The sequence below is a fragment of the Podarcis bocagei genome (assembly GCF_964188305.1).
Source record: "Podarcis bocagei genome assembly, chromosome: 6".
NCBI lineage: Eukaryota > Metazoa > Chordata > Lepidosauria > Squamata > Lacertidae > Podarcis > Podarcis bocagei.
Genome location: NC_138130.1, coordinates 66,584,645 through 66,649,492, shown reverse-complemented (window position 1 = coordinate 66,649,492; position 64,848 = coordinate 66,584,645). Strand labels below are relative to the sequence as shown.

Here is a 64,848-nt window from a genome sequence, read left to right as displayed (position 1 = left end):
TGCATTTGTTGTTTCTGTTCCAGCAGCTTCTCAATCCTGCCAAAACCTAATGTTACAAAAATAGCTGGGCTATTTGTGCAGGCTCCTGAAGAGTCTGCTCACAACACAGTTGTATACTGCCACTTCTATTTCTGACTGAGCTCTTGTCCTCTTTTTGTGCCACAGATTGATTTAGTTTTGTCATAAACTGATAGAATATGTGGGGTATGGCAGATCCTGCCGTGTTGCAGGCGATCATATTTCATGTTAATTGCAACACTATGCTTACAGCGTTCACAAGAAAGACGTTTCATGGCGGGGGGGGGGGGAGAGTATTTATCCAATACTGCAACAAATGCCTTAGGTATGTTGGCTATATTCTATCCAGTGACCACGAGAAGCTTTTTGCTTCCTGTGTAGCCTTGACTATCACACACAGTTGGAATACATTCTTGAGATAACAACACCATCTTGTGGACATGAGGCATCTTAACATTGCTTCTAGCGTGACGGACAGAGTATTCAGGTTGTAATCCTAAGCCTACTTACTTAAGAGTAAATTGCATTGAAATCAATACGGCATTCCTATAAGTAAATATATAGTTTGGATCACGCCAGCATTTTTCATTGCTTTTTAGAGAGGCAACTGTAAAATAAGTTACCCTTTCCCCTTTCCTGACATTTGTTGCTTAGAAACGCTAACCATGGCTCTGAAGATTGGTGTAAGTGCTGGGGAAATTGCTGCATGCGTGTAGAGTGGCTTAAAAGCCAGTACCGGACAATGCAGTGCAGAAGCATTTTGTCCTAGGGTTGAGCTAAATTACTACTATGGTAGTATTAGATAGAATTCCCAGGTGAAAAATAAGGGGCATTGATATCCAGTGTTTGTGATGTGGATAGGGGTCTTGCCCACCTTCCGCCCTCCTTCCCTGTTTCTCTTGGTGCTTGAAAGCCTTTATCACAGAACCTTTAGAAATCGATTGAGAGACCTAAATTAAGAACACACATTGAATGAAGTCTGCAGCCTTTCTCACTGGTCCTGAACTCACAGTAAGGTGCAGATCAGTGGGTGCGATGCCAGTCCATCTCTACACATTGCAGGAGAAGACATGAGTGAAAAGGCCTTCTGTCTTGAAAGCCATAATTCTCTTGTCAGATGGAAACCCGGTTATGGTTTCCCCAGGGGCTTGCCGCTTTGCGTAGAAGGCATTTTGGCAAGCTACCACTGAGGGCTGCGGTGAGAAGTGCCCCTTTAGCCGTTCCATTATTGTTTGTAAGAAACTGTAGCGACGTCTTCAGGTGCAAGGAGAGCCCGGGCAATTTCAAACGCCTCCTCTTCGCAGACGCTGAGGAATGTCGCCCTCTTCGTGGCATCGTTGGTGACCTCTTTAGCTTCTAGGAGGAAGTTGAAATGGATGGCGTACCCTTCCCAGTCTCCTGATGCTGGGTTGAACGGCAAGAAGCTGCTGTCGGTTGCCATTCTGAGTTCCTTGGGTCCCAGAGCTGAAGCCTGGCTGCATGGTGCGATGCAGCAGTGTGGCGTGCTGCGGTGCTGTGCGTGGCAGTCAGCTCAGTGGAATCCCACCTTCGTCGCCAGTGAAATATACTCGGAGTCAAGTGTGAATTTCATGCTGATTATTCAGCTCATAGTAGCAATGAATGAATCTTTCCCCAAAACATCTAGCTACATTATTTGCACAATGGGCCCCGCGTGATTGGCTAATTCCAGGCTGCTCCTGTAGGCCAATCAGGTTGCGGATTTACCTCCTTCAGAAGCCTGATTGGCTGCTCCTGCAGGCCAATCAGGTTGCTGATTCGCTTCCATCTGGAGCTGGATTGGGTGGCTCCTGCGGACCAATCAGACTGCTGCATTCTGGATCCTATTGTTCTAGGATTCAGCTCAGTACATAACAGCTTTACTTCAAAGAGTTTTGCTAAGTAGTTATAAAGCAATTTCTCTCTCCCCCCCTCTGTACTTAATATTTACAATATTAAGAGCAACCCTGGTGATGTGCTTCACCTTCATTTTTCTATTCCACGCCACAGCTTTAGAACTTAGCACATTAGCATGAAGAAACAAACCCAGCTTTTTGTTACAGCCGATCAGTATGGTGAGTCTGCCTGACCTGCTGTTCCTTCCCAGTGTTAGTCCACCTGTTTTCTTCTGCAAGAAAGGTTTCAGATCACAGATGTGCTATGTTCAGTCATATCTCAGCATATTGCAGAACTGGAGTGCTACATGCAGTTTTAACAACAGAGATTGATCTGGCTGCCGCATTCTGAACTAATTGCACAGCTTTCAAAGGCAGTTACATATAGAGGACATCGCATTACTCCAGTTGGTAAATGAGCAGGACATGCCCTGAACAGTATGCAGGACCCTCTGCCCCAGAAAAGGGTACAGATGGTAAATCAGTCAAAGCTGATATAACTGCCTTGACTTGTCTATCCAAGAGGCCTAGATCCAGGAATGTTCATAAGCTACAAACTCAATCTGTTGGTGGAGGAGTCATTCAGCACAGGCATTTCCATCCCTTTTCTAGGTACAGTATTTAGGCTACCCAGCATGATCAACTCTACCTTGTCTGGATTATGTTTCAGTTCTAGTTTTTGTATACTGCCTGAGCACCCCTTGCCCACCACCAAAGGGCATTTGTCATTCAGATTTAATTATGTCAAGCATAGTGTTTCTGATGTCGCAGAAGCTTGGGCTGGAACCAGAAACATTTCCTGCATCATCACACATATACGAATGTTCTCCTGTATGAATTCTCTGGCATTTAATGAGGCTGGAATACCCACTGAGGTATAGCTGGTTGCAGCTATAGGGTTTCTCACCAGTGTGAGTTCTTCTACGGTTAATGAGATCTGAGCCCTGCTCAAAGCTTTCCCCATGCTCCACACACATTTAGGGCTTTCCCCCCACTGTGGATCCATTGGTGATGAGTGACATGAGATGGTTGGCTAAAGCTCTTCCCACATTCTGGACACTTTTATGGCTTCTCTCCTGTGTGCATCCTTTGCTACAGGCGGAGCTGGCACTGATTATTTTTCCACATGTTGCACATGCATGTATTCTCCAATGTTTGGTAAGATTGGATCTCTGATTGAAGCTATGCCCACACTCATGACACATATATGGTTTCTGTCCAGTGTGAATTCTCAGGGGCCGAGTGAGATGTGAGCTCTCAGTACACTTAGCGGCAGCTAGACTGGTGACTGGGAGCGGCCGCCGAGACCATATAACACCGGTCTTGAAAGACCTGCATTGGCTCCCAGTACGTTTCCGAGCACAATTCAAAGTGTTGGTGCTGACCTTTAAAGCCCTAAACGGCCTCGGTCCAGTATACCTGAAGGAGCGTCTCCACCCCCATCATTCTGCCCGGACGCTGAGGTCCAGCGCCGAGGGCCTTCTGGCGGTTCCCTCATTGCGAGAAGCAAAGCTACAGGGAACCAGGCAGAGGGCCTTCTCGGTAGTGGCGCCCGCCCAGTGGAACGCCCTTCCAGCAGATGTCAAAGCGATAAACAACTACCTGACATTCAGGAGACATCTTAAGGCAGCCCTGTTCAGGGAAGTTTTTAACGTGTGATATTTTATTGTATTTTTGGTTTTTATGGAAGCCGCCCAGAGTGGCTGGGGAGGCCCAGCCAGATGGGCGGGGTATAAATAATAAATTATTATTATTATTATTATTATTATTATTATTATTATTATTATTATTTTCTCCAGAGTGCAGGACCAAGTCTGATGCTCCAACTTAAAGCTCTTGTCACATTCAGAACATACAGACATTCGACTCTGGATGTCTCCTGGGACACTGCTCCTGCTTGAGTTTTCTCAAGACCTTTTCCCAAGCAAGTGGACAGGCTAGATCCTGTCTCCAAAGAGATGTCACACAGGTACAACACAGTTTGTGTAGGTACCTACACAGTTGGTTTGTGTAGGTACTGTCCAGATTTGGAGCCGGTGAAATATTTTCAATCATTGCAAGTAGCACAATCCTTTCTGCATTCAGAGGCTCCCTACTGAAGAGTTATTTTATTTGCACCAACACCTCCTGGCCAATAAAGAATCAAGACATATTTAATCCTGGGTATTGTGAACCATACAGCCACAAAAAGACAGGGAGCTGTTGCTGCCTAGAAAAAAAGCCCAGCCCCCCATTGCTCCCCTCCCAGAGCAAAGAGCAACTGCCCCCCTAATACACATAGCTACGTGTGTGCACAGCGTGAATTCACTATTTTTTAACAGCTAGTGCTGTACAACAGATTAAATTGAGGATTCCCCATCCCGGTGTTGAGGCACAAGAGCTCAGTACCTGGTGTTTAGTGGCTCAGCTTTAGTCCAGCGTATTCAAGATGTTCAATGTTTACTTTGCTATTGAGACTGATCTACCCCTGAATCTACCTCACGGTGCCCTTCATGCTGAGAAAAATATGGCAGCCATGCCCTGTGTTTCTTTGCGAAGTCAGGAAAAATGTTCCATTTGTAACGGACACACACAGTTACTGCTGGTTCCCCAGGGGATGCTCAGAATTAAGCTTTAGCTAAATTAGATTCCGTTCCAAGCACCGCCAGTAAGATGCAAGCGCTGCATTCATAATAATATGAACACAGGGCAGGAATCAATTGTGTCAGCAAATGCTACAGCAATAGTTTGGGCAGAAATGGGGCAATTTCAAAAGGAAGCCAGGAAGCGCTAAAGGCTTCTCTGGAGGCAGCCACAGCAGTATGCCAAAGTGGACAGCAGGGCAGAACAGTGAATGCAAGCTACAGTGATAAGATGAACTAGAGCGGCTTTTATTTCTTGGTTTATTTTATACAGTTTTTACTCTGGCATCCATCTTGGAACCGCTCCCAAGAACACAGGCCTTGAGCATGCTCAGTGCCAACTTTTTCCTCAAAAACCCCCACACTTTTGCCTTCTGGCCTCTAGATGGCAACCATGTAAACATATCTTACCATCATTCACAGATCCCTCCGTTAATTAAAGCTATTCTCTTCTCATAGGTTCTCTTGTTTGCCCTGGTGCTTGCACAGTATTAGATTTACAGTGCAACCCACTGCATGTCTACTCAGAATTAAGTTCCATTAAGTTCAGTGGGGCTTATTCTCGTGGGTACAGGATTGCAATTGGTTAGTTTATTGCTGGAAGTATGGAAGTCTGTATTTTAAAGATTTGAATATCAAGGAATTTGTTCATAATTAGGGTTGTCTAACCTGTTCTTCTTGTTGAATGGTCCTCTTACTGTAATTGTTTACTACTACAGTGGTACTTCGGGTTAAGTACTTAATTCGTTCCGGAGGTCTGTACTTAACCTGAAACTGTTCTTAACCTGAAGCACTACTTTAGCTAATGGGGCCTCCTGCTGCTGCCACACCGCCGGAGCACGATTTCTGTTCTCATCCTGAAGCAAAGTTCTTAACCCGAGGTACTATTTCTGGGTTAGCAGAGTCTGTAACCTGAAGCATCTGCAACCTGAAGCGTATATAACCCAAGGTACCACAGTACTACGACTACTACTGCTGCTTATTTATTTAATATTTATTTATTTAGTTAGTTGCACATACCCCGCCTTTCCCCCCTGACAGGACTCAAGGCAGCTTATACATAAAAACAAGAAATTGCTAAAAACATAGAAACATTGGGGGGAACAGTCAGTAAAAAAACAATTAAACATTAACATAATCAAATCTTGTTTAAAATACCGGTATACAAACAATTGCAATAGAAACAGCACAGCACCAGCCCCTTTATTAAAGCAGTCAATTCCCCAAAGCCTGATGGCGGAAGGACAACAAGGAGGAAGCCAGTCTGTATTCTCCAGGGAGGAAGAATCTCCAGAGTCTGGGAGCAGCTACTGAGAAGGCCCTTTTGTCCATTCCCACCTAGTGTGCCTATGAGGGTGATGGGGCCAAGAACAGGACCTGCCCCGAAGATCTCAAAACCCAGGCAGCTTCATATGAGGGAATGTGGTATTTCAGATAGCTTGGACCTAAGCCATATAGGGCTTTATAATAGAATATGTTTTAATAGCTGTACATTGCCTGGAATTTGGTTATGTGGAAGGAAGAGTTCAAAGTATATTAAATAAATGGTCAGCTCGGAGTCAGTGACTTTATTATAAAACTAATATTTGAGTCTACTCTTGGGTACATTGCATTATTTTATAGCTATCTCAATATGGTTGCTGATTCACACATCACCATTCCAGTTTGGTCAACAAGTTTGGGGTACAATGCACTGGCTTATTTGAGTTTGAATCTATATAATCAATGCTATGTCTACTTACCTAGAAATAACCCCCATTGAACTCAGTGGGACTTACTTCTATATAGGCATGTATAGGATTTGCTGTAAAAATGCTCTGCTGTGGCTGGATGTAACTTTAATTAATAAAGTCTCATTAAATATTACACTCCAACTCAACACTTGCCTCAGGTTCCCCACTCTGAATCATGGACTGGTTGTCCACATCTCTCTGCTCTTTGTAGCTCTTACCTTTGATCTCTATTTTTTGCTCTCGCATGTATTTGCCTTACAAGGTACTATTTCTGTACATTCAGACATGTGAGTAACACATTTACCAACAATTTGCAAGAGTATTTCTTACAGTGGTTGAAACCACCTTGCTTCTCTTTTGAAGAACCAACTCTCCCATGCTTCTCTGTTTTGACAAATTACACTGAACCTAGGAGGTAGAGTTTAAAATCAAGATAGAACAGCCCTTTATCTTTTCTAGGCAATGCTATGGAAGCTCTGTTACTGTAGGGATGTTTCTGAGGATATTGTGTTCTGATGTACGTGCTACAGCATTCTACCAAAATGAACTCTCAAGCATTTTCTATTTTTCCTGTCCTGTCAATGGTTTATATACTTGTTCTTCAAGGTAAGTTTCTTTTTGGCTTGGATGTGAAATGAACTGGTTGTTGTTGTTTAGTCGTTTAGTCATGTCCGACTCTTCATGACCCCATGGACCAGAGCACACCAGGCACTCCGTTCTTCCACTGCCAGTGTGAATGAACTACAACCAAGTAAATATTTCATGGAAGTCAGTGACTTGGTATGTCATGCTTATGTGTAGGATTAGACAGCGATTGTCGTATATCAGAGTACTAAGATTTAGTCTGCTATAATTGCATCAAATCCAACAAGCAGAACTGTAAGTGGTATATGAATGGGATACATTTTTAACGGGTGAATCATAATTAAATTTCCAAAAAGTTTAATGCACAGTAGTACTATTGATGTTAGAAATTGCTTATTTAGTCCTTCGGTAAAAGAGGAGTCAAATGTATTTGGCTAGATTGGTCAACCCCCTCCCCCAAATCTCTTTAATATAATAAGATAATGGACAAAACAATAAGGTAAAGTAATTTTGATAATGGTGCTTTGATCACAGAAAGAAACTGAAGCCAATGAGATTGCAGATATGTTTAAAAAACAACATGCCTTTAAAAAAATCACAGATATAGAAAGAAAGGATACATATTTTTGTCAAAATTTATGATTAAAGTCCACACATCTGTCATTGTAATGGGATGGAAGAAAATCTGGAGCTGGTTGTAAGGTCTCTAATAGTAACATAAAACTATGAGAAAAGCCTTGCTGGATCAGACCAAACTCTCATCCAATCCAGCATTCTTGCTTTCATAGTGGTCCATGAGATGCCCATGTCCAAAGCCTTGTGTCAACTCCAAAATGAGGAGGCAACTAGGAAACAGGAACTTTGCCCTCCAGGTTCATGTTCTAATGTAGCACCCTGCTTGTGGTTAACGCTTAGCTGGAATGAAATATTCAACGCAGCAATAGAGAAATTAAAATAATTATTTATTTGTCAGACAAATAAATGAGAGGCACAGTGGTATATGGTTACCAAGCTCTGGCCTGGCCTCCTGCCATTATGGCCAGCCCTTATATTCCCTTAATCCAGCCCCCTTTGCTCCTCCTGTGGCTGCCTCTGTCCAATCAGCCTGGTTGGATTTCCTATTGGCTGATTGCTATATCCAATCCTAAAAGATACACCCATATCCTCCTGTCCTTATATGGAACACAAAGAGCTATATATTGTTACATCTATAAATGACAAATAAGTAGTAATATATCTTACATGTGTCTCAACAAGGAATCTTAATTACCAGCTCACCTCTTGCCCTCCTTGCCCTATTGCCTTCTAAAACAAATGGTTAATCTTAAATTTTTATCTTAAACATATGTCAAGGATCTTGAGTTTCACATCAACATTGAAAGATCTCCTTCATTTGAAGGTTTCCAAACAAATGTCTGACAGCCAATATATCAGGACTGCTTGGATGGCGTCTCTTTGTCTGGCAGGGGGGCTAGACTGGTGGCTGACTTAATTTCAAAATACAACTCTTACAACTATATGAAATCTAGCATTTCTTAAATCCTTTGCATAATTACATCTATGCCAATACACTTAATACACAACACAGGTAGCCTCTTAAAAAGGATAAGGTCTTTGTAAAAAGGAACTCAGTTTAAAACAGTTTCAGAAGAAACCTCTTTAGTTTACATCCCCCCCTTCAGCCAGCTGCTTCAGCCAGCTGCTTTTCCCATTATCTTTTCCCAACATTTATTGCCCTCAAACTCTCTCAGTTTAAGAAAGAAACAGCTTTAAAAGACTTCCCAAAATTTCTGCCAGCTAGATGCTTCTCCATTTGGTCTTGGCCTTTTTAACCTTGGAAAGAAGATCTGGCTCATTTTACTGGGAGGCACATTGGCATTATTTTACTATTTACTCATTCCTAATCATGTTTATCTCTGCCTTTTTTATCTTCTATAACATGTAGGGTCAGTGTCCTCGTTCTTAGCCTGTATTTCAGCTTTTACGACTTTGAGAATTGTTTTCTGCTATCAATCAAAGGGGCCCCTTGTCTAGGAAGAAAACACTGTCAGTGTTTTCTTAAGCAGCTAGCCTTCTTGCCTGGCATGAAACTTTTGAAAATCTAAGCTCTCTCTTTAATATACAAGTCCTGATCAAACATTAATAAAATGCAGGCTTATGCCTGATGCCTCATTCCCCCCTTTCAAGCTCAAGGACCTTCGTCCCAAGTGTCCTTGATAGCTTGACCTTCATCATATTCCTGAGGTAAAGCTCTGTATAGGGCCATGATATGAGGTAGAGTTTCATTTGAAACCATCTTGCTAATTGTACTTCTAAAACATGAAATGATACATGGCATCATACATAAAACCATTACCACTACCGTCAAGAAAAACAAGCAAGACAATAGTATCCCTTTGAGTCCTGTGACATTAGGTAACCAATTGGTGAGCCATCCCATATCCCATCCTTCCCATGTTTGTACTGGGACATGTGCTATATTCTCCATCTTTGTGGCCAACACACGGATTGCCTCACCATTATCTGAAATGTTAAAGCAACAGGCATTCCCTGTCAAGTTCAAGACTCCACATAGGCCTCCCTGCTTGGCAAGTACATAATCCATTCCCATTTTCAGCTGCAAAATGGCGGCTCTACTTTCATCCAACTGTTGTGCAATAAGTCTCAAACTCTGGGCCGTTGCATTGGTTACAAGTTCCACTACTGCTTGCAATCGAATTATTCTGTTTAGATTATAAATAGGATCCCGTGCCCCTTGTATGAGCTCACCAGGATTCCAGGAGGCAGGATCATAATAGGCTATAATGCGCTCTGGTGGCCAATCATCAGTACCGCTCCAACTTTGGGTACTTCCTCCTGCTATATGAGAAATATCAGCGTTTCTTCGTGTACGCTTGGCCAAATTAGTGGGCATAATCCACATTGGTGGTAATACCCATCCCAGGAAACAAGTCCCACTCCATTTGGAGGGGAGTTTCTTGTATGCCCATTCTCCACATATCCACCACAACCATCGGGTCTGAGGTTTTTGGTACGTGGAGTACAGAAGGCGAAATATCAAAAGAGGTAGAGAGTTCACAGTGCAGTATGTTAGATTGCCTTTTTCTGTCACAGTTATGTTCCATACCACTTTCCATGCATGAATAAAAGGAGGTGCACAGGGCAAGGCATTCCGAGTTCGATAGGTAGTATCGTGTGCCCAGGTATTCTTAATATTATCCCAAGTATAGTGACAATGAGAAGAGCCTATCATGGTAGAATCAGCTGCATCTGATGATTTATGTACACAGAATTCCCCTTGTACAGGTATAACTCGTAATGGTTTAGTTGAGTTCCATCCGGGGAAATTCTGTACTTCTGTTTGGTGTGGTATTTCGCTTACCATACCAATGGCATCTAATGGTATCGGTAATAAGGGCATACCTCCCTCTGAATCATCTGGCCCAAGAGAGCAAACAAGGCAATTGGTCCTATTTGCAACATTGGCTACCATTTCAGCTAAACCTACCCACATATTGTGGTCATGGCGGAATCCATATTTAGTCAATTTGGTCAGATTCAAGGACCCTTCCCCTTCCCAAGGGATCAGGATTAATAATAAAATCATGTTGATGTCTAGCATATGCATTCCTTCCACAAAAGATTACCTTATTGTGATAGCAAATAAATATTAGTCCCAATATAACTCCCCCAGTGACAGAAATGGGGAACCACCAAGACCAAAACATATATCCCGAGGATCCCCAATGAGTAATATCTCTGATAATTATTCCACAAGGGGGGGGATTCAATTAATTGTATAAGAGAATCTTTCCTTTCACAATCGCTGGTTCAGATGCTCCTCAAGCTTCAGGCGTGCGCAGGTCAGCCAGCTTCCAGGTTGTGGCTGCAGCAGGCCGGTCGTCTAATGTTGCCCGTGACCTAGCCCGTTCCCGGTAGGGCTAGATACAGGGGTTTTTGGAGAGAGTCAGTTTAAGAGGATTAGAGGGGTCACCTTTGCACGTCCAACTGCCTTCGGACTTCTTCAAACGGGAGTGATGAATCCAGGGGGTCACCTCAGCTACCTTCACCGCTGTTGGAGTAGAGAGCAAGACGGTGTAAGGTCCACGCCACTTAGGTGCAAGTGGATCACGTTTCCACTCTTTCACCCATACGCTATCGCCAGCCTGGAACTGATGAATCGGCTCGGCAATGCTGCACGGCGTGCGCTCGAGGGCCCACCTGTTAAGAGAAACAAAAACACGGGAGAGAGATTGCACTTGTCCCTGTGTCACATGGTCTCCTATTTGTTTAAGATCAGCTGAAATATCCTGAACAAAGGAGGGCGGTCTCCCATACAGGAGCTCAAAAGGTGACAACTTAAGTCTTTTTGTGGGTGCACACCGAACACGAAACAGTGTTATGGGTAACACATCTACCCATCCCAATCCCGTTTCCTGGGTTAATTTTGCCAATTGGGTTTTCAGAGTCCGATTCATTCTTTCAGTTTTCCCTGAACTCTGAGGCCTATAGGCTGCATGCAGTCTCCATTTCACTTGTAGGACTCGACATACTTCTTGTACTACTTGATCAATGAACGCTGGCCCATTATCACTTCCAATGCATCTAGGTAACCCAAACCTCGGGATCAATTCAGTGAGGAGTCTCTTAGTTACCTCTCGTGCCTTTTCAGTTCGGGTGGGAAAAGCTTCAACCCATCCGGTAAAAGTATCTACAAACACAAGGAGATACTTGAATCCCTTAGAAGGGACCAGCTCTGTGAAGTCCACAATTAGGCTTTCCATGGGGACATATCCCACATGTTGGATTCCAGGAGGTTGTACCGGTCCCTGCCTGGGATTGTTTTTAGCACAAAGAACACATTTCTGTGAAATGCAAGTTGCTAATTGTGATAGGTTAATAATATACAACTTCCGACTGAGACTCTCTCTGGTTGCAGTACCGCCAAGGTGAGTAGATTCATGATAATTTCTTACAATTGTGCCTGCTAGATGATGAGGTACATAAATCCTATTGTCCGGCAGGATCATCCAACCGTCCTTCACAACTGCTCCTTCCTGTTCAGCCCACTTCCTCTCTTCTGGGGTATAGTGAGGTTTAACTTCTTCTGGAACTACCTCTGGTATGAGGGCTGCTATAAATCCTCCCACAGGCTTTTGGGCTGCCTCTCGGGCTGCTTTGTCAGCAGCATGATTTCCTCTGGTTATTGGATCCCTTCCTCGTCCATGACCTTTGCAGTGCATTACAGCAATCTGTTCTGGAGCCCATACTGCTTCTAACAGGATTTCTACTTCAGGTCCATATTTCAAGGCCTTCCCGTGGGCTCCTATTAGACCTCTTTCTTTCCATAGAGCACCATGTGCATGCAGGGTTAAGAAGGCATATTTAGAATCAGTATAGATGTTTGCCTTACATCCGGCTGCCAATTGCAGAGCTCTAGTTAAACCTATAAGTTCAGCTTTTTGTGCTGAGGTGCCAGCAGGCAAAGCTTCAGCTTCCACAACTTCCTCATTGGTGACCACAGCATATCCTGCTCGTCTGGCACCTTCATGCAGGTAACTGCTACCATCAGTATAATACACAACATCTGGATTTTTCAATGGTTCATCTTTCAGATCGGGTCTACTGGAATAAACTTCATCCATTACTTGGAGACAATCATGTGATTCTTCATCATCTACCTCTGGTAGGGGCAGCAAAGTCGCTGGATTGAGCATATTCACTACTCGTAGATGAATCCTGGGATTTTCACACAATAGGCCTTGGTACCTAGCCATCCTTGGGTTCGTTAGCCAATAACTACCCTTATATTCCATGAGCGTCAGAACGGCATGAGGTACATTCACATACATTGTCTGGCCGAAGGTAAATTTATCAGCTTCTTTGACAAGGCTTGCAGTGGCCGCTACTGCCCTTAGGCATGGAGGCCATCCTTTTGCTACTGAGTCCAATTGTTTTGACAAATAAGCTACTGGACGGTTCCAACTTCCTAATCTCTGGGTCAGGACTGCCGCTGCAATCCCATTCTGTTCATGTACATACAGCTGAAAGGGTTTTTCCGAATTAGGCAGTCCAAGGGCTGGGGCCTCCATAAGTCGTTGTTTAATAACTAAAAAGGCTTGTTGCTGCTCAGGTCCCCATACGAATGGGTCCTTTTCTGCACCTCGAGTGCTTTCATGTAAGGGTTTGGCCAGACTGCTGAAATCAGGTATCCATAGTCTACAAAACCCTGCTGTTCCCAGGAATCCTCTGAGTTGTTTCCTTGTGGTAGGTTCCTTGATAAGGCAAATAGCTTCTTTCCTCTCTGGCCTCAATGCTCGTTGTTGGTGTGAGATGTCAAAGCCCAAATATTTGACCTTTTCTAAACATAACTGTGCCTTTTTCTGGGAAACTCGGTAGCCAGCTTCCCAGAGCAAGTGGAGCAGTTCCTCTGTACCTTCTTTACAGGTGTCAAAATCCTTTGCTGCTAGTATAAGGTCATCTACATATTGCAGAACCACCTTTTCTCCAGGTATTGAGGGGTAACTTGTTAGATCCTTCGCCAAGGCAGTGCCAAATAAAGTTGGGGAATTTTTGAATCCCTGGGGCAATCTTGTCCAGGTTAGCTGGCCTTTTGTTCCTGTCAAAGGGTCTTCCCACTGGAAGGCAAATATAGGTTGGCTCTGTGGTGCCAGCCGGCAACAGAAGAATGCATCTTTCAAGTCCAATACAGTAAAAAATGTTGCTTCTGGTGGGATCAAACTCAGCAGGGTGTATGGGTTTGGTACATTTGGGTGCAAGGTCTCGATAGCCTGGTTTACGAGCCTCAAGTCCTGCACTGGCCTGTATTCATCTGTCCCAGGTTTTCGAACAGGCAAAAGGGGTGTGTTCCATTCTGATTGGCAGGGCTTAAGCAGACCATATTTTAATAAGCGGTCCAAATGTTTCTGGATGCCCTCTGCTGCTCGCCGGGGTAAAGGATATTGCTTTACAGATACAGGGGTAGCCATAGGTTTTAAGGTTACTACAATTGGAGCTATATTCTTAGCCATTCCTGGGGGGCTATTTTCGGCCCATACTCCTGGTGGCACCTGTAGAGTTCGGAGGAGCTTGTTTAACTCTGTATCCAATGTGGGTTGGACTTGCAGGGCTGACATTAGGCGCCATGATTGTTCCTTAGGTACTGAGAGGGAAATTATTCCTGCTGCCTTTGATGGCAGTTTCATTTCTGGACCTCGAGGAGTGAAGGTGATTTGGGCCTGCAATTTGGACACCATATCTCTACCTAAGAGAGGTATTGGACACTCAGGTATATACAAAAATTGATGGGTTAAACGATGTCCCCCAATCTGGCATTCCAAAGGTTGGAGGAAAGACCTCTTAGCTGACTGACCAGTGGCACTTTTAATGACTACACTTTTGGATGCCTTTTTCTGCAATAGTTCTGGGAGTACTGAGTATTCAGCCCCAGTATCAATCATAAAGTCTATTAAATGGCTTCCTAATTGAATCGTGACCGTGGGCTCCTGGAAGCCTAACTTTATGGAGTCCGGTCGTTCCTAGTCTTGGGTAAAATCCTCCTCTGCCAGTCCAATGACATTGTCCCTACTCCGTCCTTGTCCAGGTCTCTGATATCTTCCATCTCGGATCATTCCCCGTCCCCGTCCCTGGTTTCTTGGGCCGGAGCCTGGGCCTGGGCCTGGGCGTACTTCTTCCAACCTCAGGGGTTCAGGACACTCCCGCTTCCAATGACCCTCCTTCTTGCAATTTGCACATTGATTCCTTCCCAGTGGTGGATTCCTTCCCCGCCCTCTTCCTCCATTTAAGGGGCGGTAGTCTTGCTTCACTGCTGTGGCTAGCATTACCATCTTTTCCTTCTGCCACTTCTTCTTCTCTTGCTTCTCAGCCTCATCCCTATTCCGATAAACTCGGCGTGCAATGGCCATAATTTGGCTCATCAGCATCCCTTCCCATCCTTCTGATTTCTGAATTTTCTTACGAATGTCAGAAGCGCACTGGGCCACGAATGTAGCAGTAATCATTCTGCTGTTTTCAGGGGCTTCAGGGTCAAAAGGAGTCCATATACGATAGGCTTCTTGCAGCCTCTCTAAAAAGTCTCCTGGACTCTCATTTGGTTTCTGTTCTACTTCTGAGACTTTAGACATATTAGTGGGCTTCTGGCATGCCCTGCGGATACCTTGCACAAGCATCTGGCGGTAGGTGGTAAGTCTGGCCAGGTGAATTACATTGTTTGGATCCCAATTAGGATCTTCCAAGGGGAAGTTGTCTTGGAGATGACGGTCAATATTATAAATATTTCCCACTCTGGCCTGCTCACGCAAATATATCTGTGCCTTTTCAATTATGTCTCTCCTTTCCTCAGTGGTGAACAGAGTATTCAGGAGCTGGCGGCAATCTGTCCAAGTAGGACTATGAGTATTTATTATTGAAGTCACCAAGTCCATCATAGCCTGAGGTTTTTCTGCGAAAGATGGGGTGTGTGTTTTCCAATTCATCAGATCCGTAGTTGTGAATGGAATGTACTGGAGGGTCGAAGTTCGAGGTGGCCGTGGTCCGAGTTGCCCGTTAACCAGCACAGGCTCCTCAAGTGCATCAAATACTCTTCTGAGAGGGGCTACTACGTGATCTTTCTCTTCGCTTTGCTCTAGGGGCCTCAAATCATAGGGGATGGTATTTGTCCCAAGGCGTTCTTTTAGCAGCCTTATACGCCTGGCTGTATTGCTTGCTGACCGATTAAGGTCTCCCTGTAACTTCTGTAATAATTCTCTAGGACTTGGATGTACAGGGGTTTGGGGTAGGCAATCAGTTGTTCCACTAAAAGAGACTGTAGATGGAGTTCTACTGGGACTCACAGATGGAATAACCGCTTCTGCTTGGGCTTTATTATAGGCCTCCAATGCCTCCTGAAGATATTTATCATAATCTATCAAGGAATCAAGTTCTGTGACTCCAGCCCCATTATTCATTCCACTTTCTTGCCTTGGGGTTACAACTGGTGGAGTGTTTGGATTAGGCTCCCTTCGATGTGGAGCATAGGGTGGAGGTGGAAGCAGCTCTTCTTCTGGTCCCTCAAAAATGGGTTTGAGTTTATTTGGCAAGATTCCTTTCCTAGCTTCGGCTTTTACAGCCAATAATTTGCATCGTTGGACTTTGCATTCCCTTATCCATGGAGGATTTTTATTTAATGTGCTCAGCCAGGAATCTATATATGAAAATTGTTCTGGGCACCCTCCAATTTCTTTGGCGATGTTAGACCAAAGTTTGCTTACTAAATTTATATCAAAGGTTCCTTGAGATGGCCATTCAGTATTTTGCTTTGGCCACTCTAATTCACATAACGTTCTCAGGCGCTCTGGCGTCATTTTGACTCCATATGCCCCTGAGAAGGCTTTCTTAAAATTATTTAACATACATTCAAGAGGTGTATTTTCCCCTTTTGAACCCCCAACTCCCATTGTATGGCCCTGTGAAGTATCCACTCAGTCACTCACACACACGCTTCGTGGGTTTCCTTGCCTGGTGAAGTCGCCTTACCAGGAACCGAAGTACTGCCCACTCCACACTCAGGTCAGCTACAGATTGCTCTGTACTTTCTCACACATACAATGCGCTAGATACTTCACCACACACTCTACCTCCCAACTTTCCTTTTCCCTACACCAGATCACCACCTGATGTACCCAACCACCTAGCGTACTCAGTTCCCACTTACTGAGACGCAGAAGTTTGATCAAGACTTCTCTTCCTCCCAATTAATTGGAGGGCCAAAAATCCCTTTGTGCACTTACCCTTGGTTGGTTCCGTTTCCCCCCCGGTCCGTCGCCGCCAGTGAGCAGGGTATCAGACAGACGAGACTTCTGCGTTCCCCCTGGAAAAATTTACCAGTGCGCGCTTGGGTAAGCAGTTTAGAGATCCTCTCTCTTGTACCCTGCCCAATAGGGCGAAGGGGCTGCGTTCCAGCAGACCACTTATCCGAGTCACAGGAGCACCATAAAATGTAGCACCCTGCTTGTGGTTAACGCTTAGCTGGAATGAAATATTCAACGCAGCAATAGAGAAATTAAAATAATTATTTATTTGTCAGACAAATAAATGAGAGGCACAGTGGTATATGGTTACCAAGCTCTGGCCTGGCCTCCTGCCATTATGGCCAGCCCTTATATTCCCTTAATCCAGCCCCCTTTGCTCCTCCTGTGGCTGCCTCTGTCCAATCAGCCTGGTTGGATTTCCTATTGGCTGATTGCTATATCCAATCCTAAAAGATACACCCATATCCTCCTGTCCTTATATGGAACACAAAGAGCTATATATTGTTACATCTATAAATGACAAATAAGTAGTAATATATCTTACATGTGTCTCAACAAGGAATCTTAATTACCAGCTCACCTCTTGCCCTCCTTGCCCTATTGCCTTCTAAAACAAATGGTTAATCTTAAATTTTTATCTTAAACATATGTCAAGGATCTTGAGTTTCACATCAACATTGAAAGATCTCCTTCATTTGAAGGTTTCCAAACAAATGTCTGACAGCCAATATATCAGGACTGCTTGGATGGCGTCTCTTTGTCTGGCAGGGGGGCTAGACTGGTGGCTGACTTAATTTCAAAATACAACTCTTACAACTATATGAAATCTAGCATTTCTTAAATCCTTTGCATAATTACATCTATGCCAATACACTTAATACACAACACAGGTAGCCTCTTAAAAAGGATAAGGTCTTTGTAAAAAGGAACTCAGTTTAAAACAGTTTCAGAAGAAACCTCTTTAGTTTACATCCCCCCCTTCAGCCAGCTGCTTCAGCCAGCTGCTTTTCCCATTATCTTTTCCCAACATTTATTGCCCTCAAACTCTCTCAGTTTAAGAAAGAAACAGCTTTAAAAGACTTCCCAAAATTTCTGCCAGCTAGATGCTTCTCCATTTGGTCTTGGCCTTTTTAACCTTGGAAAGAAGATCTGGCTCATTTTACTGGGAGGCACATTGGCATTATTTTACTATTTACTCATTCCTAATCATGTTTATCTCTGCCTTTTTTATCTTCTATAACATGTAGGGTCAGTGTCCTCGTTCTTAGCCTGTATTTCAGCTTTTACGACTTTGAGAATTGTTTTCTGCTATCAATCAAAGGGGCCCCTTGTCTAGGAAGAAAACACTGTCAGTGTTTTCTTAAGCAGCTAGCCTTCTTGCCTGGCATGAAACTTTTGAAAATCTAAGCTCTCTCTTTAATATACAAGTCCTGATCAAACATTAATAAAATGCAGGCTTATGCCTGATGCCTCACTAAAACTAATACATTTCTGCCTTAAGATTATTGTATTATTTATGGTTATCTATTCATATGGTGGAAAGAACCATTTGATATGCAGCTTTTCTTAATGTTATTATTTTTATATTTCTGGTCCAGTTTTTGGTGATGGCATGCGAGCAAATAAGGCTTTGGTTGAATCTGCTGATTTTCCACGCGAAAGTCAATACTCTGGTGAGACTGCCTGGAAAAGGGAACATGTTACAGAGAGCATATAGCTTGTTTAACAACATTTTAGATATTTATCTCTTTGTCCATTTTGAGTCTGTTCTCTGCTTGTTGTCAGCTCAGGGGTCAGGACTGCTCAGGGGTCAGGATGCTAGTGTGTGGAGAATCATGACCAGTGGCAAGGAGTTAGACTTAATGGCCTATTATTTATTTACTTTGAGTATTTTTACCTGTCTCTTTAGCTGAGACAGCTCTTGTCCATTTCCAACATCTTGAAATTTCGCAAACCTCTTTTATCATAGAACTCTTCTTGGATGTAAAATTCAGTGTACTGCAGGAACAGTGGCTGGCTATGTCCCACTGTGCACACACAGTCATGTGACTAACCAGGTGGTAAAGAGGATTTGCCAGAGCTCATGCCCCTTTTTCTATACATGTTTTACTGAGAGAGGGGAATCATGGTCAAACTTATTTATGGCATGATCAGATGAGCATGTAGATAGGTAGTTGTGTCCAACCATGACAGTTGCAGCCTCCATGGGGCAGCACTGCATACTAATGGGATTTCAGCATTTTATAGGGGTGGACCCACCATACTGGCACACCAGTAAGCTTGGAATAACTTGAGTCTGGGTTGACTATTTCAGCATGCAGTGACTGTTTGGAAGAAGCAGCCAGTGACACAATTACTGGATTCAGGAGGGCATTCTACACCCACCATTTTGAACAATCCACTCCCGGTTTCTTTTAATCCAATTGGATAAAACCTGGTGGTGCTGCAACTACTTACAATGAAAGGATAGATATTAATTATTGGCGCTTTACTATTTTAAGACCAATTTGTAAACCACCCTGGAGTAATTGAAGAGTGAGATAAAATATTTTAAACAAAGAAAGAAACAAAAGATATATTGGGTATAAACGTTCCTGGGATTTATTATGTCAGATAAGAATGCTAAAAATGGATGTTCTGTGTTAAAAGCTGTCATATTTCACTTCTGAAAAAGTGTGAAATTATGTTGATTACAGCTGGGAAATGAATTCTACCAGCCATGTCTTACTATGGAGATTTGAATTTGCTTTTGTGCTGTGTTTTGAGTCTGAAATTTTTAGATGTCCTCTTGAAATCTGAACATTTTGATTTCATGAAATCACAGTTTTATGAATTGGTATGCTTTGTTCAATTTGGGTGTTAATGAATTAAATGTCTTCCCATTGCATCTTATTGACATGCTTAGGATCCAAAGCGGATAGCCTCATCAATGGAACACTTGGTGATTGTATTCTCCTTGATCTGGAGAACAGGAACCCAGCAATCCACATTCACAATGTGATTTGGAAGAAAGGCAATGCCTTGATTGGGATGATGATCAATGGTCAGAATGAAGCAAACTGTACAATCCATAGCAAAAGATGTTTTATCTATAACAATGGCACCTTGAGCTTGTGTCCCACCCAGTTGGATGATATTGGGCATTATACAGTGGCAGCATATACTGAGGATGGACGCATTCAATACAGAAACGGAAAGGAACTGCTGCTTACACGTAAGTATCAGATAGGCCCTCTGAGGGACTGTGTGTTATTCCTATAAAATAAGTGCCATGCATTTGCAGCATTCGGCTGTATAATAACCAGAACAGCTAGAGAGTTAGAGGAACACATTTAGGAGCAGATTTAGGGAACATGGGGAGGGGAGAGGGCAGAAAAGTTACATTATGCAGCTAAAAGGCGTTCTAGTATAATTTTCAAATTGAATAGCTCCCTGAGAGTTGCATTTACTACTTTGCTTTCAGTTTCATGGCTGAAATTTGAAATGCGCCCCTGAAATTGAAATACTTTAATTCAGTGAAATAACAGTTTTCAAAATTCTTTCAAATCTACTTAATGCACACATTTTTGAGGATCGAAGTAAACTGTATGTCCACTATATTTTTGCTCTGTGTTCAGAATCCAAACTGCAGCTTAGTCTCACCAAAGGAACACTTGGTGATTGTATGCTCCTTGAGATGAAGATCACGAAACAAGCCATCCACCTTCATGATGTGATTTGGAAGAAGGGCAATATCACAATAGGAAAGGTGGACAGCCAGAATATTACAACTTGCATAGACGACAGCAAGAGATGTCTTATACTTAACAATGGCAGCTTGAGCTTGTGTCCCACTCATGTGCAGGATATCGGACAGTACACAGCAGAAGTGTTTACCAAGGATGCTGTGTATCAGTACAGTCACACAATTCAACTGGAACTTACACGTGAGTACAGTCATACTTCGGGTTGAATACGCTTCGAGTTGAGCGCGTTCGAGTTATGCTCCGCAGCAACCCGGAAGTAACGGAGCGTGTTACTTCCGGGTTTCGCCACTTGCGCATGCGCAGGCGCTCAAAATGACACCACACGCATGCGCTGAAGTGGCGAAAAGTGATGCGCGCGTGCGCAGACGTGCCATCGCCACTTATGTTTGCTTCTAGATGTGAACGTGGCTCCGGAACGGATCCTGTTCGTATCTAGAAGTATCACTGTATTAGATGGGCATTCCCATGCTCTAAGATGAGTAGCAAGTATTTACAAGGTTCATCTGTGCAATAGCCAACCCAACCACTGGAACAGTTATACGTACTGCAATTTTGTTGTAACTGTATATCTTTCATACATTCTGTTTGACAAGAGCCTGCTGCAAATACTTTAGTAAAGTACAATAACACTTACCTTCAAATAAAAGAAGATTGGTAATTTTACTGAATAGAAGGATATTACTATTTTTTTATTAATGCCCTTGCCAACATTATGTACCTTTAGGCCATGCTAAGCCAATTGGGCTGACTTGCTCTGTTCTAATCAACAGAACCTACAGGCACTTAACTTTTTGTGAAGTATGTGCCCACAGTGTGGTAGACTGTTCCTTTAAAATGGCACAACAGAAATTGGGTTCATTCACTTTCATGAAACTGTTAGAAATGTTGATTTGCAGCTAAAACAAAATGATATTCATAGTTTAGCAGAGATTATTTTTCCCTCCTTACACAGTGTATCAAAAAGCACCTGGAATTACAGGTGCTAGGTGTTGCTTCATGTAATAAGGGAGAACCTGATGAATGAAAACCAAGTTATGTTTCAGTGGGAAACCCTATTGAGACTATTAATATTGCACATTTGTAATCTGCTGGATGAATAAAAACTGACGCTTAAAACAATAAAAGTTACTTTCAGTTAGATGCATATTTTTTGCACTGCTCCCAGCAGAAACCATAATATCTTAGATTACAAATATGTTGTATTCTCAGCTAGAAATCAAAGCTCTGTCTCTCCTCCATTGCTGCCTCCAGGCTGTTTGCTGGAGACAGAGATTCACACATCCATTCTTTTCAGTAAGTTGGAACAAAGAAAGCACCCCATCCAAGATGGATGCCTACAGATTAGCATATGCATAGACCTGCAGTACAATCCTTTTCATATGACTGTGAGCTAAACATCTTGTGATCGAGGAACAGAGATACATCCCCACTTCATGATTCAATTGTTAGGCTCTTCTTCAGCTTCAGTGGAAATTTCTAGTCATGCTACCCAGTGCAATATAGGCACATTATAGACCCCCCCCCCCAATTCAATGCACATTAAACAATTATACTTAACAAAGCTGTCCGTATTGTAGGAAGAAAGCATAGTTCCATGGTAGAGTACATACTTCTGCATGCAGAAAGACCCTTGCTAAAAGGCTATCAAGTAGCAGGCATTGTTCTGAGGTCTTAAAAGCTGCTATGGATCAGAGCAGATGGTACTGTACTGGATGGGCTAGTGGCTTGACTTAAAGACTTAAGATAACAGATTCTGATAACAGATTCACTTGGTTTTAACTAAGATTGCTCCTTATGAAAAGATTTTAGAATTGGTAGAGTTGGTAGGATATGTCTAGAATCTTATGCATACTTACTCAGAAGTAAGCCCCATTCAGTTCAGTGGGGCTTATTCCCAGGAAAGCTTGTATAAGACTGAAGCTGATTTTGTATGACAATACATAGTTTTGTGTGCTGCCCTCGCCCCCGTCAAGTTATAGGCTCTGTTGACTTCATGTAACATTTATTATACAAGATTAATTGATGAAAAAGTTAAGCGCAAGGTAGTTAATTGAAATGATTAAATAAATTGACAGGGTAATATTAATGTTTTACACAGTGCCACATGTCATTAAAAGTACAAACAGAGCTCTTTGTAAAACTACCTGTCAGAAGTAAGTTAAAATAGGTAATTCTTTTTACAATTGCATTCTAATTTTAGAACCTAATCCACAGAAGACAATACGTTTGCCTCATTTAATCTTCTTCATCTTAGAAGGAGCTCTTGTTGCAGCTTTTCTCGTTATATTGGGCTCATGTATATATCATGTTGGAAAATGGAAGAGGAAGCCAGGTAATCTTTCCTTGCCTTACCTTGCTTACCATAATGGGGGAAACTCACTCAAAAGGTACCGATGGTTGTCTAATGCAACCCCTTGTTTTACTTTGTCAATAAAACCTTTTTCATCTCATGGTCATGAAAATCCATGTGCAGCCTAATCTTTTTCTTTTTTTTACAAGCATGCCAAGCATACTGGGATCTCTCTCTCTCTCTCTTTGACACACACAGACCACAAGATGGAGGTCAGCATATAACACCTGTTTGGACATAATGCTAAAATATACGGTACTTTAGCATAATAGGAGTTAGCTTACTCAAGAGGTGGACTCAAGCATCCTCCTGTCCTCTGCCCTCCTCCAACACGCACCAGAGGAAGAGATCTTCATCTGCTTCCTGAGCTAAGCTGACCATAATTGGTTACATCTGAATTGGGCCAAACTATGGTTTATTGAAACAGCGGTTTCTGATCTTGGCTCAGTTTAAACTGTAGTTTGTTGAAGTGAATGCAGTTCTTGGTTCGGACATAACAACACATTGTGTGTCAGGATTCCTGTTCCATGTAAGAGCCCCTGTGCCCCCCCCAACACACGGGAGGTCTAAGAGACCTGGAATGGTTCCTTGCTCCAGGTTTCATACAGGTGTTTCCAATTACATCAGCCCATACAACTTCTCCCAGCTTTTCTTGGCTCTCTACTAAAGTTTGTAACCTCAGCTGTCTCTTTTTCTTTCACAGCTGTTCTCTCACATCTCTCTCACTCTGCCTCTGCTTTGTCTCTGTAGCTGCAGATTTCTCCTCTCCCCTGACTCCCACTCACAATTAATATTATTTTCTAGCAGCTTCGCTGGGACAGAGGTTCTCTCTCTCCTTGCTTCTTAGCTGTCCTTCGTTGCTGTGCACTTGTCAATAATTCTTTCTCCATGTCCCCCCCTCTCTTTGTGTGTGTTTTGCTGCTACTGCAGCTATCACACTCTCCCACACCGATCAGCCGTCTTTTATCAGGCTGCAGTGAGTGTGTCAGGGCAGTGTGTCACTTCCAGTCCCCTGAACTGTGACTAGTTAAAACCAGGATGCAGACTTCTGCCGCCCTCTGGCACATGCCAGGGAGAGCCACATCCTTGAGTCTAAAATAAGACATTTTCAACTGAAGATCCCCTTTGGAATTGCTGGCATTGTTGAATTGTTTGCTTACTAACAAACATGAATCACAGTGTACTAGGTATGACTGTGAACTTAATTGATAGCAAGTATATGCATGCATTGATTAAAAAACAAGTTACTGTAGATATCTTTTAAGAGGTGAAGATACTATCATCAAGCCCATCTGCCCTGTCTCATTACCTTTTTTTTGGATGGAAGGACCTGTGAATTCTGCTTCTGTGAATTTAATAGATTTGCCTTTAAATGTGAACTGAACTCCCCCATCTCTAGCCACCAAGACTCAACCTCTGAAGAGGGAAAACACAAATAATTGGATCCATTGCCTTTCCTCCTGCCAGCACTGAAAGGCTATGAGCATGTGATGGTTTGTGAGCAATTAATTGATGGCCACACCGTTTCTTGCATGTGCCTCCTGCCCTCTTAACTTTCATAGGGTCCCTGATAAGAGGAAGTTGCCAACGGATATTTCAGGCCATGTTTTAAGTAGTGCTAAGCTAGTTTGTTAAAAAGAAAACAGGTTGAGGGTTCTTCAGTATACATATGATGGAAAGCCAGTTACCTCTGGGGAAAGACTTTATTCTAAGCTCCCCTTAAAATCTGTGCCATTTTTCACAAAGGCTGAAAGAAAAGGCAAAGGAAAGAAAAGAAAAGGCAAAGGAAGAAATGGGATTGTGTCTGCACCCCTGCAATAAAATTAGGAGATTATGGCGATATTAGGAGTGACTACGGCACCAGTAATGTGTGCTTTCAGTTCTCACTGAAAACCATTTCCACACTTTTTATTTTATATGGTTTAAGTTCTCTGGAAAACAAGAAGACAACGGCGTGCAAGTTGGAGGAAGAATGTTGCTGACTATGCAGTAGTTTATAGGAGAAAGCAAGACCAATGTGAGTATTACAGCTGCCAAACCAGTGTACACTAATCTCTATGTGTTTAGGCTTCCATGGGATCCAGAACTGTGATTGTGGAGTCCCAACTGCTAGAGACCTCTGTATGTTGCAGTTGAGGGCGGGACAGGAGGAGGTCGTAAAAGTGTGACCTTTCTACCTGGTAACTGTGTGAGGACAACAAACAAAGGTGGTTCTGGTGTGATAGGTTTCTATTGCAAATCAAGGTGTGCGGGTCTGGAACAAATTGGTTTGGAGATAGCTCAGGGGTTGGTTCAAAGAACTATAAGAAGAAAGGGGCCCAAAGACCAATAAGTGAGAGTCAAGTTTGGTGTATATAATTTAGACCACATAAGCATAAAGCAGAAGGAAGCAAATTCTGTTGGGAATCCTTAGCTCTAGACAACAGAGAGAAATGAGCCAAGCCATATGTTACAGAAGAAGGCCATGGGTCCTCCAGTTCCCACAGTCTGGCACTGCACTGCAACCTAAGTTTCTGCTGAAGGCCACCAACAAAGCTGTGTGTCATCCAACAGTTATGACCTTCCAAGTACACAAGAATGCCTCTCAGACTAGTTAAAACCAGTTCTAGACTAGTTCTAGAGTTATAGTGCAGCTGCTGGGGTTGGGGGAGGGAAATGTCTTACATGTATAATTTCATAACCTTTTTTCATAACCCTCATTTCTCGGACTCCCCCATACCTCCCCTTTCTGCATCCCAATTTCCAAGATTGTTTCAGCAGCTTCTAAGTGGTTTTGTCAAGTATATGTCCTCTTAACCTTTCCTTCAACTTAATCTTATGTCGCTGTAGTTCCCTTTTCTTTCTCAACACCTCGACATTTTAGCATTCCTCAATTTTACAATAGTCTTTAAGATAGATTTTAAATTTCTTCCAATCCTCTTCCGCTGTCTCTTTCCCCTGGTCACGGATTCTGCCGGTCATCTCAGCCAGTGTCATATAGTCCATCACTTTCATCTGCCATTCTTCCAAGGTGGGTAGATCTTGTGTCTTCCAATACTTTGCTGCTGTCGTAGCATACAGGAAAAAAGTTCTATCTTTCTTTAACACCAATTGGCCGACTATGCCCAAGAGAAAGGCCTCTGGTCTCTTAGGAAAGGTACATTTAAGTACTTTTTTCATTTCATTATATATCATTTCCCAGAAAGCCTTAATCTTTGGGCATGTCCACCAAAGGTGGTAGAAAGTACCTTCAGTTTCTTTACACTTCCAACACTTATTGTCAGGCACATGGTAGATTTTTGCTAGCTTGACTGGGGTCATGTACCACCTGTAGATCATTTTCATAATATTTTCCTTTAAGGCATTACATGCCGTGGGGGAGGGAAATGTCTTGGGCCAGTTGTGCCTGAGGGGAAATCATTTTCCAACCCCATGGTATGGGTTGATGTGTTGTACAAACCTAGGATCATGGTTTAGCTCTCCCAGTTTGGTGCAGCAGCCAAACAACTGATGAGAAGCAAAGTGGCTGCAATCTCCTCTCTGGGAGCCTCCACACTCACACATAGTTTGTGTTAGCATGATTTGTGAAGCAGGCCTAAATTAATATATGAAATTCAGTTCTGGTCAGTTCCTGGACTGGGGACTTCCTGCAACTACATGTATGTTTGGATTCAGGGTGGAAGAAAGATGGGATATAAATGGAAGAGAATACATAGACAATAACATAAATCTGTTTCATTGGAGCTAGCTAGACTCTTCCACAGTTCTTATGGTTTTACGTGCCAGTTAAAAGACAAATAAAAAACTAGAAAGCTATCAGAGCTTCTTTACTGTGCTTGCATTTAGGTCGTGTCGGTGCATCTTTGCCAAGTTTAGTTTGTTATTCATTATGGGGTGATTCATACACTACGTTCTGCTGCCACCAAGTGCATTTAACAGTTCAGTGAGCAGAATACTCATGTGAACAGTGCCACTTAGTAAGTAGGACATTCTGAAGCACTGCCAATCAGCTTCTGGAAGCAAGGATTTTTGGTTGTTTTGGAGACTACTCACCTCAAAGAAGTGATGGTTCTGCCTGTTTTCCAACAAAGTATTAATTGTGCATATTCTTACAAAGGTTGGGCAGCACCCCCACTCTCTGCCAAGCAGTAGCAAGATTCCAGGGGGTTTCAGGCATTCACTGATGGTTTGAGCTCCTCTGGAGAATTGAAGCTTTAGTGGAGCCTGCTTTAAGAAATCTGTTTTATTTGCATATTTACACCTTCAGTCTGCATGGAGGGAGTCCAGCTCTTACTTGTTCTCCACAGCAATGCAGCACTGGAGTGCAAGGCATCTCTCCCAGTCAGCCTTCAATCAGCTTGCCCAAGATGGATCTCCCCCTTTGCTCTCCCCTTCTTCTTCCCAGCACACCTTTCTCTAAAGACTCTCTTTGTGTGCTACCTCAGATACACACCCCATCACCATGGCAACCTCTGCCTATCTGCCCAGGCCCAAGATCCTTCCTAGATGGGTCAGCAATACCTTTTCTCATGTTAATGCCTCTATCCCAGGTGACAGGAAGGAAGCTTAGCCTGTACTTTTCCACAGGCCTCCAATCTTCCCTTCAATACTCCAAAATCATCAGACTCCTACCATTTATTAATTTCTAGGGGGTTTTTTGGGTGGGTGGGTGGAATTCCCCCCACCTATAACAGTATCATGAACAGAAGGTAATGTCATGGTCTACTCTGAGAAACAAAGCTAATTCAGCGAGTGAATGGGCCATATCTTCGCATTGGGCAGCACTGTCTTCTATCTGAACTGCTGTTTATTACTATAATTACTGCAACTTGATTCACCATATGTGCTTTAGGTGGCAACCCTACACACACCTTGCTGGGGGGAAGTCTTACTGAATTCAGTGGGGCTTGCTTCTGAGTAGACATGTATAAAATTGCACCGCTGGTCCCATATGCTCCAACTCTGTGGAGCATTATTTAGGGGGCACCCCATATTTTCTGCAAGTTGGTGCTTCCCTCCCTCCCATGGGCAGCCACCTCCATCTCTGCAGATGGACCAGTAAGTTGCAACCGCTCTTTCAGTCCAGCCATGCCCTGAACTGCCCCATATGTGATGTCATATAAATTGGGCGTAGAGCTGGTGATCTTGACTGGGCAAAAACTGCCTTGCAAGTCAAATGAGGAGGCATGGTAGGTCTAATTAGGCCCACAGGCTGGGTGCCCCCCAATATGCCATTGCAAGTGTCATTTTCGAAGAGGCATTCCTGCTTGCCACCCACAGTTTTAATAAGTAACTCGCATTAAAGAACCAATTTAAATAAATAAATAAATATGCTTCCTGATTCACTCTTTTAGTAGATTAAAATACTTTAAAAATCCATTAGTCTAATGAATTAATCACTGAAAAATTGCAGCCGCTGTTTATTTATTTGTTTATTTGTCATTGGATTGCCGCGGACTCAGAGTAGACCACTGAATTCAATAGATATAAGTGAATCATGACTCACAATGACTCATTTTTAAGTTTTTATTTTTATTTTAAATATTTCTCAACCGTCTTTCAACAGAAGATTCCAGAGCCAGGTCCAAAAATAGGAATATAATTAATTTGGACAATTTATCAACACACCTTAAAATCAGCAAATCAGCTTAACAAAACATAAATGAAACAAAACAAATATCTCAAAAGCTAAAAACAGAAACAAACCATTCCCTCCCTCCCTCCCCCAAACTAACGTGTGTGAGCAAATAGGACAGCAAATAGGAGAGCTTGTCATGCCAGATCCAGTCATGTCTCCCTTGAGAAGGCACTCAAAGGTTGAGGAGGCACTGCAGAAAAAAGCCCTCTTTTTCCTTTAAAGAGAGTACTTGGAACAGCATCTCTCCAGAAGATCTTAAGACATGGGCAAACTGGTATTTTAATGGGTCTGATATGACAACTGCTCCTTCTTGTTGCTATTTTTTAAAATTGTTGTTGTTCCTTATTATTATTCATATTAAACATTAGCCCACCTTTCTTCCAAGGAGCTCAGGCAGCATTCATGGGCCACCTAGACTGGGCAATAACTTGATCCCACCTCTCCCTAGTCCAAGTCCAGCACTCCACACCCTCCCAACTGGTGCTCCAACTGTTTGGGACATTTGCCCTAAGCAATTTCGGTACAGGAGTTTGAACAGTATTCAGTGCTAGCTGCTAGAAATCAAAACGTAGAATTATAGAAGAAAGATTGCTGCAAGGGTAGTTGATGTAAGGATTTGTTCATCCCCAGAAATGTTTAAAACCAGCTGAAATGAGACCGTGTGTGAGATGTTAGCTTGCAATAGAAAGTGTTCATTGAGGTTGACGATACTGTTTTTAACCACAGGTGTATGCAGTGATGCATAGTGCTGATATTGGGGCAGAGTAGTGGTGAGGAATGCACACATGTAGAGAAGGAACTTCAAATATCATGTCTGCTGCCTCTAGAGAATTAAGTGCAACAGTTGGTGGTCAGAAGGGTTTATTCTAGTGCAGCACATACACTGAGGGTCCAACTGGACCTGAGCTGGAGGCACATCAAGTATCTTCCAACAATTTCCTTTAATGCACCCTTGTTGCCTCCAAATGTGATTGGAGCAGTAGCAGGAGGGCAAAAACACTCTACTATCTTGAGTAGTTTTCTCAGTCAAAACTGGCTTAAAATTTCCCTACAGGGGAAAAAGCAGATACAAGAGGGTGGTTTTTAGCAGATTATGATGGGGGAACTGATCACCCCCTTCCACTGCAGCTGGTTTGACAAAATTTGGGGCATCCCACCCCTGCAATTCATGTTTTTCAGTTAGGAAATGCTTCACACATTTCTCCCAGGTCCTATCTAGTTTGGCCCTCTTATGGACCTGGCTTACATTGAACTACATGCTCACAAAAAAGGCTACTCTGGTTTTGTATTTATCAGGAGGTCCCACAAGTTACATTTTCCAAGCATCTTGTTGTTGTTTCTAATCTGTTTTTCCCCTCTCCAGTAAGGACCCAAGGCAGATTTTGGATCCTCTATTTATGGTCTTCAGAAAAGGCTACTTACCTGGGAGTGAGCCCCATAGTATACAGAAACCTTGTGTAATCATGCTAAAACCTGTTCCCCCTATACTTAGTAAATTTTGTTTGTTCCGGTGTTACAACATGCTTATATGTTAATGTTGTGTTAACCCAGCATTTACTTTCCATGGTTGTTGTATTTTCTGCTTTTTGCTTTCTTGCTCAGCAACTGCAAGTCCAGAGTTACAGAAACCACAGGCAGTAGAAACCACAGAAGAAGGTCAAGGGTTTTCGATTGGGAATGAAAAAGAGACTGCAACAGCAGCAGCTCCCAACACAGAAAACCCCATGCTTTTAAATATCTCTACTTTTCAAGGTAAGTGACCAAAACTGAACCACACTGCAGACAGGAAGGACACATTTTTATCTAAAATAGTTTAGCTGTGAGCATCTCTTGAGCACCTTAGGACTTTTCTAATTATAAGGCTATAGACAGATGAGGTTGTACTGCTTGGCTAAACGTCTAAGGACATACATATCTTGCAAACATATTAGGCTTTATATTAGTTTAACACCCCCACAGCCTTCTGAGAACTGTGCTGAGGATTCTCTGATTATTCTGGCCATCTTCATAGAACATCAGGTTTCTGGGGAAGCAGAATGACTAGCAGATAAACCAGCTTAAGTCTGAAATATAAATATGCTGAAAGTGATCTTAACTGCGATCGAGCCTCCATGAAATTTGGGGACACTTACAAAAGTAATTTGCAACCTGTAGTGTGCAACCTGATCCCTGTGGGGAGCCTGAAAGAATTACTTGAGCACAACAGCACTTTCCTGGGCCTTTCATAGGCATCTGGTTGGACACTATGAGAACAGAAAGCTGGACTAGGTGGAATTTCTCTCTATACAGTGAAAGCAGCAGCAATGTCCACCATTTGCAACATGATCACTGCACAGATGTCAATTGGAGCTGTGGTAAAATAGGGAAGTCTCAGGGGCAGCACATCATCCCATTTCACCACGTGAGGTGAAATGGGAATGTGCTGTCCCCTGTCCCCCCTCTGTTGCCCCTGCCACACCCCTGCACCATTCCTGCCCCACCACTTCCATCATCAGCGGAATGCCCCCCTCTCACCCAGCGAGCGGTAGCACTGCATGCTGGAATGTCTCTCTCATATTGAAATTTGGTGGTGGTGGAAGTGGTGGGGCAGATGGGGTGCCGCCTCTTGTACTTCTGCCACCTGAGGCAGAAGCACAACCCCACCACATCTGTGGGTTGGCTCTGGTAAGTCTTGTACAGATAAAACCAACTCTTTATTTTAGACCAGGGTTGGTGAATGTGTGGCTTCCTGATGTTGTTGGGCATCAAATCTCATCAGCATGGCCATCAGGAATTATGGGAATTGTACCCCAACAACATCTGGAGATCCAGAGCCAGTGTGGTGTAGTGGTTAAGAGTGGTAGACTCGTAATCTGGTGAACCGGGTTCAATTCCCCGCTCCTCCACATGCAGCTGCTGGGTGACCTTGGGCTAGTCACACTTCTCTGAAGTCTCTCAGCCTCACTCACCTCACAGAGTGTTTGTTGTGGGGGAGGAAGGGAAAGGAGATTGCTAGCGGCTTTGAGACTCCTTAGGGTAGTGATAAAGCGGGATATCAAATCCAAACTCCTCCTCCTCCTCCTCCTCTTCCTCCTCTTCTTCTTCTTCTTCTTCTTCTTCTTCTTCTTCTTCTTCTTCTTCTTCTTCACCCCAGTTTTAGACAGAGGGAGAACTCATAGAATCATAGAGTTGGAAGGGACTCAGGGTCATCTAGTCCAACCCCCTCCAATGCATGAAAGCTGGGAAAGTTTGGAGACCACAGGGTGAGAAATATCTTATAGATGTACTGTGGTACCTCTGGATGTGAACGGGATCCATTCTGGAGCCCCGTTCGCATTCTGAAGAGAACGCAACCTGTGTCTGTGCATCTGCGCGTGCCATGATTCGTCACTTCTGCACATGCACGTGATGCCATTTTGAGCATCTGCGCATGCGCGAGCGACGGAACCTGGAAGTATTGCATTCTGTTACTTCTGGGTCGCCGCAGAGTGCAACCCGAAAATGCTCAACCTGAAGCAACTTTAACCCGAGGTATGACTGTATACATATTATTTTTTTGTTCAGAGAAAGAAAATGCTTTATCACCACCACTGTGTATGAATGTCAGGAGTTGTAGTGCTAGTCTACTGAGGAGTGACAGCTCTGTTTGCTGGGATGGCGGCTGTGTTCTTCCAGATCTTGTGGACTGTATTCTGTGAGAGGTTTGATGATGCAATGGAATTAAGAGAACAAATATGCATTTCTTCCAGTGACCCAGCACACATGTATGATGGGAAAAGAGACAATCGAATTCTGAAATCATCTGAGACCCAATTCTATTTAACATGCTATCTCATTTGTCAGAAGATGCAGTTCATTTAGTAGCTAGGCAGAGACTTTCAAAGTGCGCTTATGTAAAAAAATAAACCTAATTACTAATTTTAATCTCGCAAATATGAAAAAATAAAAGGCCATTTTACCTCTTCATCATGATGAGAAACTGCTCTTTCAGCAAATTGTCATTACAAAGCTAGCAAATGGGGTGAGTTTTATGTATAGATACAATAATATGTAGTAATTTGTTAAGACCCAACTGTACTGTATTGTTCTGATTAAAATAAGCAATGTTTCATTTGTATTGTGTATCATCCAACTTTCCCTCTTGCATTGTCCCTGATCATTAATTATCCATGTCTATGTCTATTGCAGATGCATTATTAAAACTGCTGTTGGTATGAGTTTCTAGACTTGTCATTCTTCAGGTTTCCATAGTCTTTTAATCCAAGACTATAGAAGCTGAAGCTATGCTTTTGCAACAGGACTGGAGTGGATATATCTTCCGTATATATAATGGCATATGAACATGTTTTATTGTAGTTTAGTTACTAAAAGTGTATGCATTGAAAAGCAAAAGTTTATTTTCAAGCAATCCCTGCTGACTTGTTCACAGCAAACGTTTCAGCCCAAATTGAAAATAGATCTGTATACAACAGGCTTTTACTCTGCTTCCTGCCTAAACCACGACTAAACACACATCCCCTTGCTAAGTACTAAACCTGTAAGTATAAAGTGTTTCAGAATCATTCATTAATGACCAAGATATAGAACTGTGGTTGCAGACTGTGGTCTTAGGCCGCCTTTGACCATATAAATAGTCACATTGAACGTAAAAGCTGCTAACTTGCCTGTCAGATCTGCATCAGTTCAAAAGGTAGGTGAACCAAAATAACCGCCATCTTGAAACTGTAAATGTTGCCCTTGGAAATCTAGTTTGAGCCTTCTTGCTTATCTGGATTGCGCTTCTTAGCTTTCAACCCCTGACTTGTCACCCAGTACTTTGTGTGAACTTTTACACATTTTAAGTAGTTTATTGTAATTCATGGCTAACGCTAACTAACCCCAGTTACCTGGGAATAAGTCCCATTAAACTCAATAGAGCTTGTGTCAGAGTAGAAATAGTTAAGATTGTAGCATACGTCATTAGGAAACAGATAATTTATGTTTCTTTGATTTTCCTCTAAGCCTGAATTTCTGTTTTTCTTTTCTCAATAAATCTTATTTGTGTTTAAGTAATGTCTCTCTCTGCCTTGGGTTATTCGCTACCTTTTCTGTTTTAATCATAACCTTCTTTCAAGAAGGTTAATACAGAGTATGTCTTTCTGATGTGGCAATGCACATTCCCTCTCATCTGAGCCCAGCTTTTCAAATGATGTGCACTCACGTTCAGTCACAAACTAAAAAAAAGTTTCAATGTGCACAACAGCTTATGGGCATGGATCATGTGGATAGAGAGAAACTAACATGAATGAACGAGGACAAACTCCGCACATGCAATTCCCAAAATTAATTAGAAATTTTCCATACAAAATGAGACCATAGAGCAGAGTGTGAGACAGAGTCAGCCCACAATAATGAAATGCAACTGGGGAAATCTTATCATCCGTAGCGTCTCACTTTCAATCTCAAAGAAAGTGATAGCATGGTTGTTTCACTTCCCTTGCTGGAATCCACCCAAAAGCGGCTTCTGTTATCTGGCTGGCCAGGTAGACAGACTCATGCAGATTTTCAAGCAAACTGCCAGCCAAACACCCCACCTTTCAGCAGCAGAGTGAGAAACAACACAGGATTCCCAGAAGGAAAGTTAACAAGGAGATGCAAAGTGCAGTTGCTGAGGCCTATTCAGAGTGTTAAACAGAATTGCATCTGGCAGTTCCCACTCCTTTTTATAAAGCGTGTCTCTATGAAAGAGCTTCATAAAGTGGAGATTTCTTTTGCATCAACTGAGTAGTGAGCTCCAACAGTTGTGAGAGGCAGTGTGGTGTAGTGGATAGAGGGTTGGACTAGGCCCTAGGAGACCAGGGTTCACATCCCCACTCGGCCATGAAGCTCACTGTGTGACCTTGGGAGAGTTGCTGCCTCTCAGTTTAAGCTGCCTCACAGGGTTGTCACGGGGATAAAATGGAGAGGAGAACCATATTTGCCACCTTGAGCCCCTTGGAGAAAATGTGGGATATAAATGCGATAAGTGAAGGAAAGAACAAACAAGAACTCAAAAAAGTGTGGAGCAGAGAGCTCAAAACTTGACAGATGGATGCATTGTGCTGCTTCAGAAGTATTTTTTGGGGGTGGAGAGTGGTGGACCTGGGTTTTACTAAGAGTAAGCCCAGGATACATATCTTAGGATGGCAGTCAAGCAGGGACTAAGGAAGACTGAGATGAATTGGCCACACACTGCTTCCTTCATGTTTCTCTGCCTCAGTGGTCTCACCTTGACCATTTCATGCAAGGCTGAGGAAGACCAAAGGGAGTGTGTGATAGACTTGGAGGTGGAGGAGGCGATGGACTTGATTGGGTGTTCAAGCTGATGATGGTGAACGTGAGACAGGAGAAAGGTTTTGCACGAGAGGGGTAAGTGAATTGTGTTGCACAACAGCAACTTGGTGTCCTCACAACAGCAGCTTGTGGTGGCTGGGACTGGTGGGAATTGTAGTCCAACAATATGTGGAGGACACCAGATTCAGGATAACTAAGGCACTACAGGCACGGTCAGCGCTGGTCCCTGGACTCCTTGGGCGAGTGTTGGGGGCCCCAACACCATGGCAGGACCCATTGCTGCCACCTGCCCTGGAACCCGCTTAATTTTTCTTCTGGGTCTGGTGCTCCAAGTGTCAGACCTAGTTACAATGACAGTTCTCTGCAAAGCCAGTGTAGCATCATGCTGGCAGCATCGTGGGAAAACGCTGCACCACTCTGGGAGCTCCCACCCAGCGCTTTTTGGAGCATTGCTGCTGCCTGTTACCACTGCTACGGAAGCTCACCAGAGGGCAATGGGTATCCCTCAAATCCTGGCTGGAGACTCGGCCTTGCTCCACCCCTCACTCGACATCCCCTTCTCAAGGTTCTTCCCCTGATTCCTCTGCAAAGGGATGCCGGGCAAGAGTCAGGCTGGAAAGAATGCCAGGATGAGACAATCCCAGGAAGGCGGAAATTCATATGTAGACTGATATGTTGGGCCACGGGAGGAAATTAAGGAAGAAGACCAGGCAAGTCTAGAACCAGGACAGAGAAAGTGAAAGTTCAGAGAGAGAAAGTGCCAACTTAGCATCTGACTTGCAACATGAATAAAATGTATATTGAACACATTGAAATGACCAGGAAAAAATAGTAGCCTAAAATTGATGTTTCCCAAATGGTGAGAGCTGGTTTCTTCCTCATTCCTCTGTTGCTTTTCAGAATTATTATTGGATGCAATATAGAGCCTTTCCCCAATCAAGTGCATTCACTTAGGGCAGGATGGTGGGGTCCACATATAGGTTGCAGTTGCACGGTTCTGGTCTAAAAATATATATAAAGGGCAAGTGCACCCATGGGTGACTTCTTAATTGCAGATGTCTTTTCTCTCTCTCTCCACTGGCCTGCAGATGTCTGAAGTTTCAGATCACTGCCTTTCTCACAGAAGGCTATTTTTGTCGCATCTTAGATCACAGCGAGGTTCCCCTCCCCCTGTCCCACTGTATGTGCGTGTGGTAGAGACAGAATAGTTATCCTGACCTTCAGCCAACCCTGTAGAGACAGAGTTTGGTAGCTTTTTTGGGGGGTGGGCAGAATCCTCTAGAATGCTGACTGTCAAGCTGGGCCTTTGTGAGAGGGCACTTTTCTAGTGGGGGATAACACATGCATTGCACACACATATGGGGCCATTACTATGACCCTCTCAACTGAGGCATATGTGAGTATCTGCAAAGTATTATCAGAGGTATTTGCAACAGGATAATCTTCCACAGCGATATGTATGCTACAACTACAGTGGTACCTTGGGTTGCATACGCTTCAGGTTACAGACACTTCAGGTTACAGACTCTGCTAACCCAGAAATAGTACCTCAGGTTAAGAACTTTGCTTCAGGATGAGAACAGAAATTGTGCTCTAGCAGCGTGGCAGTGCAGCGGCAGCTGGAGGCCCCATTATCTAAAGTGGTGCTTCAGGTTAAGAACAGTTTCAGGTTAAGAACGGACCTCCGGAATGAATTAAGTACTTAACCCGAGGTACCACTGCACTATACTGCTGCTGTATCAAATTGAGTTAACATAGAGTGCCATATTTGTATACAGCACAGTTCATTCATGGTTGAATATTTGTCATCAGAAAGAAGACCTCATGCATTTGGGGCTTGTCCTGCTGGTTCCATCTACAAAGGTACAGAATTCTTTGAGTTATCATTGATGCTCAAAGCATATAGAGTAATCACACACACAAACACTACCGATATGCGCTGCAGCTTTTGGTCTGAATCCACTTCAGTTGGTTGAATCTAGCTTGTTCTATTGGGCAGGATTCACCTCGCCAGCCCAAAGTGGAGCCATTGAAATGAATGGTCCCAACTTCTTTATGGCCATTCATTTCAATAGGTCTACTCTGGGTAAAAGTTAGTTGATTTCAATGGGCATCCTCTGCGTATGACATACAGTAGTTGAATACAACTCAGTATGATTAAGTTAAGGCTACTGTTAGTGGGATTAGATTGTTTATGTTGCCTTGCATTTTGCACTCTTGTGTTTATATCAGTCAACAAAGGGCTTCAGTGGCACAATATCAGGATTTGCTTGGGATTCTTGCTAGCTCTGTCCTGTTGGCTCTGATGGACTTGCTTAGAGCACTATTTCACCGCCCCTTCTGAATCTTATTCTTACACACCCCAGTTCCTGCATACAGGGCCATAGAAATAGATCATCAAGGTGATGTGGCTAAAGCATGAGGTCAGTCAACCAAACACCCTTCTGCTTTGTTTTGACTGTACATTAGTCTTGCATCCCTCCAGTATATGCTCTTCTTCTTTTCTTTTTTTAAATTCCTGCTTCTGACATCATTTCCTGACCAGTGCGTTGGTTTAACAGCAAAGCCAGATCCTCTTCTCAGCACACGATGCAAGAAGGTGCTTAAAATGGATTTCCGCTTTTCTTTTCCCTTGCCATGTGTGCTGGTGATTCTGACCATTTCTGATGGTAAGTGGGAATTTTCTTTTATCAAATTGGCATTGCTTTGCCTAGGTGAGCAGAAATGATCCTCTTCGTTCAGATTTCACCCCCGCCACCCCTCTCCTAGTCGACGGGACTCAGGGAAATACTGGTGTCATAACCGCCAAAGCATGAAAATGGACAGTCATTCCAAAGTAAGACAGATTTTCTCATAAACTAATTGCAACCATGTCGCCTGATGTACTGCATTTGTAAATGCAAGAGAAATAAGAGGTTGCGGGGCTTTTCGTGCGGGGTGGTGGTCAACACAATGATTCCGGGATTCTTTTCTTGTCTCTCGGCATGACCTTGAACAAATAATTTAGAATACTTGATGAAAACATCTCAAAATCAAGTCTGATGTACCTAGGTTTCCAGTTTAAAATCCTTTTGAAAACAATACTCCAAGTCCTTTTCAATATCTGTGCATGATGTTGGAGACAGTGAATTGTAGTGAGGGAAAGTAACTAGCCTGAATTCATCCAGTTTTGCAAACACTGCTTAGATTCTTTTTTTTCTTAAACTACTAAGTAGGTGGTGATTATTTCCATTTCTAAACATTCTATGGTGTAATCAGTATAAATCTGTGGACCATATGAAGTCATTTAACGTTTTTTGAGGCCAATGAGTAATGAATTCAAATACATACACACTATGGGTGACAGTTTAAGCTACATGAAAAACAACACTTATTCAACCGACAAACCACATACTTTCTTGTAAAAATATATTAAATGTTACCTGAATTAAAAGCTACATTTAGCTCATTTATTTACAGCAATGGCTCATCAAGTATCCTTCGAAAGGATCAGCACTCATATAAAATTATAAACTGCACTATTTCATGAATTAAGGCTTTCAGTCTTAGTAACCAATATTGAGTTGATTCCATCCCACACCCTGACTTTTCACTCAGATAAAATGAAGCTATGAGCTAAAAAGGGGGAAAAACGAAGAATACTGTTCTCTCATGTTTTCTTCGACTGAGAGGTTGCTCATCTTTTTCTGTGACCACAGTCTTACCTCTTTGATTGGACTTACTGTGGTTTTTAATATGTATTTATTTATTTAATAGTGTTTATAAACTGCTTTTTTATTAAAAAAATCTACTTAAATCTTTTATTACTGTTGCAGGTGTGACTTGTATGGACCTCAAACAGCTTTTTGGCGACGCTGGTGGCGATGTTTCTTTTCCTTTGGAAATTAAAAATCGAAGTGGCATCCTAGTAATGAAAGAAACGAACTGTTCTAAGCCCGAGAATTTTACGGTGGACTGTTGCAATGATTGTGACAAAAGGCTGTGCTTGAGGAACGGGATTGTAGAGATGACGAATTTATCAGAAAATGACGAGGGGAAATATACATTTGCTTTTGGAAATGACAGTGAAATTTTCTTGCTCAAAGTGTGTGGTAAGTAGGGATGGGGGCTAAATTGGAATCAATTTTCATGGGAACTGATTTCATTTGCATCTAATACCTGTTTGCGTTTTATACCGAATCTGCACTTTCTGAAACAATGCATGAATCAAAACAGTGACATCCTTCAAAACCTGCACTTCTTTTCATTTGCAGCTTAGCAGTTCTCCAGCCAGGTAGTATATATTTATATCTTAGTGAAATCAACATACAAAACTACTTTGTCTTCAGGGAAATTGCTTTGCAAAACTGGGCATATCAGGGGAAATTGCTTGCAGAAATTCCTTACCCAAAAGAAAAATTTGTATCAACATGCCAATAGATTTTCATGAGGACTTTTTGAAAAGCGTTGGCAAACTGATGTGGAAATATAGAGAACTAAATTTATGATGGGAAAAACGAGTAGCTGAGAGAAACTGAAATTGACATAAATCTATCCATTCCTTGTGGTCAGCATCCTCATTTTGGAATTGACAATGGCAAAATCAAAGAGGTTGATTAATTGCTGGTTCTGCTTCAAACACACTGTGTGATCCTAAGCATACTCACTCAGAAAATAGGTGCCGGTGTTCAATGGGAATTATTTCCAAGGAAGCATGCAGCCTTAATTTGTGATCCACAAATAAGTGCACTTTAATTTAAGCTTAAACTCAGTGATATTTAGCCTAAAACACAGATGGGGAAACTGTGGCCCTCCAGCTTATGTTGGAGGGCCAAAAACATGTATGATGGCAGCTGTCATCCAGCAGTACTTGGAGAGTCACAGCCTAATGACTAAAAGCGTACCCTCCAACATGCCTCAGATAAAATGAGGCATTCTATTCTACAGTGGTACCTCGGGTTAAATACTTAATTTGTTCTGGAGGTCTGTTCTTAACCTGAAACTGTTCTTAACCTGAAGCACCACTCAGTGGCGTAGCGTGGGGGGTGCAGGGGGGGCGGCCGCACCGGGCGCAACATCTGGGGGGGGGGCGCTGGCCGCCTCCGGAGTCGCCGAACAGCCTCGGGCGCAGGCTGTAGCAGAGCCCCATGTCTCGCGGAACCAACGAGCTGGCAGCGGCTCTCAGCGCTCGCCGCGGTCCCCGTGCGTCAGGGCCGCGGAGGACGCGCCAGGCAGCCCCTCCTCACAGCCCCGCCGCCGCTGCTGCTGCTGCAGCTGCTGGGCCATGTTGCATTTTCCTCGCCTCTCTGCCCTCCTCCTCCTCTGGGCAAGCGGTGTCGTTTGGGCAGCAGCGCCAGCGGCAACTCGCCTCAGAACACCTGACACGGACCTGCCGCCGCCACCGTGGCTACCTTACCGTAAATACCCCAGCCCAGGCGGCAGCAAGAAGAAGCTGGCAGCGGCGACAGGTTAGGGGTTAGGGGGCGCAAATTACTTGCCTTGCCCTGGGTTAGGGGGCGCAAATTACTTGCCTTGCCCCGGGTTATGGGGCGTAAATTACTTGCCTTGCCCCGGGTGCTGACAACCCACGCTACGCCGCTGGCACCACTTTAGCTAATGGGGCCTCCCACTGTTGACACGCTGCCAGAGCAGGATTTCTGTTCTCATCCTGAAGCAAAGTTCTTAACCTGAGGTTATATTTCTGGGTTAGCAGAGTCTGTAATCTGAAGCGTATGTAACCTGAAGCGTATGTAACCTGAGGTACCACTGTACTTCAATATCACTGCTGGCGAGGGAGAGGACTTTTTTGTTTTGTGCAGGTTAAGATTTCTTAATAAAGTTTTCCATGAGACAGACAACCTCACTTGAAACCCACCTAGCTCCAGGACCCACCTCACCCCAATAATCTCCTTGTCCCCTCCCTTAAGCTCCATCCTTGCACAGGGCTGCCTGTACACCGCCAACTGCAACCCCCAGGGCCTGCTCCTGCCCAGGGTCTCCTCCAGCCTCCACCTTCTCTTGAGGCTTGACACTTTCTCCTTGTTTTTATTCTGGCTGGCTGGCTGGGTGACTGGGGGCCTGCCAGGCTGAGAGTCACAACCTCCTAGGGCAGGGGTAGCAGTGACATTGCCGTTGTTGTCTCCATTGCCTCTCTCCTCCTTCTTCCTGCTACTGCTCCTCCACCAGCTAGCTAGCCAGCCGACCTACCTGGCTCCCTCCCCTGGACCTGGCACAAAGCTCTTCCCTCTTACTCCACCCCATTTTCTCTGACTCCCAGAGGCAAAGGACATGGCAGCAGAGGAGGAGACTCAGTTGGCAACTCTCTCTTCCTCTTGCTTCCGCCAACGTGAAGCCATTTCCAGTTAGTGTAGCTCAATAAAGAGGGGAATTCGGGACTCGACATGTCAAAGTGAGAAGCTGTGATGGCTTAAGGGTTTTCGTGACAGTCGTGGCATTTTAGGGGCAGTTGGAGACTATTCTAGAGGCCAATGGACATCACCTCTCACACTCAGCTGTCATTCATAACTACCACCACCTGACAGACGCTGCATGTAGCAAGCAGGCCTGGAGGGTATTTCTTTCCTTTTTCATGCTTATTTTAAAGACTTTTGGTGAAAGGCCCTCTGAAAAATGATGGTTTGTTATTTACTTTGTTCCATACAGCAAATTTCCCTTAAGTGAACTGCTTTGTGGTATGCCAATTTTTTATTTGTGCTTGTCGCAAGTGTTTCAGATAATTAATTTCACTGTGTGAATATAATAATAATAATAATAATAATAATAATAATAAGAATAAGAATAAGGAGAAGAAGAAGAAGAAGAAGCAGAAGAAGGCCACACATACAGGCTATGTGCTTTGCCCTCAGTCTGTCTCAGAGTACCCATGTACAGTGGTACCTCGAGTTACAAACGCCTCAGGTTACAAACGCTTCAGGTTACAAACTCCACTTATCTGGAAGAGTTACCTTGAGTTGAGAACTTTGCCCCAGGCTGAGAAAGGAAATCGTGTGCTGGCAGCACAGCAGCAGCAAGAGGCCCCATTAGCAAAAGCCCGCCTCTAGTTAAGAACAGTTTCAGGTTAAGAATGGACCTTCGGAACGAATTAAGTTCGTAACTAGAGGTACCACTGTACTTTGAGGTTCTCACATACCCTCCAAGTGTCCAGGGATAGTCCTGGAGTTCAGAAAGCCATCCCGACTTCTGATTTGATCCCAGAATGTCCATACTTCCCCTGTCAGTGCTGCTGCCAACAAGCTTGAGGAAGAGGAAATGGGGCTTGTCCCGACACCAGTGAGGGAGCATCCCATTGCCCCTCCATGGGCTCCCTTTTGCCCTTCTTCTGATAGGAAATCTCTGCCAGGGGGTCCAAAAATGGGAGGTCGAGGAGGGCAAATGAGAAATGTCCCTATTTTCATCTGAGGAATGTTGGAGGGTGTGTTCTCCATATTGTATGGACAGAGGATCCTTGGCTTTTAACAGCTGCACAACAAGCAGAAAACAAGTAAACCCTTTACGAACAAGGAGATACAGAGCAAAGGCTCTTTTACAACATTCATGCTGCAATCTTAGACATCCTTACCTGGGACTAAGACCAACCCCCTTCCCTGAACTCAGTAGGGCTGGGCTGTCGGGCAATTGATTTGTCAGTTGGGATACCTAAAATCTGTGAAAATGTTTCCATCCATAATTCAAATTTGAGGCTATAGGCAACGTAGTATATTTCAAGAATAAAAATATTAAAGCTGTCGGATGCCTTCTAATTTCGTAACCTTAAAGCACTGCATTGGGAAAATATCACAATTACCGCATCCCTTTTAAATAGGGTTTGATCAATGGGAGTGTAGGTTTCGTTCAAAGATGTGGGTTGGTATACAACAGGTTAAAGGAGGGAGCTCTGCACGCTCTGCACGCACGACGGCTCTGCACGCACTCGGATCAGTTTGTTAAAACAGAAGAAAGTGCCATAAGAAAGGTATGCATTTATGATTCAAGTGTTTAAGTACATTACTCTTAAGTGCCACCCAAAGGCAAACAGGCAGAACTGCAACTGCTGTAGCAAAGGCAATGGTGCTTTGGGTACACACGTAAGTGGGATTTAAATAGCAAAGATACAACTTGCCAAAGAGGGAGAAGGAAACACCAATTCCTTCATTACTTAAAATACATGCTTGAATTGCGAGAATCACATTTTGTATGGGAATGTTTTTCCCAGAAATATTCCTTTGCCAAGCTTCTATATTGTGACCCAGATTTTCCATATATTTGTTCTGATTTGGAAAACAACAACAAAAAAAACACCACCCCATCTTTTTCCAGTATGCTTGAATTCAACAAGTCACAAGAGGACTCATGTTCTTTGGACTAGAGCTAATATGAACCAATTTCACACAACCATTAGTGGCTCCTGACATGATGAAGTTGATGGTTTGGCAAGGCAGTTTGATTGACATGGGCACGGCAACGAATTGAAGTAACATAAGTTTGCTTGTCCCCTGTGCTGTATTTTCAATACAGGATCACACCTTAATTACATGTCCTTGGGCTGGTACCCCTAAAAACAAAGTTAATAGGAACCTGCAGTCCATGTGATTTGCTTTCGAAGATTCCTGGAATGCCAATTTAGAAGATGGTAAATTTTAGTAGAGGAGCAGTTCTGTTTACAAGGACCATGAGGAGCTTTCAATTTCTCCGGAAGCAAACAGCAGGAAAAATTCATTAGGATCCATTGAATGTTATATATAGTTGAAGGAGGTAATAGGGGATTAAATGAAAAAAAAGGAAAGGTTCAGATGATGGTTCCCACTGTACTGTCTTGGTAACATTTTTTTCTCTGTTTTGTTGTTCTCTTTCCACTGCCTAGAGAAGCCTCCAGCTGTTTATATCAATTGTCTACCTGATGGAAGAGCAAATTTGTCCTGTGAAGCAGATGGTCAATTCAATGATGGAGTTTACTGGACTCGGAATGGGAGAATAATACATGATGTTGATGCTTGTGTGAAAGATGGTGGCAAGAGCATTATTTTGGGGAAAGGGGTACAGGGAAAGCTCGCTTGCCATAGAAGAAACGCTTGCAGCAGCTCCTCCATTGAGCTGTCATGTAATGGTGGTAACGATCGTAAGTTATATTTTACCTTCTTCTTATGGGTGTTCAACGTGTTATTTGAATTTATATATCAGCAGATCTGTCTCTCTGACTCACCAACACAAAATCATCTTCCTTCATTTCCTGCCTACTGGGTGCTCTCCAGACATTGTTGGACAGCTCCTTCCATCATCCCTGACCTTTGGCCGCGTTGACAGGGGCTAATGGGAGGCCAAATCACTAGTGACCATTACTTTGCCATGTGGAATGACTTTATATTATACATGAGTCTGAAAGAACATGGACATTTGGTCCCACCCGCATATGCAGATATTGGGATTTTGTAAAGCTTTTGGATATTAAATTTAATTTCTGGACCTTAATAGATAATTAACAGACACACAAGGGAGGGTTATTTCTTCCCCTTTTCATGCTTATTTTAAAGACTTTTGGTGAAAGGCCCTCTGAAAAATGATGGTTTGTTATTTACTTTGTTCCATACAGCATTCTCATTTTTTTCTTCCAGGCCATGATGATTTTGGGGGGCAACTTTTTAAATTTATTTCTTGTTACTCTGTATATTGGAAAACTTAATGAAAATGTTAAAGAGGGAAAATACATGTCTGAATACATCTTACAACATATTTGAATATGTACCCCATAAATACACACACACACACACACACACACACACACATGCATACACACACATTTCCATCTCACAAACATCAGGGCAGTATATGACAAAATAAAAGTAAAATAAAAATAAAAGCAAAGCAAAGCAATCATTAAAATGACTGGCTGCTGAAGGAACATTTTAGACAGCATAGGCCTGTCAGCATTAACAAGTCACCGAGAGACATCTGAAACTGATGTAATAATCTTTCTGTTACCAGCACCACAACTGACACAGCAGTCCTCAGCATAATTAGCTGAATGCTCCAAGGCTCCGCTTCCGTTTTGGCCCCATCTTGTGATTCTTGCCTAGATATTCATTGCAAAATAACCAGAAATATTAGTAGCTCACAATAAAATCTCCTTTACCTGACATTCATGGTTAGGGTAAATCATTCATCATTTTGGCAGTGTATTTTGCTTTTTAATGTCTATGTCCTGGACCAGGCAGTTGAAATAAAAACAAGCAAACAAAGAATGCAATTTATTGGATACCTATTGCCCCCTGAATGTTTTGAATGGATTGCAGTCAATGGGTTGCTCACAGACTGCTAACTGCAAGCAGTCGTGCGTGGCTTTGATATTTATGGTGCAGTAACTGTGCAGTTCAATCCCCTCAGTCACAGGGAACTATTTCTGCACTCTCCAACCTTTACAGACCTAGAGAGATGTAGCAGCAGCCGCAGGAATCAGCAAACAGTGGCCTCCTCATGTGATAAAGGCTTAAAATGGGCACGGCATGTCTGTCTGAATAAGTTTCTATGCATCTCATGATGATATCCTCTATGCTCCATGGCTGAGGGGGGTTGAGTTCTGGGTCTTTTGTTCTGGACCCTCCTTTTTCTTGAATTTATGGGTATGCTTTTTACATAACAAAGGAGGATAATTCCTACCTATTTGGGTCAGCACAACACATTTTGCTGTCTGCAGCTGACCAGGAAATGGTGCCATGAATTCCTACCAAATCAAGGTACATAATCCCTAAGGCCATCCAAGTTATCCTGTTACCTGAGACAGAAAACCCCAGAACCCCTCTCCTTTGTAAAATTACAATGACAGCAAATTAAATAACTAATAAGTTGTTGCCCTTTTTTGATACTCAAATTGTGTTGCCTAATGGAAGGGCTGGCCCTGTTGCAACTAGATAGGTGGGGTACAGCAGGCAACCCACACTGAATGGACCAGGTCTGGAAAATCCTGTTGGCACTCCATAATTCAGAATGAACCCAGGAACCTCTTGGCTTTCAAAAGCAGTGGTGATGGGGATAAAAATATTTTTTAATAATAATAAATGTAAATATTAGTGACTGAAAGCCACTTCAATTCCTAGGAACTAAAATATAAAATGGAAGCAAAGCATACTAGGCTATAAAGTTGATTACTGTATTATGTATAAATGGAATGTTTCCAGCCTTAAGTGGGTTTTTTTAAGTTTGATCTAAGTGAAGTGGGAGGCAGAGGGAATCATGTTCTTTTGTAAGTAAATTTTATTTCAAGTAAAATGAGGTGTGAAGGATCAAAGGGTAGCTCATTCCCCATCAGCTGAAGAATAGTGGTTTAAAGCACCCTTAACAAACTACTATTCATAGGCTTCTTTGTAATTTGCGCCCCCTAACCCCTAACCTGCTGCCGCTGCCAGCTTCTTCTTGCTGCTGCCTGGTCTGGTCTGGTGTGGTTCTCTCCCGCGCTCAGCGCTGCGCTGGGCGGCTGCTGCACTGTCCCTCCCCCAGATAGTCCCTCCCTCGCTCTCTCTCCGCTCCGCACCGCAACGCACGCCTGGCACCCTCCCCCTCCACAGTGGGCGGCGACCCGGCAGCTCGGATCGGATTCGCACAGCCAGCACTGCAGTGAGAGAGAGTGAGTGAGCCAGGTAGGGGCAGAGAGCTGCGAGTGCGAGCGCCCCCCCCGATGTTGCGCCCGGTGCGGCCGGCCCCCCCTGCACCCCCCACGCTACGCCACTGGATATGGGTGTGACTGCAACCTGAATTTGCCACCCCCAAATAGTTGCAGTCTAGAAGCATCCTTACATAACTTCCCCATGCCTGGTAGGATTCTGATAACTAACAGTGGTCTTTTCCCCACCAATATTATTTGCGTTAAAAAAAACCACACACACACCTTGCATATTATAGGCAAAGACACCTTTAACATTGTGGTGACCCTGAGTCCTGTCTTTATGTTGCTCCTGTTTCTTTACTGCTTAAGAACAACGTTGTTTCTTTCAATCAGGAGATCTGTTGCAGCACCCGCACTTCCTGTATATTATGGTAGCGTGTGGAGGGGGTGCTCTCCTTCTGGCCATTATTGCCTCACTGATCACATGCTGCTGCATGAAGAGCAAGCATCATTTCACTCCAGTTCCTGCGGGTGAGTACTATAACAGTTTCCCCTCTTCTTTTTTGCATTGTATTTTGCAGCACAATCCTATTGTATGTTTAAGTAGAAGTGAAATCTACTAAGTCCAGTGGCGTTTACTCCCCATGTAAGCAATGCATAGACCTGTAACCACACTTACATTCTTTAAAAAAATAGGTTATTGTAGATTAGGCATCCGCAGACTCAGCCCTCCAGCTGTTTTGGGACTACAACTCCCATCATCCCTAGCTAACAGGATCAGTGGTCATAGATGATGGGTATTGTAGTCCCAAAGCAGCTGGAGAGCCAAGTTTGCAATGCCTGTTGTAGATGAATCTAAGCTCCTCCTATAACTGCAGTTGTTTACACTACGAGACAAAAGTAACAATTCTGAAGTTAGGCAGATTTTGCAACCAGCCGGAATAAAGCTCATATTTACTTTCCATGGGTCCTTTGCCCATATCCCAGCCTGCCTCTCAGGTTATACACTTGACTGCATTTCTGCAAAGGTTCTCATAAGGTTACATCATTCTTGTTTCAGGGATCAAGGATCATTTAGCTGATTTTATTCAAATGATCCTAACCTATCTTTTAGCTATGCAGCTTCTTCGGCACATAAAATCATAGAACTGTTAGAAGGGACCCTGCACCATGGGATCTATCTTCCAAATTTCTTATCAAGCCTACCTGATATTTCTTCAAAATCCTTCACCCTGACTCCTTACACTCCTCTTAACGTAGGTTGTTGCAACTAGAAATGGTCTCATAAGATGCCACGGGAACAGAAGGGATACAGAGGCTTCGCCATGATAAGTTTTGCCTACAGGCACCACAAATCATGATGATGGTGATGTTGACATCAAGGTGTCACATTTTGTAGGTTTCTTTGCATGATTAGGCCTCTGGCAAGAACTCAGTTCTGGCATTACCAGAACAAGAGACACCTGTTCCACAATTTGTTCCTGAAGTTTAGGAGAATCCACATGGGAAAAAATCCAGGCCTACTGATCTTATTCCAAAGGGCAATCAGGAGACCATCTGGAGACCTTGCCCTTCTTTACCTAGAGTTCATACAAGTTGGAATTAAACTGCTTATACCCACTATTCACTGTATGCATTTTTTGTAGTTTTCTCCTCCTCTTTGCCTATAATTCTTATTCTCTTAGTGCCCTTTACTGGCTCATCCTCATAAAAAAAATCAACAGTTTAGTTACATGTGAACAATTCCTCAATCCTAAACAAATGCCAGGTGAAAGCGGGGATCCTGTGACCCTCCAGATGTTGCTGAACTTCAGCTCCCCAAAGCCTCGGCCTGCCTGGCCAATGTTCTCTTGGATGAGATGTCATCCAGTAGAGGGCCACAGGTTAGCCACCTCTGATGTAAAATAGGGCACCTGCTATTTTGCTCTATGAAGCATGGCAACCTTTGAAGACAATAACTATGCAATTGTACATGGATTTTTTTGGGGGGTGCTTTGGGCTTTTTATGGAGAGGCCGGGTACAGTTTAGTAGACAGCAATTAGCATTGGTGAAGGAATACCCACAAAGCCAAAACTCCACCTCACCCATATTAATTGATTAATTGATTTGCCCCCTTTCAGTCTCTCATTATGCTTTCCAACAGAAGATGAAAAGGATGAGGGGGTAACCCTGTCTGCCATTTCCAGTGAAGAACCAAAGAGTCCTCCTAATGGAGACCCCTGTGAAACCACAGATGCCCTTGTTGCCAGCACCCCCAATCCTGGTAGGTACAGTTATGTCATTGTTGTTGTTATTAAAGAGCAAAGCTGTGTGGGACTAAATGTATTTGCGTAGTTCAGGGATGCACAAATGGTGACCCTCTAAAAGCCACATGCAACAATTTTTGTGTGGTGGCCATTCCACAAAACAGTAGAGTAACATGTAGAGCAGCCCCCACATGGCCAAATGGAATCATTCAGAGTTCCTCCACAATAATCGCTTGTACACTGGTTTGTACAATCGCTTGTATAATGATTTCAATTGGACAAAGTTTTGTGAGATGTTTTATTGTGATTGTGTTGTAGTTATAAGGTTTTGCTAGGACTGATGGCTGTTTCAATATATTTGTCAACCAGTCACTTGGATGTATTGCTTTAGTGTTATTGTTTATGTTTTAAATGATGTGGGACAAGTACTTTTGTGCTTGGGTCTTGCTTGTAGGTTTTCCTCAGGAATCTGTTTGGCCACTGTGAGAACAGGATGCTAGACAAGATGGGCCTTTGGTCTGATCCAGCGAACTCTTCTTACATTCTTATTTGATGATGATGATGTTGATTTAGTGATACACGTCATGTACTGCCTTGTGAGGAGGTTTCTGTTTAAATGATGGGATATAAATCTATAAATCAAAAATTAAAAAAGAAAACAACAAAAGGAAAGCTGAGATTAAGACTTTGTTGAAGATTATAGTAAAGATTGAGATCTGAGACTATGTTAATTCATTCTTATAGCACATTCTAACTTGTGCTTCCTTTAAAGGTCCTGAGACCTGTGAGAGTTTTAAACCAGAGCACAAGACGGATCCAAATCCTACTGTTCAACCTAAGCTGGCACTGGAGACTAAAACAGAGGAAGATGTTGAAACAGCATTTCGAGAAGTCATGGTTGACACTGAAGCTCTGGAAACGGTGGATGATTGCTTCCCTGATCCTATTGATGCTTGATCAGATGTGTTCCCTTTAACCCTTCCTACAGTCTAGGGAACTGGTGTTTCTTCATTCCATGATGTTATCTCCATAATAATAGTGTCCTTTAAAAAAACACCTGCCTACAGTTAGCCAAATCTAAAACCCACCTAAAAATAGTCCTCATGGGCCAGTGTGGTATCCTCGCTCCATGTAGCAATTAGATTTCGAATTAAATATGACAGATCTATGTGCAAGACCTTTAACCTTCAAACAATCTGATTAATTTTTCCTGTTTCTATGACAATTTTCAGACTTCTCAAAACCCCAATATTTTTGGTTCTGTCAAGGCACAGACACACAACAGGCAAAATACCATACAGGAGTCCCAAAGTACATATTTTATACTGGAATGAGGACCAGAAATGCCCTAAAAATTCCAGAAAAAGTGTTGAGTTCTGTACTGGGATGTTTGGAATCATATCACAGTAGCTTTCGCAGATTCTTGTGGTCAAAAACAGTCCTATTCATTACGCTGGGTGTTTATATGAACTGCTGTTGGCTCATAGATTTCAGGGACCCTCAAGGAGGGTATCTACAGAATTCCTTTACCTGGAAGAGGTGAGGCACGAAAACAGAGAATGTGGAAAATGAGGTTAGTGGCGCTGTTTGGACAGTGGACCCTTTGTCAGTTTACAGACCCAAAGAGATGCCCAATCTCATCCCCTTCTGGAGCAAGTTCTGACACAAACCAAGCTTCCATTTCTAAACTGTTTTTGTTCCATCCAGCTACCTTTTAGCAGAAAGTAGGGAGCCCTGTGCCCACTGCTGGATGCCCCTTTGAAAGGAATGATGCAAAAATGCTTCCCAGCACATGTTCCAGCTCCAACCTTGGATATCCAGATGTTGTTGGACTACAGCTCCCATAACCCCCAGCCACCTTAGTCAATGATCATGAATGGTAGGAGCTGCAGTCCCAACCACACCTAGGAGCACAAGGTTGAAGAAGCTGCTCCAGTGCACAGTTTGTGACTAATAGGAAGCACAGAAACAGCATTTTGTTTTTATATTTGTGATGGAGTTTTCAATATAAATTGACTACTGGCCTAAGCAATTTGATAATTCTCTGTATACGCATTGCGCTTTCTTGAGTGTTCCAAGCAGTTCACATATATCTTCTTTGTAATTTGCAGCAGGTGTTCCATTTCTTTCCTTGCCTGCATCTTGCCTTTGTGTGGATGTGCTTGCATCTTATTTCAGATGAAAGGCTGGAGAATTTGAGGGATTCTCCAGGTGCTCTTTTCTTGTGGTGTAGCTATTTTGGGCCCTTAGTTAGATAGAAAGGCTTTGCTGCCGCTGCCTGAAACACTGCAAGCCACTCTGCTGTCTTTAATTGGGCATATACTCTGCAGATAGGCTTTAAGATTAAGTTCTAGAAACTTCTAAAGGGGACATTATTGCTCCCTATATGAACATACACTGAGGTAGCAGCACTCCTTGAAGTAAATGGCATTGGGGACTTACTTCTGAGTAGACATGTATAGGATGGCCCCGAGAATGTTTCAGAGATTGGTGGAGACTAAAGAAAATGGCACTACAGTTCCATTCATGTGTACTCAGAAGCAAGGTTTATGACTAGGTAAGTTTGTATAATATTGCAGCATGTGAGTGTCAGTAGTACTGGCTTTGAGTGACATTCCATTGCCTTTGAAAAGAAGTCAGTCCTTGACTAAACAAGCCAGTCTCTGCATCTAAGCATCACTAGCTATTATTAGATCGTGAACTCCTGGCTGGGACTTGTTATGCATTTGTTTTGACGTACAGCTCCTTGTTCAGTGTGGACCCTTTTATAAATATTAAATGCTGATGACTAAACCCCACTCTATGGCTACAGAAGTGAGTTGCGTTAGAATTAATTTCAGAGTCATGTCTCATTTACTGGAAAAACCCCTCTTACCAATACTGCCAATGCCAGGAGCCATGAACATCCAGTTACTGCTATCTGATGAGACCATTTTTACACAAATGTTTTGAATTATTCTATTTTAGAACTCAGATCTAACACATGATTTCAAGGCTTCTTATCCTATCTTTGTGGCTTATATAGGCCTTGTAAATTAGATGTGCAGCACGTGTGCCAGGTATGTTTACTAAGCAATAAGTCACATTGTTTTAGGCTGCTATCAAAGTTGAAACTTCGCTTGTGTTCCAGACTCTCCTGCCATTTATAGCTATGTTTGATAATGCAGAAAAGATGCACATATGACACAAATAGGCATCATAGACTTTACATTCACAAGCCTGACTGACGCATGCCCTGCTTTAAGCCTTGTGCATAAAAAGTCTTTAGAATTTGCAGTTGGATTCTGGGGACAACGCTTTCCTTAAAATAAAATTAAAAAGCTTTTAAAAAAACACGCCATGGTGTCTGAATGTCATATGAGCATGGATGTCATTGGTATGATGTTTGGCCTTGTGACTTGAAAGTCCTGATTGCTAGGAGAAAGGAGTATGGGTTTTCCTCCTGCAGAGCATGCTAGGGTACAGAGTTCAACAGTATCTAGAATAAAGTGAAATTGCTTTACGTTAACTATTGGGCTTAAAAAAAACCCCAACCCACTAGTGAAGGCGATGTCATTCACAGCCCTGATATTGCATTAGAGGCCAAGGTTAGAAGAAAGATGCTCTGGGAGATTCTAAGACTTAAAGTAAAAGGCTGGGACTAGGCTAGTATTCCTCGTGTGCCAGCCAAATGGTTTGCTGTGTCTTTACCATTGATTCCCAAGCCAGGGGCCCAGCTGTACAGGCCCCCTCCTCTACCCCTTCTGAGAAGATCGCTTGGTGGCAGCTCATCAGAGTAGCCCCCTTATCTGCTGATGTTTTGTACCACTTGCACCCTGCTTGTCCATCACCCTAATGATGCCATCCATGATGTTACTGTGGTGGTGACTGTCCTATGACTAGGCGCACGTTACTTGACAGGCCTCTTGAGCTTCGTACTAGTCTAACGTACAGGATCTTCTAGAATCCCACTTTGCTTCATGTGTTGGAAGCTGCATGTTTACAGCATTAGAGAAGATGTGTAGACAGCCATAAAATAGCTTCAGAAATTCAGCTGACAGCTACAGCTCGCCATTTTGCTTTATTCTTTCTCTCTCTATTACAGCAATATAAGGCTGGGAGATTCATTCTTCTGTAATGTTTTTATCTGCATTCATGCTATGGTGTTTTTTAAAATAATGTTGTACCCTAACTAATAAAAATATTGTTTTATAAACATAATGTGGAAAAGTAAAGTTATTTGTACCATTGTTTTGTTCCTTACCATAGCAAAACTACCATCTGGAAGGCTTATCCGTGTAGATGTGGCACCAACCATGCCAAGTCATTCCCATCTCACTTTCCTCAGCTCTACTTACCCAAAGCTCCTGTTTCTTATTATATGGTTATTAAATAAATTTATTCAAAGGAGCTCAATACAATGTAGAAGGTTCTTGGTCCTCCATTTTATCCTTGTGGCAACTCTCCACTGGAGGTGAAGCTATGAGATGTGGCTGGCCTAAGTGTACCCTGTGAGTGTGAATTCTTAGTCCACCACTCTAAGCATTACACCAAACCAGCACCTCCCATCTTCCTGTTCTGTTTTGCTGGCCGGGCCCAGGAAATTGGATTTCCAGCTTGCCACGAAGCCCTGCTCACTCCTTAAGGATAAAATAAAAGGCTTGGGGGCAAACAACAACTGTTACTGATGGACAGGCTGTCAGAAGTTCTAAGGACTGTATTACTTCAGCCTGTATGTGCATTTCGTAAGTGCGCATAAAAGAGTCAACCGTAAATAATTCTGCACAGCCGGCAGCAATCAAAATAACAAGTTATTTTATGAACTGCACTTTTACAAATCTGCTACTAGATGGCAGCAAAACACTGTGGCAAACTTAGAGAAACAGAAGTTTCCACAAAATTTATTTATTGGTTCTTATTCTAAGCCCTGTCCGTTTTGGGCGCTGATCTCATTCTAGTCCTCATACTGGCTTTCTTCTTTGGCTTCTCTCCACAGAGTTTACAGCAACTCTGGATCCATAAAACAACTGTCTGCTCCGAACTACAGTAGTTCCAAACATTATTAGGACAGGCCCAGTTTTGTATGTTCATCTGGGTAATACATGATGGTTGCTGGTGCCCCACAGCAGGCCGGCAGTTCAGATAAAATAATACCCAAGGCACACCAAGGTATTTTGGTTTCTGAGGAAGAAGCTCCAACTAGCATTTCTCCCTGGGGATAAAAAGATTGTTTTTGAAAAATGAAAATGTTAAGTTGTGGGTGAACATATCAGATGACACAGCAATTCTTCAAACAGCTCTTGTTTATTCACAGGCCAGAACAGAACTGAACTGAAGGGTTCAGCCAGCCTGCTTATATAGAGCTCCACTAGAACGCAACAGTAACCATTTTCTGTAACTATCCAATCACTGAATGTCACTTTTCAATCCCTTATTTGCATATGTGGACCTGAGTGAAAACTATCTACAGTATCCCCCTGCTGGCCCAGGGTGAGAACTTCAGTACATAACAGAAAAGGTAACAATTTGTTCCCCTTTCAGGGCACCCAGAATTAGCTGCCTGAGACAGCTTCCTCACTGCCCAATGGCAGAGCCAGCCCTGGTCTACAGTTACACACACACACATCCACTTCACAATTCCCAAGCACATCTCTTTTACTACTCTCCCCCAACTCCCAGCCAAATTGCCAGCTCACAGTCTCTTTTCCAAAGCTGCAGAGGTCCTCCACCACTTTTCATTTTAGTGAGGTCTCTCTCTTTTTCCCCGGGATGAAGGTCTCCTGAGCGATTGCCGCAGTATGCGTGGAGTGTATTGTTTGACAAACAAACATTCTTTGAAAGGCAGCCACTCGGAAAACCTTCCACCACCAGATATGTCTGTCTGTGGGCAGGTCTGTTGATGTTCCTTCTCAAAGTCTCATCCGTACCGGGAGTTTAAGATCCAGCTGCTGCATGGAGATGAATGAGCGACAGGCACAATCCACAGCTACCTTTTCAAAACCAGCTTTTACCGATGAGGTTTCCTGCAGGTGGCTAACTAAAGGGCTGCATCAAAGGAAATGACTCATTTCAAGAGAGAGCGATCTTACCATGCTTACTCCAGATTACGAATGAAAACACTGGGGGAGTAGGAGGAGGGTTCCCTTGTTGTAACTCACTGTCTTGAATATAAAGAGGCTGGCTGCAGGCTCTTCACTATCGCAGCTCTACAGAGTATTGTGGGGTGATGTCTGTGTTGACCTGTCTGCCTTCCCATCACCAGAGCCAGGGGATGCTGGCTTGTCCTGCATTTCAGAGGGAAGTTGCTTCCCCTTCTGCCAGGCTCCTCCTTGCTGCTCCCAGGGGCACCATTCTTTTCCTCCTCCACCACCAATGCTACCAGCCCACTGTTTATGAAAGGATGGAAGGGAACTATGAAGTAGTGGCTGCTGCTTCCCCTGAAGCACTCTGTACTCAATCTTCTCTGGAAACTTGAATCATGTCTGAGCTGAGTATTTGTTTGGGGTCCGGTGTGGTTGGCATCATGTGGCTCTTGATTGCAGGGCAAGCAAACACTCAGCGGGGGCAGAAAATCTGTTCAGTTTGCATTTTAAGGCAAAGACATTTCACATTTCCCCAAACAATATCCAAACCGGTGTGTGGGCATTCATAAGCCAGAATATTCCTATTCTATTGCTTTCCTGCTTCTGGTTGATGTATGCTTCTGAGCATCTTCTAACAGACATGGCCAATCTCACAAACAAAATAAGTAAAACACGGGCAGGAGGGCAACATGAAAGCAAACAACAGATCTGCTTAGAGATTGGCTTAGACTAAACAGGATGTATCATATTCACTGTTAATTTCAGTTTAGCAAGCCCTTTAACTCATTCTCGCACTGACTGGCATTCATGTCATAAAGGAATGAAAAGCTGCACTCTTTGTGGGCACAAGATATTGGTCATAACATCATGTTTGCCGACTGGGAACAGTTGTGGACTATCGGTATGAAATTTACGGCATGTAATGCCTTAAAGGAAAATATTATGAAAATGATTTATAGGTGGTACATGACCCCAGTCAAGCTTGCAAAAATTTACCACTTGTCTGATAATAAATGTTGGAAATGTAAAGAAACTGAAGGTACTTTCTTTCACCTTTGGTGGACGTGCCCAAAGATTAAGGCTTTCTGGGAAATGATATATAATGAAATGAAAAAGGTACTTAAATGTACTTTCCTTAAGAAACCAGAGGCCTTTCTCTTGGGCATTGTCGGCCAATTGGTGCCAAAGAAAGACAGAACTTTTTTTATGTATGCTACAACAGCAGCAAGAATACTCATCGCAAAGTATTGGAAGACACAAGATCTACCCACTCTGGAAGAATGGCAGATGAAGGTGATAGACTACATGGGACTGGCTGAAATGACTGGCAGAATCCGAGATCAGGGAAAAGAGACGGCGGAAGAAGATTGGAAGAAATTTAATATTTATCTTAAGAGACATTGTAAAATTAATGAGTGTTAAAATGTTGCGGCTATAGAAGTAAGCGGATTACAGCTGTAAAGATTAGGTTAAAGGAAAAGAAAGGATTACAATTAGATTAAATTAAGGGTGAGGATTTGCGGAACTAAATATTTGAAATTGGAATGCAGAAAGGGGAGGTATGAGGAGGTCAGTGAAGTAAGTTTTAAGAGAATAAGGATTTGAAATTATATTTGTTTGTCTTTGTGTGTGTTTGTTTGTATTGTGTTTGATTTCATAATTTGTGAAAACTTAATATCTTTTTAAAAAGAAAAAAGAAAAGCTGCACTCTTTAAAGAAGAGTTCATGGCCCTGTTGCTTAATTGTTGGTGAAAATGGTACCAACTAAGACGTTTTCTAACAACGTCATCACCCCTCCCTGAGGTTCAGTTGTAGATCACACCAATACCAGTCTTGGCCACACCCAGGATCTTCACTAAGGTCCTGGTGGTTTTGGTGACCCATCTGATGATGATTGTGGTTCATATCTACGTTGACGGTGTGCTAATCATACCACTCTCCTTGAATCAGCAGCAGTAGTGATCTGAATTTCCTAGGGACATTGATTTCTAGTCAATCACTTGAAGAGCTCCCTTCTGCCTCTTGGAGATTGCTGCTTGCAACTGATGGACTAATCCTATGCAGACACTAGAGTAAGCCTTGGCCCGTATCACCTAGGCTTTGAGTCCTGGAAGACCTGCTCTCTGCCTGCCTTGTAGGCCTTTTTCCACCTAGCCTGGGAGGGTGGGGGCCCTGACTGACTCCAGCTACACAAGTTGGGACAGCTGAACAGACTCTTGGGCTGGGTGTTGTTTGGATTTTTTATTATTATTGTGGGGCGGGAGGTTATTGCTACTCCTGTTTTTTTGTATCTTTATTTTAGGTTTAGATTTGATTTATGTAGGACTTGTTTAATTTATTGTTTATGACTATTTTTGTTGCGTTGCAGTCATGTATTTTTTCATGTTGTAAGCTGCCTGGAGCATAGTTTGAACTGTGGAAAGCTGGCATACAATTGAATTATGTACATACTTATGTGCATATGTGATCAGAGGCCACACACCCACTCAGCTGGTACCCTGGTCTGTCTTCTTGGTGTGACAATCTTCAACATGGAGTGACATTCCAGGCTCTTTATTTTCTGCTGGTTGACAGATATTGCATCCCTCCTGCTCATAAATCTACGGCTTCTCCTTGGGTCACTGCCCTTCGCCTTCAACCACAAGTGTTCTAAGTGAAAGTCACAACCAGTCAGGTATGTCCCTACTCTCCTAGGTCTTCTCGTGGTTTTGCCTTTCCCCTGCCTGACCTCTCCTTCTTCCTGCTCAGTGTCTGCCTCTCCTGCCTGCCTGATGCCCCTCACCCTGACAACACCAAATTGTTCTAGGCCACCTGACCCAAGGCAATCAGTGGCTGCCTCAACCTAGCTTAGGGAACACCAGGATCCCCCCTCCCAACTGACCAAATTCTATTCATGGCTCAGGCTTCAGCTGAATCTTGTGCACGTCCATATTAAAGAGGGGTCTTTTTGTGGAGGTTTTTGATGAAATATTCACACCATGTGGTTTGGCCCACCACTGTGGGCCAAACCACAGGGGTCAGAAGGAACGCTATTGGTTTGCATCTATCAGCCTGGTGTCAGTTCCGTGCAGGATTGCAAATTTAGGACTCATCTGCACCACAGCTGAAAATTCACATTTTCCAAATCTGTTTTGTGCACCACAGCCATAGCTATCCAGTTTGTTCAATATTCCCACATATTGTTGTCCAAGGACCACACACGTGTTTACTTTTGTTCCGCATCTTGTGTAACATTGTCTATTTCTAATATCTTGCCAGTGACTTGGTATAAGCAATCACACTACAACTACCACACCAATTTCTCCAACATGTACTGCTTGCAGCAGAAAGAAGGGAAATCCATGAGCTGAGAAGGAGTGTGTGGGGTTTTGTTTTGTTTTTGTTTTTGTATTTCATGGGACTTGTCATATTGCTTTTTCATTATTACTAGACTGCATCGCACACTGCTGCTTCAAATGCCTTGCAACAAGTAAGCACGCAACAACAGGAGCTAAGGAACAGGGGGAAAAGAAATAAGGAAAGCTTCTTCAAATGGAAGAAGCAAGGAGAAAAGATGAGGCTTTGGGCTTGTTGGTGCTCTGAAGTGTAGGGAAGTAGCACAGCGGAGGAGATAAGATGCAGGGGAAAATGGGATAACCCCAAATCCTTGATATGGCAAATGCACATTACACAGCAAAGGGGCATGTAATTTATTTAGAAAAAAACTTTTTTTTGTTATTATTGGTTAGTAGAAAAGCAGATTTCAGCTCCAGATAGACCAGTATGTCACTTGGTCAGTACAAACATCACGTGTTTCCTGCAAAAAGAGGAAGGAGCAAGCAACCTACAAAGCGAAATGTTTGTTTGGTTTCATTTTTCTTCCCACCCCCTTTATTATTACAATTTGTAACCAAAACCATTAGGCATCAAACATCCTTGCTTTTCAGAAAGAAAAAGAAAGCTCTGTTTTCTCTTCAGATCATATAAACCTTTTGCCTTTTACTACCTGAGTGGTATCTACGCACATACTGAAAACACTGTGAAAGTGCTTTTTTATAAAAATGTTTTGAAAAAAGAAATTGAATTTGCCATAGCTCACCATCGCCATCTACTGTCACATTTGTATATTGCATTTTACAAAGTAACTTAAAACGTTTTATTTCTGGCTGTACAGCTGAGTCCCTAGTGAATTCTGAAATGGTGCAGACAAGTCCTTAGGTTAACTGACCTTGAAACCACTATACACAACAATGTTTTATCTGTGGTTACAAGGAAATGGTAATGGTGCCATCTAGTGGATAATATGTTTTCTCATTATGCTCCTCTCCAGGCCCCGCTTCTCACCAGCTCTGCTCCGGACACTGTCCTCAAGTGCTTTTTGCCTGGCTGGAATGTGTCCTGATACTGCATCTTGTTTGCCTTGATGGAGAAATGTGTGTGCATAGAAACCTCTGGCTCTTCTTCCCCAGCAGTGAAGCACTGGAGTTCCAGCCTGCCTTCAGCGATGCTGCATTCTGCCCCGTTTTATCAGCTACTCCAAGCCTCATGTTAAAGGCCCCAAAGTCCTCCTGTCACATTACGCCAAGTTATCCTGGCAACCTTCCAACCTTCTCTCTTCACACCTCAGGGCAGTGAGGAAGGACAGTTCTATTGCATCTTGAATGGCCCTCAATGGCCCTGTAGTTTCTTAATGCCAGCTTGCTTCATGTAGGTTAGCCCAGGAGTTCCTCTGCAGCTGGTATTTCCCCCTTCATATCCCAATCAAAATCCTACTATTTATTAATTTCTAGGGTTTGGGAGCAGGGTTTCCCCAACCTATAACAGTCCATTCAAAGTCTTAAGTGTGGAAATATGCCATTTTCTCACAACTAGGGTACATAATGTGAGAAAATGCTTTGGAGTGAGGCAATATAAAACACATAGACAGGGGTGTTTAAGCCCAACTGAGCAGCATGGGACATACTTTCAAAAAAAAAAAAAAAAAAAAAAGGAAGGAAGAATTTAAGGGCTGTGTTGTAGAATCAAATTGTCATTCGATTTCTTCAAATCTGAAGCGGAAGTCTGCATTTTTGAGGCTTACGTTCCCTTCTATCGCACACCACCCAGAATTAATCTCCACCTTTGTTAACATAAAGACTGGCGCGTTTTGTCTTAATCCTGCTTTCTGCCTAACCAGGAAGCTGTGTGTTTTGCTTACGGCATGAAACAGATCTGGAATGCAGCCAGGCAGGAAGCAGCCGCTGCTGCTTCGTCCCAGAATCCTGGATGTAACCTGATACCCGCAAGCACCACCTAGCCAAGACTAATCCAGTCAGTCTGCAGTCTCCCATCATGGCATGAAGTCTAACTGCAGATCCCCATGACTACAACACCCAGTCCAATTTGCTTAACAGCCATCTTGCACCCCCTTTGTGTATAACATCTAGTTTTGGAGAACCGTGGCGTTTTGGTTGGTCCTAATAAAGATATTGCCCGGTGGTGGATTTGGGAGTGCTTGAGGATGTGTAAGCAATGCTGAACAGCAGGTGGCAGCCATCAACAGGGTCAGCCCAAGGCAGAGGCAGAAAATCAAAATGGTAGCCAAAGATGTACACACTCTATGGCACACAGCTGGCCTTTCACAAAACTGATGGCTCATCTGTCGTTGTGATAATGCAGATTTTTAAGGTATGCACTTCTACGATTTGCACTAGTAAAGAAGGGAAGAAGCCTACATCAAGGAGCTTCTGAGGAGATCAACAATAGCTCGAAATAACTTTAAAGGGAGTTTCTCCTCACACCTTCCCAAGAGCCTATTTAAAACATGCGGCTAGAAGGAAGGCCAAAGAGAAAAATCCAGATCAAGGGATCCATATCATCAGCTCCTAAAGGGACTATCAAACAGCCTGTGAAAACTTTGAGATTTGTTGCTTTTATGCTCTCTTCTTCTTTCTCGTTTTGGTATTTTAAAATTGTAAACTTCCTTGGCTACCTTAACAGAAAGGCAGCATTTAGACGGAAGAAATATACAGGGTTGGATCATGAGTAATTCATCCCCCACTGATTTCCATGGATGTGTTCCAAGTATGGCTAGGTCTGGATCCAACCCATAATAGTAAATGCATTTTCACACCATCAGCATCGTCTGTGGCTACCTGACATGTTTTCAAAATCAAGGAAACTAATAATACAATACAGCTGTGGGAAATCCTGAGGAGTCAGAAATTTACAATCAGTCCTGGGACACATGAAACAGATAGCAAATTACAATATTAAAAGACAATAAGACACATTTTCAAAATAAAAATGAAAGGTCTCCTCTGTGTACTTTTGTAGCCACCTGACTCTGTTTTTACTATTGGGGTTGAGTCCTGAAATCTGTGAAGTAATAACGAAGAAAAGAAACATGCCTCTGAGCATGCATGGAGTAGCTCTCTTAAAGCATATTTGCTGTATCTTGGCCAGTTAGCATGGTTTCCTTTACGGCTAGGGTGGCTTCTGTTCTGTTCCATTCATGGGGCGAAAAAGGAAGGAAATTGAATACAAGCCAGACCTCCCCTTCTTCTGTAGTAATATCTTGAGGCTGATTTTCTTCTTCTTCTTTGAAGAATGCATGCTCCCCATTTTGAGGATTGTAATTCATATCTCCCTTTTATTCTTTCAAAAAAAGAGGGCAAACAGTCTCGCCTCCCTTGTGAGGCTGTTCTTCTGCAGCAGGAAACTCCCTTGTCAACTACTGGCTTATGCTGTTCTCATGTTATGAGAGCAGGAAGGGAAATAAAGCCAGCAGAGCACCAAGTGTAAAGGAGCTTTGTTTGCTGACAACAAACAAATAAGCCACCCAATAACATTTCTCTCTCTCCCTGCAATGGAATATTCAAAAAATGTGGGTGTACACCTAGAAGTGAACAGTAGGGGGAGCACAGGAACAACAGTTGTTTCAACCAACAGGGCTTTAGATGTCTTTCCCATTCACTGTATAAAACTTCCATTCTTATTACCAGTGCTTTTTTATTAAAAAAAAAAAAGTGTAGGGGTTCTCTCATTTTCCTACTCATATTGAAATACTGCCCCTCAATGAGGCCAAACTTAGATTCACAAAATGTTTAGGGGTATGCATACCCCTGCGTTCCCCCCAAGGAAAAAAAACAACACTGCTTATTACAGCATCTAGATTGTAGAAAACGAGAACCCTGCATAGTTGGTTTGTTTATTTTACTGCTGGAACTCCATTTGGATAGTTTTATGTTCATTAAAGGGACGCGGGTGGCGCTGTGGGTTAAGCCACAGAGCCTAGGACTTGCCGATCAGAAGGTCGGCGGTTCGAATCCTCATGACGAGGTGAGCTCCCCTTGTTTGGTCCCTGCTCCTGCCAACTTAGCAGTTCGAAAGCACGTCAAAGTGCAAGTAGATAAATAGGTACCGCTCCGGCGGGAAGGTAAACAGTGTTTCCGTGTGCTGCTCTGGTTCTCCAGAAGCGGCTTAGTCATGCTGGCCACATGACCCGGAAGCTGTACGCCGGCTCCCTCGGCTAATAAAGTGAGATGAGCGCTGCAACCCCAGAGTCGGTAACAACTGGACCTAATGGTCAGGGGTCCCTTTTCCTTTACTTTCTTTTTGTAAATCTACCAAAGAATAAAATAAAATAAAATGAGGATTAAGGGGGTTTCTCAGGAGGGTGTGTGTACTGTGTCCCAGTGGTACTCACCCTTCTTCTGATAGGAAATGTTCTGTGTGGGGGATGGGGACAAAAATGGGGGTCAGGGTTGGGGAGGGTCAGTTGAGAAGGGAGGGAGAAATGTCCCTATTTTTATCTGAGGAGTGTTGGAGGGTATGGTTGGTGATGAGTAAATTGACCCAATTATAATTTGTAGTTGCTTGCCGAGTTACAAATGAAGTGCTATAAAGTTCTCTGCTAATACAGTATAATATTTTAAAGTATCTTTGTTGTGTGTATTCATGTGCATGTGTCTCACCAAAGTTCATTCTGAAGTCATTAATATTGATTTGAAGCTCATTACTACACTGCTAGGACAGCAAATCAGTGTATTTCATGAAAATGGAAAAAATAAAGACTTCCTACTATAATTGATTGCTTAAGGAAAACCTGACAAACTGTCTTAATGATAAAACATACGTAGGAGAGAAACACAATACATAAAAATCAAGAAAACAGATTTATTGAGATGTGTGCTTTGTTTACATTTATTGAATGACAATGTAAACGATAGTTTTCCTTTACCGTACTTTAGAGGTTTTGTGCTATGTTGCCCCCTTTCTCCTTCACGTGTCATTTTTCTTTTCCTCCCTTTCTGCTTCACTTATTTTTTTTCTTGACAAGCAAGCTTGTTTGATGTATAACGATCTTGGCTACAAAGTGTAATAATACAATATCAATGAATTTATACTTAGAAAAGCACAAACAAAAATGAAACACAAATCTTGAAAAGCAAAACGAAACAATCAGTATAAAATGAGAGAGAGAATGAGAATTGTTAAGTTGTGGGCGAACATGTCAGACGACACAGCGATTCTTTAAACAGCTCTTCTTTATTCAGAACTAGGCTGAGGAGCTCAGTCAGCCTGCTTATATAGAGCTCCAGAACAATGCAACTGTTGCCATTTTCTAAAACTATCCAATCACTGAATGTCACTTTTTGATCCTTCATTTGCATACAAAACTATCCAATCACTGAACGTCACTTTTCGATCCTTTATTTGCATAACTATCTACAGTATCCCCCTGCTGGCCCAGGGTGAGAACTTCAGTACATAACAAGAATCATGCAAGAAGCATACAACTCTTCCTAAAAACATTCCAGGGATAAAAACAGAGGAAAAGAGATGAGATTTTAAAAGCACCGCACTCTTGCTGGTGCTGAAGTGACATTAAAGTAGGTGCCAGGTGGGCCTCTCTGGGGAGCTCATTTGACAAGCAAGGGGCTACTGCTGAGAAGGCCTTTTTGCTTGTGGCCACCTACCTGAACTCAACTTATGGGGCCACAGAGAGCAGGGCCTTGAGGGATGATGGCAAAGTCCACATAGGCATGCATGGGAAGAGGCGATCCTTCAGACACAGAAACTGCTGTAGAAAGTGGGGGTGGAAAAACAGCGCTTGCTGAAATCTCTGCTTCTCTACAACTACAAAAGACACACAGATTCTCCTCCTTCATCTGGAGAGGAACTGTAGCTCCATGGCAGAACAAATCCTTTGCAGGTGCAATCCCTGTGTGCCTAGCTGTAAAAGAATAAGGTAGTTGAGGGACGCAAAGCCTCTTCCTGTGACCCTGGAGAGCCCCTAGTATTAGACAGCACTGGCTCAGATGCACAAAGGTCTGACCTGGTACAGAGCAACTTCTTATAGTACAGTGGTACCTCTGGTTGCGAACGGGCTCCGTTCTGGAGCCGCGTTCACAACATGAGCAGAACACAACCCGCATCTGCGCATGCGTGGGTCGCGATTCGCCGCTTCTGCACATGCGCGTGACATCGTTTTGCGCGTCTGCGCATGCGTGAGCGGTGAAACCCGGAAGTAACCCTTTCTGGTACTTCCGGGTTGCCACGGGATGCAACCTGAAAACGCACAACCTGAAGCAAACGTAACAAGAGGTATGACTGTATCTGGTCCCCTCTGATTTGGAAGCTTGTGCATCATTTGTTTTTGAGGCATGTGTGGTGCATCCAGCTAGGTGTGCCTCCATCTTTCTGACCAAGCCTCTTTCCTCCCAGATGGAAAATGGACATGTGCAGCTTTTTCCGCAGCAGCAAAAGCTTTGCCTGTTGAATTTGTGCCTGCCACACAGCTGTTAGAGCCAGGGTCTCTATGCTGGATAAAAGAGGTGGCAGATCTAATCTCCTCCATGCCATAGATTTGACAGTAGCATGGTACCATTATACTGGAGAAGCTGCTTCCTGCAATACACCTGTAAGCATGTCTTGGAGTGGGGGTGGGGAGCTGTGCGCCTGAAGAGGCATGCCTGCCCTAAGTATTCCCCCCCCCTTCTTTGTTCCTGCTATACCTCCCTCTACGCTCCCCCCGCACCGGCCAGGCTTCTTTCCAGGATCCTTGGTTTTTGCTGAAGGTGCATGAGTTGTCTTCTTTGCTAATGCTGTGTATGTCAGCAGACTTGTCGAGGCTTGCCTGATTATGTTGGATCTGCATTAAGTATCAATAGCTCTTTTGATTCATGTAGCCTGAAGGATTAAACATGATGTAATCGCAGTCTCTTTGACCCTGATGTACACAGCAAGGTAGGATGCAAATGGAAGGTGGACAGCATTTTCACGGGCTGGGAGTCACCGATGGGAGTGGGAGGAAGTTCCGGTAAAAGGGCAGGGCAGGGCAGG

The 64,848-nt window shown here is 43.1% G+C and overlaps 2 protein-coding genes across 5 annotated transcripts; both read left to right on the top strand.

Annotated features, from left to right (window-relative positions):
* The first annotated feature begins 5,264 nt into the window (after positions 1-5,264).
* LOC308590007 (uncharacterized protein) lies at positions 5,265-33,398 on the top strand. Of its 4 annotated transcripts, none has more exons than XM_081199667.1 (8): positions 5,265-6,870; positions 18,257-18,331; positions 19,564-19,872; positions 20,276-20,584; positions 22,659-22,736; positions 24,682-24,771; positions 29,974-30,123; positions 31,915-33,398. In XM_081199667.1, exons 1-8 carry the CDS (start codon positions 6,780-6,782, stop codon positions 32,046-32,048), a joined length of 1,236 nt encoding a protein of 411 aa, XP_081055793.1. In that variant the 5' UTR covers positions 5,265-6,779; the 3' UTR covers positions 32,049-33,398. The 4 variants fall into 4 exon arrangements, with proteins under 4 accessions (XP_081055793.1, XP_081055794.1, XP_081055792.1 ...); XM_081199668.1 differs by having other exon boundaries at positions 22,605-22,736; positions 32,100-33,398; XM_081199666.1 differs by having other exon boundaries at positions 22,605-22,736.
* Positions 33,399-37,211: 3,813 nt separating this feature from the next.
* On the top strand, positions 37,212-52,823 carry LOC308590018 (uncharacterized protein). The gene is made up of 6 exons (XM_081199692.1): positions 37,212-37,331; positions 38,478-38,753; positions 43,502-43,756; positions 46,628-46,765; positions 48,379-48,498; positions 49,254-52,823. The coding sequence occupies exons 1-6, from the start codon at positions 37,271-37,273 to the stop codon at positions 49,436-49,438; spliced, it is 1,035 nt and encodes a 344-aa protein (XP_081055818.1). The 5' UTR covers positions 37,212-37,270; the 3' UTR covers positions 49,439-52,823.
* Positions 52,824-64,848: the final 12,025 nt, after the last annotated feature.

What these genes read in the sequence shown, in the direction of transcription:
- LOC308590007 (XM_081199666.1), top strand. Translation starts at nt 6,780, where the DNA reads ATGTACGTGCTACAGCATTCTACCAAAATGAACTCTCAAGCATTTTCT. An exon ending in ACGCGAAAGTCAATACTCTG is followed by an intron (nt 18,332 to 19,563) that starts GTGAGACTGCCT and finishes TGACATGCTTAG; the next exon opens with GATCCAAAGCGGATAGCCTC. An exon ending in TAGGAGAAAGCAAGACCAAT is followed by an intron (nt 24,772 to 29,973) that starts GTGAGTATTACA and finishes TTTCTTGCTCAG; the next exon opens with CAACTGCAAGTCCAGAGTTA.
- LOC308590018 (XM_081199692.1), top strand. Translation starts at nt 37,271, where the DNA reads ATGGATTTCCGCTTTTCTTTTCCCTTGCCATGTGTGCTGGTGATTCTG. An exon ending in TTTCACTCCAGTTCCTGCGG is followed by an intron (nt 46,766 to 48,378) that starts GTGAGTACTATA and finishes GCTTTCCAACAG; the next exon opens with AAGATGAAAAGGATGAGGGG. An exon ending in TGCCAGCACCCCCAATCCTG is followed by an intron (nt 48,499 to 49,253) that starts GTAGGTACAGTT and finishes CTTCCTTTAAAG; the next exon opens with GTCCTGAGACCTGTGAGAGT.